The 72089-nt window shown below is 36.0% G+C and overlaps 2 protein-coding genes across 2 annotated transcripts; one reads left to right on the top strand and one right to left on the bottom strand.

Annotated features, from left to right (window-relative positions):
• Positions 1–6026: 6026 nt before the first annotated feature.
• On the top strand, positions 6027–8117 carry LOC145036946 (elongator complex protein). The gene is made up of 9 exons (XM_078985477.1): positions 6027–6301; positions 6404–6496; positions 6599–6765; positions 6860–6906; positions 6997–7066; positions 7156–7349; positions 7477–7566; positions 7632–7707; positions 7782–8117. Exons 1-9 carry the CDS (start codon positions 6135–6137, stop codon positions 7964–7966), a joined length of 1089 nt encoding a protein of 362 aa, XP_078841603.1. The 5' UTR covers positions 6027–6134; the 3' UTR covers positions 7967–8117.
• A 2073-nt stretch (positions 8118–10190) lies between these two features.
• On the bottom strand, positions 10191–12712 carry LOC145036947 (peptidase M50B-like protein). Its single transcript, XM_078985478.1, has 10 exons — positions 12419–12712; positions 11737–11832; positions 11554–11638; positions 11308–11429; positions 11180–11204; positions 11004–11087; positions 10891–10920; positions 10650–10755; positions 10493–10560; positions 10191–10400 (listed from the first exon to the last, which is right to left on the bottom strand). The coding sequence occupies exons 1-9, from the start codon at positions 12509–12511 to the stop codon at positions 10494–10496; spliced, it is 708 nt and encodes a 235-aa protein (XP_078841604.1). The 5' UTR covers positions 12512–12712; the 3' UTR covers positions 10191–10400; position 10493.
• Between the last annotated feature and the right edge of the window lie 59377 nt (positions 12713–72089).

A 72089-nucleotide genomic window follows, 5' to 3' on the forward strand; every position in this document is an offset into this window, starting at 1 on the left:
TCTAAGGGCTAACGTGGAATTAAAGTATTCATAAGAGAAAACTTTACAAATTCCAAAACTTGAGGGTAAGTTTTGAAACTATTCAAAACTAATTAATTCGATAACTTATGTGTTTAAAGTAGTTTTAATCCAAAAACTCTTCAAGTTCCATAACTTGAGAACAAGTTATGGAAGACTTTAAACTAATACAAGAATTAACTTTTCTTTATTTTATAACTTATGGAATTAATTAAGGTTACACATTTTATTACTTAATGAAGTGACTCTTGAACTTCCATAACTTGAGGACAAGTTATGGAGTCATAAAACCATTCAATGAGTCATAAACCCAGTCTGTTGGGGTGTGGTTGGACACCGGGTTATGAGGAGCACTGAGGTAGTGCTCAAGACCACTGGGTTGATTTAGTAGGTGTGCGACTGGCTGCGAGTCGCACAGAGCCGTTAGAAAAGCTATGCTGACCGACAGCGATCGAATCTTGAATTCCAGGTGGGGGACTTCGTGTTACTAAAGATGTCGCCATGGAAGAGAGTCATTAGGTTTCGGAAGAGAGTAAAGTTGGGACCCCGATACATCGGACCGTTCAGGATTTCAGCTCGGGTGGGCAAGGTGGCCTATCGTTAGGAGCCATCCGATGAGATTAACCATATTCACAACACCTTCCATGTGTCGCAAATTTGGAAGTGTGTCACCGACGAGGCCGTAATCGCTTCTTTGGACGACATTCAGGTGGACGGGAGTCTTAATTACATTGAGAGGCCCGTTGCGACTTTGGATAGAAAGACCAAGGTTCTTAGGAACAAATAAGTGAAGCTTGTAAAGGTGCAATACAACACTGAAGGGGCTCCGAATGGACTTGGGATCCGGAGGATGAGATGCGTGAGTATTACCCTGATCTATTTGCATCTACGGACTTTGAGGATGAAGTCTAGTTCAAGTGGGGGAGAGTTATAACACTCCAAACCAGGTATTACCGTAGAATCCCTTGGATTTTTAATTATTGCATAACAAGTCCATTAAGTACGCTTGGCGTACTTCATGAGTACGCTTAGCGTACCATGCATGGATGATCGCAGAGGGCTAGTATGTACACTAGGCGTACCAAAAGTATGCAGGGCGTACGTAACGAATGCTAAAACCCTAATTTCCGGACTTGAGACCTATTTAAGCATCCTTAAGCCTCTTGGACCTAACCCTAGACAACCTCCATAACCTTAATTCGTCCTTCTACACCAGAGCTAGCTTGTGAGATCATTTTTTTTTAGCTTAAAGAGGGTATTTGTGGCCATTTTAGTGTCATTGAAGAAGGAGTTGCTAAGCAAGCTTGGAGCGGCCTTGGACTTCAAGGATCCGCATCTAGTACACCTGAAGAACTTTTGGAGGTATAAAGCTTTGATCTTGCTATCTTATTCATTAGATCTAGTTAGGGTTTTTGTTTGGTCTCTTTTTGTGTTCTTGAACCACCTCTTGAGAGTTTGAGCAACTCTAGAGCTTAGAGATGACAAATCTGAAGTCCTTTGATCCGTTCATAGCATAAAAATGAAGTCTTGATAGGTTTTTTTGACCTCGTGCATGGATTAAGACCCTTGAAAGGGTCTTAATGGGTTGTTGGGAGTATAGGGGACATGCAAATGCATAAAGTTTCAAACTTTATGGCTTAATACGTCTTAATGAGATCAGATCTAAGGTTTGGACGTTAGAACATAGAGTATTAAGCACTTAATGGAAAAGGTGTTTAATTTGTTTGTACGTTGGGCATAATCCAGAGTACGCAACGCGTACGTATCAGGGACTGAGTACGCTACGCGTACCAGGGTAGTACGCAAGGCGTACTCGCAACAGATGGACTTGGACTTGTTTTGGGCTTGTAAGCTTTTAGGCCTTAATTAGTCATTGGGCCTGATCATATTTTGAGGTTAGTGGGCCTGATCATATTTTGAGGTTAGTGGGCCAGTTTATCTGTTTTGGGGCCATGGATGCTACGAAGGGGCTTTATTGGGCCATGAGGCCCATTAATGATTTTGGATATGGACTGTGGGCCCATTAACTAAGGAAGACTTTTTGGGCCGTTGTGAAAGGACTTGGGGGTTTGGGTTCTCCACTTAGATGGTGTTTGGTCCTAACATTAAGTAATGTTATTATTGTTCAGCACAGGTGGTTACAGATTGTTAGGAGAGAAGCTTGCGAATTCTTCAAACAGAGGTGAGTCTCCTCACCATACCAATGGGTCGAAGGCACAAAGGCTGACCCATTTTGTGATAGGTGGCATACTTGTTGATTGTAGAGATACGTGGTATAATAGTCAGTTATGTTAGTGTTTGCTATCTATATGTGTTACTTGTAGGGAAGACCACGGGGGGAGCCAATGGCACTTGGATGTAAGACCATGTGGGGGAGCCCATGGCTTTTCAAGTAAAGACCATAGGATGAGCCCATAACACATGGATGTAAGACCATATGGGGGACCCCATGACTTTCCAGCTAAAGACCATGGGTGGTGGGGGGGGGGGGGGGGACATGACACTTAGGTGTAAGACCATATGGGGGAGCCCATGACATCCTGGAGTAAGACCTTGGGAGGAGCCCACTACATCCTTATATGTTTGTATGCATGACTTATGTGGTATATATAACTTTTAGATATGTGTATATGTGGATTATGTGTGTGGTATGCTCTAAGGAACTCACTAAGCATTAACTTACAATTTGTTGATTTGTTTCAGGTACATTTGAGCCTAAGGGCAAGGGTAAGGCTTGATGGCACCACGTGCAATCTCCGACAATTGTTTTGATGGGACACTCTAATATTTTGAATAAAATGTTAATGTTATGAATTTTGAAAACAACGATTAATGTGACATTACACTTTATGGAAATATTTGGTTAATTAAAAATGAAAATTTTATATTGAAAATTTGGGTCGTTACATTATAATATATATTAATAAATATTATTTTTAATTATATATATATATATATATATTAATGAATATTACTTTACGGGGTTATTAACTTCTTTTTGTTATTTTTTTTAATTTCAGTTGAATTAATTCTTTTTTGTCGGACCGAGTTTTGAAATATATTTTGGACAAAATCACCATTCCCGAAGTGAGTGATAGTGGTGGTGTTGTCCTAAATATGTTATCTCTCATATATTTAAAATAAATTAGAAGATGTGAGTTTTTAGCCCTTGTTCCTGAAATTTTGACGGATTAATTTCTTTTAGTTAGTTTCATTTTTAAAATTCTTTTATTATATTAATTCTTTTTTTTTTTGAATTTTTATATATGAATAAATATTATTTTAAAATTTTAATATCAATATATTAATGAATATTATTTTATCGAACTAATGATATTTGTAATTATTTTTTTAATATTTATGTGAATTATTAGACATTAATAAACAGGAAATTAAGTAATCTAACAACATTCTAATGTGTATTTTGAAGAAAATAACAAATTTTTTAAGTAAAAATAACCACTTCGTCCTGAATGAGCATTCCAAACGATAGTATATTTTTGACAACATCACCACCATCATTCGATTCCAAAACTGTGGTTTTGTCCAAAATATGTCTCAAACTCGATTTCAAAAAAAAAAAGAATTAATACAAATGAAAATTAAAAAAAATAACTAAAAAAATTTAATAATCTCATAAACTAATATTCATTAATATATATATATATATATATATATATATATATAATATTAAAAATAATATTTATTAATATATAATAATCTGATAAAAAAGAAATTAAAAAAATTAATTAAAAGAAATCAATACTCCAATAAAATAATATTATTAATATATTAAATATTATATATTAAAAATAATAATTATTAATATATAATAATCCAATAAAAAGAATTAATCTAATAAAAAGAAATTTAAAAAATTAATTAAAAAAAAAACAAATATATATATATATATATATATATATATATATATATATATATATAAAGAGAGAGAGAGAGAGAGAGAGAGAGAGAGAGGGTTCAATTGAGAAAAAAAAAATTGAGAATGGGGGAACCATTCTCAGCCAATCATTTATTTTTGCCACAAAAGTCTCCAACGTACCGGCATAAATGGGAAAGGAATGCACATGTGTTTTCCAACAAAACATCTTTCCTTAAACTATGATGATCATTACCATAATATGTACAAAAACATAGTTTTTTTTTATTTTTTAAGGAATTATTTTTATCGAAAAATAATTTTAAACATATCAAAATGCATAATTTTTTATTCTCTATAAATAGACATCTATATTGATATAGTTTTAAGATATATTTTTTTTTTTCATAGTTTCAGCTTTCGTTATTCATAAGTGAATAAAAACGAATCAGTTTTTTATTACAGTACATCGTTATTCACTTAAAGTATGATCAATTTTTTTTTACAGTTTAGTATCATTCATATCTGAATATAGCATATAATAAACACAGTATATTCATATCTAAATATTAGACGATGCATTCACTTGTGAATATTACATAGTATATTCACTTATGAATGTTAGATGATATATTCACTTATGAATATTAGATGATATTTTCATATGTGAATATTATATAATATTACATGGTATATCACATGAGAATAGTACATAACATATTCACTTGTGAATATTAGATCGTATATTTACTTATGAACAATAGTTGGTATATTCATATGTGAATATTGCACATTATATTCATATATGAATATCACAAGGTGTTTTCTGAAATATATATAATTTTTATATGCTATTCACATATGAATAACATAAAGACTTGCATATTTGTTTTGTGTTTTAATAATCATTGATTCAGGTGAGAAAACATATTCATATGTGAATATAACGTGGTAATTTAGTTTATGCATTTCATCAAACAGTTGAAGTGCATACAAGTTAACTTTTTTAAAAATGTGATAAATATGATACTTTGACTATTTAAATCTTACAAAATAGTAGATTGGTAGAGAAATATATGAAAATTTTCAAACAAAAAATGATTTGTTCTTTTTCTAACCTTAATTTCGTTGTTTTATTTGATGATCGATGTTGAATGAATGATACAAATTGAATTTTTTGTTGATTATTGATGATGTTGTTCTAGTGATGCTGGGTGTATAATTAATCGTAGATGTTGAAGATATGTTCGTATTCAAGTAGAATTGAAGGTTGGATTGGAAGAGAAAAAAACGAATTTTTGTTGTCAACACGTGTTATTGACGAATATCGATGATTGATTAACACATGATGAAGTTGATCAATGATTTAATTGAAGAAATCTGGATGATTGTTGAAGGTTGGAAGAGAAATCTGGATGATAAACGATCGATTAGAATGAATTTCAATTGTTATCTAATTCTCTACACTTACATATTTGTGATTGAAAGCTAATATATCATATTTATTAGTTTGTCACCGTGTCCTTTATGTTTAAAGGCTAATTAAATAAGTGGCTGAGAATGATTCCCTTATTCTCAATATTTTTAATTTTCTCAACTTGCTCATCAAAGTTAAAAAGAATATATATACTGAAATGGTCCTTATGGTTTAATAAAAAGACTCGTTGCAGAAAAGATTTTTGAGAGTAAAATAGTCATTTTAAAAAGTTAACAATCAAATTGTTAATGATCACACTAAATCCGCATAAGATATCCAAAATTGGATCACTGACCAAGTTTTTTTTGGACCAAAACCTTATTATTTTCACAAACAGTACTATGGGTGTGTTTGGGATGACTTTTTGAACATAAAAGTCCTTTTTGTAAAAAGATTTTTTGTAAAAGAAATTTGTGTAAAAGATGATGTTTAAAATGTGTTTGGTTTGTCTTTTATGACTTTTAAGTGATAAAAGCTAAAAGTCACAAAAAGATAAAGAATTTTTATCTTTTTTCCAGCCAACTTTTCCTTCGTGCTAAAAATTGGTTTTAAAAGATATTTTTAAATTACCCAACAACTTTTAATAATTTTTAATTTTTAGAAAAGTTAAAAATAAAAAAGATGATTAAAAAGAAATCACACCCTCTATTTTTGCAATTTTGTCAACTCTTATTCGTAACCTTCTTCCAAATCGAATTAGGGTTTTGTAAACAACCGTAAACCCTCCTTCAATCACGACTGTAAATCCTCCACCGGCGGACAATGGCGGACGCCATTTGTAGAGTCCTCCGCGACGGAGCATTAGAAGGCGAACACGCAACGTCTCTCACCATAAACGATTCTGTTGATTCACCGTTCGGTCCCATCGTCTTCGATTACATTTTCACTCAGCTATCATCATTCATATCGTCGGAAAAGTCTCAATCTCGGTAAAACATATCCTAATCCCTATGAATTTAGCTTTTCAATCATTGATTGAATTGAAGAGAGTTATATACATTCTTTCTAAATTGCACGGTTTCGAATTTCAGAGGCATCGTGCTCGTCTCTTTCGCTAGAAGCCCTTCGTCCACAGCTGAACTGCTTAACACCAGAGGAACTGATATCGCCACATCGCATCAATGGTAACAATATTATCCCATTACGAATTACGATCTGCTAAATCGATTATCATTTCATGTCTATTGTTCATTTGTTCTTCTTCCTATTTGGAAATTTTGGGACAGGTTGAGTGTTTTGGATTGTTATACAGATCCACTCGGTTGGAAAGAACAGCTCAAAGAGCGTGGAGCCATTAAAACTCCATCAACAGAAGCTTCACTTAATCTTAACTTATGCAAAGATGTGAGAAACTTGGATGATCTGTTCTCTCAAATTCTTGTGTTGGGGAAAGGTAGATACGAAATCATGATCTGTATTTCTTGAAATCCGAACTTCATTTCCAAATTCTATATTCAATCATTCATATGATTTGTATGAGTTTGCAGGACTTGTTGGAGAAGGGAAAACTCGATTCTCAGTTGCCATAGACTCTGTAATCCTTCTTTTTCCCTATTCACAAACTCAAACCTTCTTGATTTGCATCCATGAATCTGTATAATTGAGTTTTTCATATTGTGTTCAGGTAAGTGAGATGTTAAGACACACATCCTTATCTTCAGTTTCTAGCCTTATAAACAATCTTCGAAGCCATGGTATGCGTATATCATGATCATATTTTGCATAAAAATCATCTTTTTCTATAAAAAGAAAAAGAAAATCTCATCATTTACATTATTTTCAGCCCAAGTATCAAGTATCTTCTGGCTACTACATTCTGATCTCCATGATATCAAAACCACTTCTGCATTTGAATACATGTCTTCAATGGTGGCCAATGTAAAACCACTTTCTACAACAACCAATGCAGAGCAAAATTACAAAAAAGGACAATTTCATGCATCTTTAAAACGCAGAAATGGACGCGTTAGGGTTATGGTATTCCCCCCCCCCCCCCCCCCCCCCCCCCCTCTCTCTCTCTCTCTCTCTCACCATTTACACACACACATAAGCATATTGAAGATTTGAAACAATCATTTTGATTGATAAAAAGTTTTATTTTTAGGTTGAAGAGTTTTCCAATGAGCAATCACAAATCAAATTCACATCTATGAATGCTGTGGAGAATGCAATCACTCAAAGCCTTGTTCCTAAGGTTAAATTCTGACTCATTTTATCATTTTTTATAAAATATATAATTAAAATTATACGTTTTGGTAGGTGCAATTTAATATGCAGTTATCAGATAAAGAAAAAAGTGATAGAGCAAAAGTTGTACTCCCATTTGAGCATCAAGGTTTGTAATTTGTATGCTTTTGTAGGTTGTGATTTTGTTGATTAATTAATTTATTTGTTTTTTTTTTTGTACAGAAATGGATAAATCAGTTCAAATATATGATGGGAGGAAATCTTTGACTGAGGTCAAACATGAGTCAAATGGTGAAAATTTGAAAAAACAGGAGGAGTTTGAAAGGGGGGAGATTATTTATTTTCGTGATTCTGATGATGAGATGCCTGATTCTGATGAGGACCCTGATGATGATTTGGATATATGATTTTATAATTTTTTTTATAAAAACAAATGATTCACCCGTAGACAATTTAGATGATTTTGCTTTTATTTTTCATAGTGTTGTAAAGATCAAATACCACATCCGCACCTTGTTAATTGTAGCATTTAGCATAATTTTATTCACCTTTAATTCTTCCCTTTTATTTTAATAATACAGTTAGTTAATTGCCATTATCTATTATATAAATTTGGTAGGAATTTGCCCCCATGTTTTGAAAACTAGACCGGATTGGAGGGTTTAACCTGGATCTGGTTCTTAAAGGCAAAAAAATCGGTATTCATGTGAACCTGTAAAAACTAGTTTGGTTGAATTGGTTCAAACCGGGAATTTTAAAAAATATTGTTTTTTTTTTTTTTTTTTTTTTTTTGTATAATTGAAATTAACAATATTGTAATTATGATATCATCCAGTTTTTTCGGTTTTTGAGACCGATCCAACCGATTAAACCATCGAACCAGTAAGACACGACAACTTTGGTCTTCGGTCAAGGTTTAATCTGCTCAACAAATCAAAATATTAATATTTTTTGACACAAGGACGTGTTATCACGAGATTCCAGTGTGACCGGTGGAACCATGAAATTTACCAAAAATTTAAAGAATCTTGACCCCAAAAGACCTATTTATGAGTATTATTCAAAAGAACGAAATCGCTAAGGATATGCGGAAAGAACAAAATCACTAAGGTGACTTGGTATGGGTCCTCCATACAGTGGAGGATCCTACATGGAAGACTTATAACGTCGTTAAGGTTGGGACAATGCTGCCACGTGTTTATGTTATGTTAAGCCTCGTTGCCATCATAACGTATCTTGACGCTTAAATTAAAGGGGTAAGTGTGAGTTTGATTGTGCAAAACTATTATATAGGAAAAAAAAATAATTATTTTCCTATTAATATAACTCAACCTTATTTTTTTACACACAACTCTCATCTTTCTTATCATTTTATAGAAATTTCCAACAAACAAATTTTATGGATCCGTTTGACCTGTCCTCCCATGATGATGATATGCTCATCACCATGATGCACGAGTATTACACTAACAAGCTACTAGAAGAAGATGTATCTTTTCTACTAACAAGAAGCGTGAGGTTAAATAGAAGGTTTCGCTTGAATAAGAATGTGTTTACACGGATAACCAAAGCATTGGAAAGCAGACAACATTTCTTTTATTGTTATACATTTTAAATATATCATTATACAAAAAAAATTACATAATATTACCTATTAAATATATGTTTAGGTATAGTTTTTTCAATTGAGATGATGCTAGAGTTAGACGAGGATTCACAGGGTTGCAAAATAAATACATATATTTTTTTCAATTTAAATGATATGTTTTTTTAATATTATATAATTTATTTTTATAACTATCGGAAAAAAAAAAACATTTGAAAAAAAAGGGAAAACAATATGAGATGGAAATTAAAGTGGTGTTGAGGTGTGGTTGACAATTTTCTACTTAAAATGGTATGGTGTAGAGAATGATGTTAAGACATAGATCCATACCTACGAGCCTAAACCTATGCGGTGTGATGTTAATAAACCACATGTTATGTTGATATGGCCCCCTCTTAACAAGGTGAACCCCCCCCCCCCCCCCCCCCCCCCCCCTTCTTCTATCTTGTGTTATGATTATGTGGAGTGGAAGTGTGTTAACTCTCTCTCTCTCTCTCTCTCTCTCTCTCTATCTCTCTCTTCAAGGTCATCATCTCCTCTAGGTAACTCAAATTCCTCAACATCTCCGACAAACCATTTTTTTGAAAACATTATCTGTCTTACTTTTTAAAATACACATAACTCATTCATATGAATTCAGAATTACTTTGTTTTTTTTTCCAACATATAATTTAGTATTTTTACTTCATTTTATATTATAAGAAGACATATTAAATCATATAGAACCCTAGAAAACAACATATCAATGTTGCTTTTTTTCTATATCAACATTTTTTTTTAAAAAGTGCCACTTTATATCGTTTTTTATATATGAAAGTGTATTTTTTTTTTTTTTTGAATACTTAGTTTTTCAATTTGTGGTTGTTGAAAATGCATTGTTATTCTTGGTTTCATTTTGAAAGTGCATCACTATTCATGGTGCATTGTTGTCATTGGTGCAAATCACAAAAACCGATTCTATTCTAAATGCTAATATAAAATGATTTAAATGTATTAAAGACACAAAAGTTGACAATTTGGTAAAATAGTAGAAACTAGAAAGAATACTTGAAACTTATAATTAAATTTGCATATCCACAAAAAATAAAATACATAATACACAAAATATTTAACTATAAAGGTTACAAAGCAATCATATGCATAAAACCCTCAAATAATCAAAAGGGTTGAAAGAATGAGATCAAAAGTTAGTGCATCAAACACCACATGAATAAAATCCAACTCCATGAATCAATCTGCATATATAAAAACAATTATTTTATTTAATTTAATTTAACAGAATTCAATAATCTTTTATTTAATATTTTCTCATGTAACAAAAGAATACCTCATGTTGATAAGATAACAAGCCCAATATACACAGAAGCACTTAGAAAAATGAAAGAAATCATTCCCCTGAAAAAAAAAATCAAAATTAAAAATAAAATATGAAAGTATGTTGCCTAAATTGGAAAGGGCAAAATCATCATTTACTAAAAACTAACCATATGACTCCCCATGCAACACCATTACATGGGCAAGGGCAAATTTCTGCAAACTTCTCAGCATCACTAGAATTAACTCTCCTCGAAATTAAATCATCATAAATATCTGCCAATAAAAAATTATTTTATTCAATATATATATAATAATAATACTAAACTTACATAATTACATACAATGATCATTCATAATGATATAATTTGTTAAATTGTCAGTTTTGATGAGTAAAGAATGTTTACTTACCATAAACAGAAAACAAACTGTTCATGACACCTGTGAAGAAAAGGGCAAAATTGTCATTTCCTAAAAAGGACAAAATGGGAAGAGTAATATAAGATCATATTTATAAATCATACCAATGAACAAAATGACATAACGAAGGATGCGAACTGTGGTTTTTTCTTGTAGGATCCAAATGACAGCAAGAAAGATAATAAATCCTGTGGAAAAATGTAATTTTTAAAATTATTTAGTTTTTTTTGGTAAATAAATATAAAAAAGTTATAAAGATTTGAAGTTACAGAATACAGACCAATGCAAAGTCCTCGAAGTGTCCACTGTTTCAATAAAACAAAGCAAATGGATGATTTCAAATTCAATATATTCAAATTACAAAATTAAAAAAGTTAAATAATTGTTGAAAAATAAAAATATTGTTACATTTTTGGCAACAAAGAGGACAATAAGAAGAGCAACTCCTAAACATCCAGCTGCAATTCTTGAAGTAAGAAGGCCAGTTGATGCCAAGATTAGAAGCATACCCCAGAAAGATGAACCAAGATCTATAAAAAAAGAAAGATTTATTTGCTAAAGATTAACAAATAAATGGAATTTAATAAAGAAATTAAAGAGGAATTTATAATTGATAATTTATAATGTCATAATGTTGTAATGTTGTAATAATACATCCAGCAGGTAGGATCAACCAATATACACCACCACGTGTCTGTGTTACTCCTCCTTCATTGGCATGAACCTCCATTCCCATTACCTGATAAAAATGGAGAAGATAAAGGATAAAGATGTGTGCTTGAAACTTGAAAGATGATGTGAATGGAAAGAAGATGAAGGGTTTTGTTGTTTTTTTACCTCTCCACATGTGAGTTTACAGGCGATTGCATGACTTGCTTCATGAAGAAAGACAGTGATGAGCTTGAAAGGGGTGAGTAGAAATGTTCTCCATAACTGTTTCATTCAAATTGAGTAAAATAGAGTGAAGAAACATGGAAAAGTTATGTCAAAATGATTTCAGAAGATTGGGGGGAATTGCAATTGGTGAATTAAACATATTCATGTTGAATATATGTATTATCAATGCACCAATGAGAGGTACTGTTTAATCTGTATAGAGTTAAATGCTTCAAACCCTAGTTTGTTGACCTAGAAACTTGATGGGACGATGATACAAGTTTCTTCCACCAATTACTACTGTAATCAATTAAATTTAAGAGCATCACGCTTATCACATTGAACTTGTTAACAATCAGATGTATCTTAAGGTTAACGCAGCAAAATTCCCAATCCTTTCAAGTTTCAACAGCAGATTCCCAAAACTATCCGTAAGATATGATGTTAATTGTTAAAGTATAAAAACAAAATAACTACTAAAAAGCACTGGAAAGTCCAGAGAAGCAAAGTGCGCATAAGAACACAAAAAAGTTTAGGGTTAACTACAATCGGAAGAAGAATAAGAATAAGAAGAAGAAGAATCTGATGAATAAGAGATAAAAAAAAAATAACTAAATTACGAGAAAATTTTGAGTAAGCTAACCGCGAGAATGACGAGAGTGAAGACGCCTACGGTGGCGAGAAATAGTTTCTGGTCTTTATCGCAACAATTCTGCAGCTCCCAATCCGGCTTCATCCCCGATTCTCTCTCTAATTCTCTCTTTCAACTCGAAGATCAGTCGGATTTGTAGAGAAGGAAGAGGGGATTTTGGAAGACTAGTGCGTGTGTGTGTGTGTGTGTGATCGGAGAAATTGGGAATTTGAAAAAATATGAATCGCCGGAGACGTTGAGGAGTTTGGTTTGGTGGCCAACTGGCGGATGACGGAAGTTTCCGAAGACTCCGTCTCCAATTGGATGGACCATCAAATTAACATCGTAAACGGTCACCCAATTAGCGCGTGACGACTCAGCGCCAATTTTAGCTTTTTAATTATTTTTATTTATTTTTTATTTTCAAAATCACGATGACTTTTTATCACGCTCGCTATCAAAGTGGTTAAAATATGTGTTTGAATGTTTGATAAAATAATTTTACATTTGATTTTGATTCTAAAATGTGAATTCGAATATATTTTAAATTAAATTTTTAAATTTGTTTTGAATCGTTAAATGTGAATTCAGTTGAAACGGCTTTTATAATTTTGTTTTGTAAAAATCTGGATATATTTTTTAAGAATATATAACTTACATATCAATCAAACATTAGAAATATAAATAAATTTGTTTAGTTGTGAGTTACAATTTTTTAATTAACTTCTAAGAAGTACATATTGATGTTTTTTGTTAAATAATTTTTTTAATTTGTATATACTAAAAGTAGTAAATATAAATACATAAATATAAAATATTATTAGGTTTTTAGAGTATTTGGTTTTTTTAGGAATATGTAAAATAATTGGTTTATTCTTTCTAATTCCCTTCTTTAACTTTTTTTTTAATTTTTTTTAATTGTTTTTAATTTTCATATTAAGATTTAAATGTATAACTCATTTTGTCCCATTTTTTCCGGTCATTCCATAAATTAGATTTTGGGTTTGGATTTTTTTGGGTTTAGCATCCATGGGTTGTGATTTGTAGGGACTATTTCATGTTGTTCATAAAATCGCTTTTCCTTGGGGTTTGATTTAACACATATACAAAACATATAGTTTACTCTGACTTTGCTTTAGTTTTTTTTTTTTATTCAAATTTAGGACTAATCATTGATCATAAAAATGCACAGGTGGATATTGTTCACAATTTTTTATTTTTTATTAACCTCCATAAAACTTATTTGTGGTTTCTATTTTTATTTTTATTTTTGTTTTTTATATGCTTATAATTTACCCACCTGCTTTTTTATATATATATATATATATATATATATATATATATATATATATATATATATATATATATATATATATATATATATATATATATATATTCATATCATATTCAATTTGTGGTATTTATAACTTTTTTTTTCTTGTTCTAAACTTAAGCATGATGTAATAGAGTTTTAAAATAAGAATCTATCTTTTTTTAAAAGTATGACATTTTATACTCTTATATTTATATCTTTTATAGTTTCTACATATATTCACTTATTTTATCAAAAAAAACATCATTTTTTTTTAATCAAAACATTATTTAATACAATTTATTTATTATTTTTTAATAAAAATGTCAATTTTTATAATATATTTTAACAGATTAATGGTGTGTTGTGTTTTATTTTTTTTTAAATTAAATTCAAATATTTACACATATTTTATAAAAATAGTGTTAATAAATTATCTATAGAATAAATAAAATAGATATTATTTTAGTAAATAGATTTATAAATAATTATTATTTACATATTAAAAAAAACTATTAGTCGAGGTGTGAAGCTCGTCTGAAGACATCACTGTCGTAGATAGAAGGAGAGAAAGAGACATAGCTTTAGTTGATGTATGAAGGTCGTTTGAAGGTCAACGGAAATCCCTAAAAACCGCCATGAAACATTGCCGGAAAACGCATGCAGCTCGTCGGAAATTGGCCCACTCCTTTTCTCTTTTTTTCTTGGCGGTTGCATCCTTTTTTACTAAGGCTAAGAGAAAGTAAATAATTTATACCTATAGTTTTACATTAATAACCTATCTATTTTGAAGATATGATATTTTATACCCTTATATTTATATTTTTTCTGCATATATTGATTTAATTTTAAAAAATAAACATCAATTTTTTTATCAAAAAATTATTTAACTTAATTTATGTATTTTTTTTTTCACAAAAACACTAATTTTCATAACAACTTTTTTAATAGTTCACACAAATAAAATAAATAATCTTTTTTATTTGCTGTAGATAATCATCTATGGACTAATTTATAATAGTTTTTTTTATTTACCAATTTTTATAATAATTTTTAAAGAAAACTATTATAAACTATTTATTAAAATATTATTTAAAGATTTTAAAAAAAACATAAATTATTATAAACGATTAATAGTTATCTAAAAATTATAGAAAACTATTACTTGCATACCTTTTTATATTATTTTTTTGCTATAAAAATTAGTCACTTTAGTTTTCAATAATCATAGAATATTACAATAGTCTTTTTTAATAACATATTTATGAAATAAATAAAATAAATAAATATTTTAGGAAATATATTTATAAATATTAATTATTATATATTAAAAAAACTATTAATTATAAATATATTAGTAAAAAAATTATCATCACAACCCAATTATTGAAAATAATATTAATTAGTAAAAAGTATATCATCATAATCTAATTATGATAAAATAATCATTAAGGGGTAGTAATAAGTATAAAGGGGTATGGATAAATGATGATAATTAAATATTATCATAATAAACATGTTAAACCGTTATTAAAATATTATTAATTTTATTAAATGGACACATATCATCATTCAACATGCATCGAAGATGAGAATGAAGAAAATGTGGGATGATATTTGATTTCTCTAAATATAATATTATTATGTTATAACTCGTGAAAACCATAATTGGTATATTTAAAATTATCATATAAAAAAATTAAATGAAAAAAAAATGAAGCATGTTATGATTTAAAAGCAAGGGTTTGCCAACTTTAAATTAAGGACCAGGTAAAGAAGATAGATACGATAATGTTTTGGATTATGTGTCTAAAACAATGATTAAATTAGTATATACTTGAATTAAAAGCAAATTCCTTTTTAGTTATCCTCGAAACTAGCAATTGACTGGAATGACTTTCAGAAGGAAAAGTTGATTTATTGGTATTATTATATGATTAATAAATAACAATAAATAATTTATAAGTATATTATATGATTAATATATTAGTTAGAAATAATAATATTTAATTAATAATTAATCAAAAATTAATTGGAATTAATTTTAGGATTAATTAGATTAATTAAAAGTGTAATAACTTAAGCTGTAACTGTTTAATAGTTAAACAAGAGAAGAATTATGGAATGTTCCTATGGTAGCCAAAAATTGGTGTGCTCCTAGGGTTTCTAGAATGCTCCATGTAGATAATATGGATAATTCGGAAACTAGATAATTCCATATTTGAAATGATATTATTTTTTTTTTTCAAATTAAGGTTTTTAGGGTTTTCCTATCAGCTATAAATAGGACCCTTAGGAGTCCTCATTTTCGCCCGAGCCTTATCATACACAAGAAGAGCCGAATTTTTGCCCCCCTCTCATCTCTCCTCTAAAGTATTCCATTGTTAGGGTTTGGGTACAACCCATTAGAGACATTATTATTTTGGTGTTAGCTTTCCAAGGGAATTGAAGAAAGGAATTGTTGATCATTTATTAAAATAATCAAAATATATGTAAATCCTAATCCTTGTTATTTTAAATAATAGTAGGAAGCCTTATGGTTCTTGATGTTCAATTGTTTATTGCTTTCAATAGAGAAAACTTAGATCCAAATAAGTTGCATGTGAACTTAGGGGTTAACTTGTTTTCGCCTCTTGCTTTAACTATGACCTATAAAACCTATAAGTGGTATCAGAGTAATAGTTTTCAATTGAGTATGCATAATGTTAAATATATCAAAATTCGGGTTTATAAAAATTAAACCCTAAGGGCTTGAAATTTCAAAAATAGATTGAGTTCTTGAAACCCTAGCCTCCACCCCTTAAACATTGAAATTTGCTAGGGTTAGTTAGGGTTTATATTAATGGGTTTTGAACATATCCACATTCCTATGTGATCATGCAACCCTAATTTCTTTGGATCTAAGTTTTTCACTAATTAAACATGCAAATTGAATACCAAAGCAATAACCCTAGAACAAGCATACAGTTTTCAAAATTCATATGAAAATAGGGTTAGAAGATCACCTCAATTGTTATAATGTAATAACAAGACAATCCTTGAAGATTCTTGACTCTTGAAATCTTAGTGCCCCAACTGTTGCACCTCTAATGGAGTCACAGACACTCAATGCAAATGATGAGAGGAGAGACACGTAGAAATCGGCTAGGGTTTCTTTCTTTCAAGCATAAGCCGAAATTCCAAGTGTTTAGGGGTTTATATATGGCTAGGTTGCTTAGTCTTGAAGCTGGACTTAAATAAGGGAACCCATTCTTACCTTAAGCCCAAAGCAACCCATTGACCTCCATAAGATGCCTTGGACGAAATCTCATAAGCCCAAGCTATAAATTCCATCCACTTGATCAAGGAGTCCCTAGGCCCATTTTCACAACTATCAATGATTTGCAAAACAACTCTTCCATTATTAATCAGTTCATTTAATCCCAAAATTAATATTAAATTAATTTCTGATTAATTACCAATTAATAATATGATTTCCAAATAATATATTAATTCTATAACATATTAATGAAATCATTTGAGTACCAATTCATTATTACAAATAATAAATCATACTTTCTCTCCACCAATCATCCTGTCAAGTTGCATGAGTGAAGGCAACCCAAAAGGAGCATGCTACTATCAAATCAAGTACACACCAACTATAGTTATATGCTTAGACACACAATCCAACAGTCTCTCACTTGGATAAGTCTAATAACTATGATTGCAAGTATGGCTTTAAAATTTGACCAACAATCCTAGCTTTCAAAAGCCATTGTCGAACTCTGATCCAACCAACGACGAGGCCTTTAGATAAGTGATCAAATATCCCGTCATTTTACAAGATATCGTATGGAAACGAGAGATGGATTATAATCATTCTCTCTGTCCAAGGTTTTATTTCCCGATTTCCAATTTATAACGACTGACTAATTGAACAAATAAAATCAGTCCTTTAGTAGCCAACAAGGCCTAAGAACTGGTGGATTTCTGTTGGTGTCCTTGGCGCTTCCCAGTTTGTAATTGCTTTGATTTTGGATGGATCCACATGTATCCCTTCATCGCTAACCACATGTCCCAAGAAGTCCACCTTTCGAATCCAGAATTAGTATTTCGAAAACTATAATATACCTTTATTATTTATTTATTTTTAATATATTTATAATTATTTATTAATTTTGTTGTTCGTTTTTTCATATAGGTTCAAGAAGTTTCATCTAATAAAAAACGTTAATATGCATTTTCTTTCAAAAGTTTTTTATCTATAAAATATTAAATTATAATATACCTTCTTAGCAGTTGTTTGGAAATTTAAATCACAACTAAACAATTTGTTTTTACTTCTTCTATAAAATCGGTTAATATTATAATTATATGTCGTTTTAAAATGTTATTATTTTTGAAAACCGAATTATAAAAACCAATCCAACCAAATTATAAATGGATTAGATTGGATCAGATTTGAATTTAGTTTGGACTATTCAGATCCATGTTTTGAAAACCAAAACTAATTTGGATTTACTTGATTGGATTGGATCGAACCAATCCATCCAAACAAACACCCCTACGTACTAGCCAAAGGTGGTGTACGCAGGGAATAAGTCTGAGTACGTTGGGCATACTCAGCAGCTGTTGAGTTTTGTTGACTCTTGTTAGGCTTTGGGCCTTCTTGGATTTAGGCATATAATGAGCTTTGGGTATCATTTACGGATTTAGGCCATATTGGGTTTTTGGCACCTTTAGTTTGGGCCTCGGTTATTGGGTTAAGTGAGGAAAAGGTAACATGGTCTTTTACACTGGGTGTTGGACAAATGAACTAGATTTCCAGTTATGGTTTATGGCCCAATTAATGATTGGGGTTTTATTTGATTGATTAGTGAGGATATTTTCCGGTTTATCAGCCTGATCATTTGTTTTACTAACAATATATTGATGTGATTTTGCTCACTATATTGTACGACACTAGGATATGTTGTGTGCTTGTAGTCTTTGTGACTCTCGTTGTATGTGTTATATGCATGTGTGTATGTTTGCTATATGTATGTGGGGGTGAAATGGACCCGCTCCAACCTTGTGCTGACACATGAGTTGAAATAGACTCGCAGGTGAAATAGACTCGGGGGTGAAATAGACCCGATACGGCCTTGGGTCGATACATAAGTTGAAATAGACCTGACACAACCTCGAGGTGGTAGATATGTATGGTATGCGATATTTTGTGTAACTCACTAAGCTTCATGCTTATGGTTTTTAGTTTATGTTACAGGTACTTCTGGATCGAAGGGGAAGAGCTCGGGATGATCGCATCGCACACACCACAATTTCCGTTTTATCTGACCTTGATGTATTGAGATGATTGATTGACATACTTTGTCTTTCCTTAATGGTTTTATGAATAAGTTTTGCTTAATGGTTTTATGCTTTTATTATTATGAAAACAAAATTTTTGGTATAAAATTTTGGGATGTTACACTGATTTGCTTCCAATATAATCAGATGGGCCCCAAAAAGGCCGATTGCCTAATATTAATGGGAAGAGTAGTAGTGGCATCTAGAGGTGACAAAAATTGACATGACACTAAACTCGACATGAATCCGACACGAAATAAATGGGTTGGGTAACATATTTTAACCCGTTTAAATAAACGAGTTGACACGACATGACACGAAAATTAAATGGATAAGGTTAGGGTTGAGAATTTTAACTCGAATATGACTCGTTTATTTATATGCATGTTTTTTGAATTATTTAAATAATCTAGAAAGATACAAAACCAAAACCACAAGTAAAAGAAAACATTCGAATTGAATTGTTTTGTAATGCTGAAATGACTTAGTCGTCTAGATCAATACTTCATTTCAGTTTTTCCATTCTCTCCCAAACTACCCAGTCTCTTTCAGCACTCTTACATCCTCATGACCTTGTCATCCGCCTCCCCAACTCCCACTATTTTAATTTTGTCATCTGAACTTGCTATGATTTCATTTATTCTTCTTCCAAACTATTAGTTTTTTACTTTCCGCCCACCCAACTCCTACTCTTTCAACATGCTTAATCTTTTAACCTTACATGACATGTCATATTTAAAGATACAACCCTAACCCAAAACCCACAACGAACTCGACACAAAAATAAACGGGTTGACATGACACGACACGTTAATTAAATGGGTCGGGTTAGGGTCAAGCACTTTCAACCTGTTTAGTGTTTCGACACGACACGACACGAACCAGACACGGCACGACACGATTGCCATCTCTAGTGGCACCCACTCCATCCACCTTGAGGATTACTGATAGCTAATAGGGCAAGACAGAGGCTCCTGAGGTGAGGAGCAAGGCATTACAGTTGACAACCAAGGAGGCTCGAGCAGCACCAAATTTGGTTACATGTATGTATCTCTTCATACTCTTTAATTATTTCCTTATTTTATGTTTATCTTTTATGTGCTCATGTTTAGGGATGTTTTTAGTAAATGGGTTATCGACTCTTGTTTTTTTTTTATTCGGGTACTACCCGATCTTTCGTATCTCTTGCGATTAGCAAGAAGTTTGGTGATACTCCGGGAGCTTTCGATTACCTAATAGAGGTAGAAATTACAGATGACCATACAGTGAGTGCTCTGAGTGTTCATCGGATTTATGTTATTGAGTTATTCCGCGAGACATGTCCTATTGATTTAGTCCATGCGAGGGATTAAGATTAGTGTGGGCATGGACTGGTTGCGCTAGAATGGAGCTATGATCGATTGAGAGCGATAGTTGGAGAGTTCGAACCCTAAGTGGGGGAGATCTGACTATTCACAGTGATAGCACTCAGTGAGTATTATATTTTTTTTCTCAACTGCGAGGGCTAGGAGATACCTTCAACATGGATTCTTTGGCTTTGTGGCTTATGTTATGGATTCATGGGTTGTGGAGAGAGAGATAGTGGGTGATGTCCCTATTGTTCGATATCGCCTAGCGTCACCGGAGATACAGGAGTTTTCTATGCAGCTGTAGGAGCTGTTAGATAAGGGATTCATTAGGCCGAGCATTTTACCATGGGTAGCACCAATCATGTTTGTGAAGAAGAATGATGGTTCACACAATATGTGAATTGACTACTAGGAGTTGAACAAGTTAAGTGAATAATCATTATCCACTTCTGAGGATCAACGGTTTATTTGATTAGCTCCAGGGTGCATTTGGTTTTCCAAGATTGATTTGAGATCAGATTATCATCAGCTGAGGTTTAGGGATGAAGATATGCAGAAGACAATCTTCAAGACTTGTTATGGTTACTATGAGTTTGTGGTGATGCCATTCGGTCTCACCAACACACCAGCAACGTTCATGGATCTCATAACCAGATTGTACAACCCAATATTGGACCAATATGTAATAGTCTTTATTGATGATATTGGCCTATTCTAATGCCAAGGAACAACATGAGGATCGCCCGCAGGGAGTTTTGGAGACCTTGAAGAAGGAAAGACTTTACGCCAAGTTCTCCAAATGTGAGTTCTAGTTATGTAAGGTGTAGTTCGTGGGGAACATTATCACCCAGAAGGGTATATTGGTCAACCCAACCAAGATCGAGGCAATGATGCAGTGGGAGAGTCCGAGGACACCATTTGAGGTTCGAAGTTTGCTTGGGTTAGCATGTTATTACTAGTGGTTCATTCAGGATTTCTCCAAAATTGTTGTCCCTTTGATTCAATTGACGAAAAATAATTTTATTTTTGGTGGGGGACTGGGTAGCATGCATCATTTTCGATCTTAAGGCATAGACTGTGTGAGGCTCCAATTCCGACCCTTCCTGAGGGTATGGGTGACTTTGTGGTTTAGTTTGATGCGTTGATTTTGGGTTTGGGTACGGTGCTTATGCAGAGGGGTCATGTGATTGCTTACGCATTGAGGCATTTAAGCCTCATGAGGTGAATTACCCTACCCGCGATTTAGAGCTGGAGGCTATGGTTTTTTCCCTCTAGATTTGGAGATATTATTTGTATGGTTTTAGGTGTATTTTTTTTATATAGACCACAAGATCTTGAGATATGTGATGGATCAACTGAACCTAAATATGAAACAACATAGATGGTTAGACGTGGTGAAAGATTATAAATGTGAGATTTTTTATCATCTTGAGAAGGCCAATGTTATGGCCGATGCCTTGAGTCGCAAGACAACGAGTACACCCATTAGAGATCTATGCTTAAGGATGGTTACCGTTTCACCACTATTAGATCTGATCAAGAAAGTGCATTTATAGGGGATAAGGAGGGGGAACTGGAAGGAAGAGAGAATCATGGGGCATAATTCTGTTATTTGTCAGAGATAGTTGTGGGTTATTAACACAATGCTGCAGGGTACGGGTTCCAGTTGCTAGCGGTGTTAGGCAGATATTGTTGGAGGAAGCATACAAGTCTAAGTTTTCGATCCAGTCAGAGGCCACGAAGATGTATAGAGATTTATGACTGAGCTGCTGGTATCCCCACATGAAGAGGGAGATAGTATGGTACGTTGAGCGGTGCCTGACTTACTATAAAGTTAAGGCCAATCATCAAAGACCCCATGGCAAGATGCAACCGTTACCCATTCCCATATGGAAATGGGAGGATATCACTATGGATTTTATTATGAAATTACTAAGTACGACACGTGGGGTTGATTCTATTTCGGTCATTATCAATAAATTGACCAAGAGTGCTCATTTCATCCCTATTTTGGAGAGCATTTATGCCGAGAAGTTGGCCGATGTCTACATCAGGGAGGTAGTCGCTCGTCACAAGGTTCTAGTTTCAGTGGTCTCCGATCATGATGTTTGTTTTAAATTCATGTTTTGGAGGAAGTTTCATGAGGAGTTAGATACTTAGTTGTATTTTAGCACATCATGTCACCCCAGACCGACAAACAAAATAAGCGGACCATTCAGACTCTTGAGGATATGTTTCGGGCATGTGTATCGGACTTCGGTGGGAGCTAGGATACGTATCTTCCATTGGTCGAGTTCTCCTACAACAACAATTACCACGCCAAAATTAATCGAACTTGCTTTGAGATGCTTTACGAGAGAACATGTCGGACCCCAATTTGGTGGGGCGAGGTCGGACATTGAATTATGGGGAGCACTGAGGCAATACTTAATACCACTGAGTTGATACAGTAGATGCACGACCGGGTGCATACCGGGCATAATCGCTAGAATGACACTTGTTGGCTACGGTGTGGCTTCTATTAATGATGCACACCTGCATAATGACACGGTATGACAGCCATTTTGGGACAAACCCTAATTTTTTGGGATTGGTGCCCTATTTAAGGGCACTAACTTTTAGGGTTGCCTCATTTGGCAGCCTACATTCTTTGAGAACAAACCTTCACCCAAACCCTATCCATTTGTGTGTGTGTTTTGAGTGTGTGAAGTCACTTTATGAAGGTTGAAGGATGAAAGAGCTCATCTTAGTGGTTGTCTACTTGATTCCAGCTTGGATCTTGCATCTTCACTTCATTTATGATCTCCATGGGATCCTACATGTACTCCTCTTGGAATTTTATGCTCAAGGTTCTTGTTGCTTTGGATTGTATTGTCTCACATCCTAGAACCTGTATTAGAAAGCTACTAAAGATTTGAATATTTGATTTTCACTTCTACATTTTTGTCATGCTTTAGGTCTTGCTCGCTTGTTGCTTTTTTGGAACTGTGAAGCGAAGTCATCTATTCCAAGATTGAAGGGGAAAATGTTGGGATGAAAAGATCTTCATAGGATGGTGACTTAGAAGGCTCCTTCCTTATTCGATATGGAAGGCTTCTCTATGAAGGTCTTACCGAAGGTCGACGACGCTTCTCTATGTAGGTCTTAGAGAAGGTGGAAGGCACTTCTCTGTGAAGGCCTTATGGGTTGATCTTGCCTATATATACTTGTTTAGTATTCATTATAGGTTGAGAGAACTCCCATTGTATAGATGAGTGGTTTAGTAGAGAGAGAGAGAGAGAGAGAGAGTATTGTAGTTAAACAAGCACATGATTCTACAAATTTTGTGTAACTCCATTTTCTATACATCTTGTGCTTAAACGTTAAATCGTATCTTTTCGATTATGCATCTTAATTCCGCAATTGTCATCTACATGGAATCCTATAGATTTTTATGTCGTGTTAAACCTTAGGAACCTTTCTAAAAGTTGGAATGGAGCGACTTAATGGATTGAGAGCTTAACCCATTAGGTTGTGAGAGCTGAGTTTCCACGAAGTGACAGCCTACTCGCCACATCGTCGCGACTGGGGTTTGTTCGACTGTTTTGTTAAGGAGCGACTACGACATAGCTAAGGATGGCCACGATGTGGCGACCATATAGAGTTGAATTTGACTTTGACTATTAACTTTTGACTTGGTTAACTTCTCATCAATTGGCTAGTTTCAGAAAGTGGACTAAGAGTTTACCTTGTGTAGGTTATTAAGAGGTGTATAACACTCGTTCATTGGATGAAAGAGCTATTGGTTGTTGATTACGTTTACGAGGTGAGTCTTTTCATTATACTATATAGGATGCTAGTAGTCTTTATGATACTTGCATGGAAGACCATGAAGGTATCCCATGGCAATTGTATGAAAGACCATGGGGGTATCCCATAACACTTGGATATAAGATCATGGGGGTATCACATGACATTTCAATTAAAGACCATAGGGGTATCCCATGACACTTGGATATAAGACCATAGGGGTAACCCATGACATTTATGGGAAAGACCATGGGGGTAGCCCATGGAACTTGGATGTAAGACCATGAGAGGTAGCCCATTATATTTTAGGGAAAGACCATGGGGGTAGCCCATAGCAAATGTATATATGGTATATGGTATTTTAGGGAATCCACTACGCTTAGTGCTTACAATTTTTGTTTTAATTGTTTTCAGGTACTTCTAGTTCCAAAGGGAATGTCACGACTTGACTACACTGTATCCCCTAAAGGCTTTTTCTGCATTGATTATTTTTGTTTACTCTGATGTTTAAGAGATACATTTTACTATGATTAGTTTTTAGACAAATGATTATATGGATTTTATGGTTTGAAAATATTTTTTTTTCTATTGTTTTTGGGAGGTTACAATGTTTATTACTTTAATGTGTTTAGTTGAGTTTGAAAATGTGTTTTGTGTTTAATGTAGATGGAAGGATCTCACAAAATTGATGAAGCTGAAAATAGAAGTAAGCAATCTAATCCAGATCCACCAATTGTTAATGTTGACGAAGATGAAGAAGTTCCAGACAATAAGGGTGGTGGTGAAAAAGGTTCTTGGGTTTGGAATCATTTTGATAAAGATAACATAAACCATACTTTAAACAAAGTGAAATGCCCATATTATTCAAAGATGATATGTACAAACTTCGTGAACCCGTAAGTTGAACCCAAAAACCGAGAAGCCGACCCTAAAAATCGAAAAACCAAACCCTTTGGGTTTAAAAACCCAAAAACCGAAATACACGGGTTGAATTCGATTTTACCCCAAAACTGATCAAACCTGGTTCTTGCTCACCCTTACCCAATTGTCATATTTATGTAAGTTTAACATTCATGTGTGATCGATGCTTTCGACTGTAAAGACCTACAAACCGAATAAGTTTAAACAAAATGAAACCTGATCCAAAACTGGTATGAGATCATATTAAGACCACCCAAGACTGAAAAATTTGGACCGCTTGAAAGTGTGCCAAAAGTCAGTTTAAGCAAAATGAAACGACCTACAGACCGAACCGCTTTAAATAAAACGAAACCCCATCCAAAACTGTTCTGAGACAATATTAAGACCGCCAAAGACGAAAAAATTTGGACCGCCTGAAAGTATGTGCCAAAAGTCGGTGTAATCGAGACCAATTTTTCAAAAGCCAAATCGGATTTTTGGGTTTCTGTTTTCGATTAAAACTTAACTGATTTTTATCAAATATTTTCAATTTGGATGATTTCATATTCGCTTTATCCGGTTAAAAAATAGGGTTTAGATAAACCTACATTTCAGTGTTTTTTTCCCTCTAAGTTTTTCCAGTTAAAAGTCCGATAGTCTAATTACTTGAAATGTGGTTACAAACCATTGGGTCAAATAAAACCTATTCGGTTTTTACAAAAACCGATCTTGTACAAGATGAGTTCAAATTTGTAATCATATTTTATTAAAACCTTGGACCCGGTCCAAGATGTTCACCTAATCACGTATAAGTTGGAACTTGGTGCATCTTTAATTTTAGGTGAAGAAGGCCCAAAGAAATTGGACCTAATTAAAGAATTACTAGATCCACAAGGCGACAACGGCCAGGGGAACTCTTATTATTTATTTTGATGTAAAGTTTTAAACACCCCTTTGTTATTCTGTTTAAGATTTAAATTCTGGATATATATATATATATATATATATATATATATATATATATATATATATATATATATATATATATATATATATATATATATATATATATATAAAAGGTTTTTTCATATTAAATCTTCATTTTTTTTTTCTGACAAATAACTTGTATTTTGAGTAAATTACACGAATGGTCCCTATGGTTTGGGGTAATTTGCGTGTTTGGTTCCTAACTTATTTTTTTAACTCGGAAGGTCCCTACGGTTTGTTTTTGTTACGCGTTTGATCCTTACTGTTTATTTTTGTTACGCCTTTTGGTTTCTGTCTTATCTAAAAAGACTATTATTTAAAGAGGAAAAAAATGATGGGGTAGGTGAGGTAAGGTGAGGGGGCTAGATTAGGGGAGTGTTTATTTAAATAAATTAAAAAAATCAAGGGCATAATAGTCTTTTTAGGTAAGATAGGGACCAAGCGCGTAACAAAAACAAACAGTAGGGATCTTCCAAGTTAAAAAAATAAGTTAGGGACCAAACACGCAAATTACTCTAAACCACAGGGACCATTCGTGTAATTTACTCTTGTATTTTTGTTCTTGTTTTCCAAAAAAACCTCTAATTTTTTCTTCTGGAAAACCCTCATTTTAACGTTTTCTGAAAAACTCTCGACTTTTTGTTCCCAAAAAATCCTTACATTTGATAAGCTTTTAAGAAAAAAAAACTACTAAAATGGCAAAATTGGAAAAATAAAAAAATACAATTTTTTTCTTCAAATAAAGGTTGATGTTTACTTAGAAAAAAAATTAAAAAATTTATAAGATATTTTATGATATTAACCCTTAAGTTTTAAATTACTTTTTCTTTCATCTTTTAATATTTCATCACAAAAAGATCATTTAATATTTAAAATTACCAAAAATTACAACGTCTGCTTAAAAATATTTCTTCTTAATATCTTTTGCCTTCATTCATCGTAATATTATGTTTCCTAGTTGTCGGTTAATTTATTAGATAAAGTATTTTAAATATTTGATCATTAAACAAAATCTTATATTACAACAAATATATAAGTTCAAACATTATATTTTTTCGGGCCCAATGAAATATTACCTAACATTTTGTCTCCATATTTCATATCTTCTACTTATTATTATTATTATTATTATTTTTTATATTTTCTCATCCTGACCTGAATCACATTTAACTTAAAACTTCTACGCGTTGCTTGTTCTTATTATATATCTTTTATGACTTTAAACACATTTAAATGAGTAATCAGCATCAATACATTGAAATATTTTTACAGATAGAAAAAAGATAAAGGAAATAAAAAAGCAATACTTCAAAGTTCAAAGGAAAAGATAAAAGATGAAAAGGAAAGCGGGGCCATTGCCTTTTTTCTCTATCAGCCCAAATCAATGATGGTCTGGATGGATAAGTAACATGATGGAGCCCAACATAAAGACACTTTATACATACACAATAAAATTAAAAAAAAAATAAAAATAGAAGGGGTTATTTATATCCTTATTATTGGGACCGATAAAAATCTTAATATTTGATATTATAATTATAAGTTTTTGATTTGGTCTTATAGTATCTGATATATTTTTTTACTTGACATGTTAGGAGATTATTTTTGATTCGATCGGGTATAATTCACACCAACAACCATCAAACAACCTTTAACTTTATTTATAATGTATGTTTGTTATGTTTGTTGAAAAGTTAGTTTTAACTTATAAACTAGCTTATCAATAATTATATCTAAAGCTAACTTATCAAAAAACTAATATGTATTGAGCTATATTAATCAAAATGAAAAAAAAAAACTCATAAATCAATAGATATTTGGCTTAAAATTGCAAAATTACAATAAACTATATTATAAGCTAGCTTAATTCTGCCAAACCATTCCTAATTAGTAAATGAATCAAAATCTTTATATATATAATCCTTATTTTGTATATATCTGATCCTTATTTTGGCACACAAATATTTTGATGTATATTTATTTAGATATCTTAAAAAAAAGGAAAATAATAGGTAAGAACTAATTAAAAGTGGTTATTGTAGCATCTTGGTATACCATGCTTTTGAAAAGGACACCAAATGAAACAAAAGGAGGTGGCCAACTCTTCGCCATTTCACATGCCATACCCCAAAAGTAGAAGGGGGCAAGTGCAACTCAGTTTGAAAAGGTCAAAAGCTTCACCTTGATTAGAAAAAAAGGAGAAGAAAAGGCTTATAATTATCAAATCAATGGTAAAGTAACATGTACTTGGTAACCAGCTTGTAATGATCATATAAGTTAACACGTAGACAGTTAAGAAATCTTGTATGTGAGTCATGTTGATGGTATTATCGTTTGTTATGATTCATGGTAATTTTTATGACAATCTTGCATATTTGGTCTAATTTTTGTTTTTTTTTTTCTTATTTGACCCAACAACTTTTCAACTTGCATATTTCCTTCCTAAAACCATGATTCTTTGTGGTTTTGGTCTATGGAGATAGCACCAATTAATTTCTTCTATTATCTAACCCATATCCCCCTTACATGCGGATAAAATAGTATTTTCATCTCTCTCTTTCTCTCATACACACAACAAGAAAAGAAATGCCCCCATCTTATTCCTTGCAAAAAAGCTACAACCTAGGATACACACAATTAGGTTAATGAATTAGAAATGTAATGAACTTTAGTCTTTGTTCACATTAAGGTAACCATATTTTTTTCGTACACATTGGACCATTGAACTTGTTTGACATGTTCATAATAAGGTAATATGAGTGGTAATTAGCGGTAACATTGCCCTATTATGAATAGGTCAAACAAGTATGAACAAGTAAAGATGTGTACGAAAAAACATAGTTACCTAAATACGGATAAAAACCAAAGTTCCTTACCCATTGTGGTAATATTGGGTTCTTTCTGTTAAGTGGAAGTAGTCATAAGATCCATTGATGTGACATGAAATTGGGTTTTCCAGTCTTTGTGTATGTGGAGATGGTCAAGTGTTCGCCAACCCAGTTTAGGCCCAACTAGGTTTGTATACGCTTAAGGGGCTAGACTGTATGTGCTTTAAAGACTTAGCAACACAACCTAGCCTATGACTAGCTAGGACTGAACTGGGTTAGACCAAGCCTAACCTAATTGTTCATTGAGTGTCGATCCTAGGGCACAGTACCTGAGACGGTTCTTGTCAAGTATTTCCAAAACGGTTAAGAAACTTTGGTTTTTGTCCATATTTAGGTAACCATGTTTTTCCGTACATATTTAACCAATAAACTTGTTTGACCTTGTTCATAACAGGGTAATATTACCGTAATTACCAATCATATTACCTTATTTTGAACATGTCAAATGTGAACGAAATAAACATGATTACCTAAATGTGAACAAAAACTAAAGTTGGTTACTTTCTAGATCATTAACCCATCCATATTTGACAAAATAAAGCTTTCCAAAAGAACCCGCGTTGATCGATGCTCAAAGACAACTGATCTCCATATCTTTTCTCGCAACCACCTAGAATCACAAACATATCGATTTTCTTTGGATGCCTTGTATAATAAGCATAAGAAAAAAATACTCTTGCATGGTAACATGTATAATTTTAAAGCATGTGGAAGACTCGTGTTTGGATTGTAAGTGCAAGGTGAAATTATAATCTCTAATTCGTTAGAATATACGTGGAGGGTGTAAAGCCTTGTTATAGGGATCCATCTACAAATGGTGAAATTCCCCAACAAGGTGTGATGCATTATGTTGGATCCATTGGAGACGGAGTTATCCACTGTCAGAATAAAACAAAAGAAGTTTTAAATAGAGAAGAGAAAGTAGGTTGCAGAAGGTGGAAAGACAATGGTGTGGGGTAGGATGCATGGCGAAGGAGTGTTAGCGATGGAAATGTTAAGCTACGGAAGGATTTTTATGAAGATTTCTGAAAATGGCAGAATTTATGCATACTACGTAAACACCAAGACTAAGAACCAAAGTCAATGCTCGTGTGCATATATATATATATATATATATATATATATATATATATATATATATATACATACACACACACGTAAGAGGAAAGTGAAAAGACCATTTTACCCTCATGTGATGTGTACATAGGGTCTACTAACACAAGGAGTTTACGGATGTTATCTTCATGGACTAAAACCACAACGCAAGATGAGGCCAAAAATGCAAGTTGAAAAGTTATTGGATCAAATCCAAAGAAAACGGGAAACTATAGGGACAAAATTTGCAACCTTGTCTATTTTTATTTATATAAACAAAAAAAACTATCTAATTCAACTAGTATGATTAATATGACTATAGCCTCGAACCATTGGATCTATATGATCAATAATCATTCTAGATAAGCATTTTAGAATAATATTGCTAATAACATATGATCATATAGGGTTACATCTTTATCAAGTAGTCACTTATTGAATATTTATTATAATACGATTATTGATAAATATTCTCAACTTTTATATTTTATTGGAAAATCAGTATTTTATGAAAATAATAATTTCTATGAGTGTAATAACCTATTATATCATAATATATGATTTAATATGTTGCGTACAAGTTTTTGGATCTTTTGCAAGTTCATTTATATAATGTGTTTAAATTAATGTACATATGAGAGATAAGATTGAGTGTAAGAGAATTAAGATCTCCCTTACTTCTCCTCTTGGCTGAAAATCATGAAGGTGATTGCAAGCTCGCTTTCAATCTTTCTTCTTCGCATACCATGCTCTTTAAGAGTCATGCCTTAGACCTTTCTAGAGGTATAGGTCTTAGACATGATGTGTGAATATAAATAAAATGCATAAGGCTTTCAATTTTTGTTTCTTCTTTGTTCTTTCTTCGGAGATCATCTATTTTCCTTTTTTTTCTTTATCTTTTTTGAAGCATAGTGAAAGAAGTAAGTGCTTAAGTGCTTCTCCTTTAAGAATAAATCATGTTTAGTTCTTAAAGGCTTAAGAAATACTTAATACAAGTGGATGACTAACAGTCATAGTGAATCAAACTTATTGGTGGATACATTATATAGGAGCTCTAGTTTGGGATTTCTTGCCATCTTCATCAACTCTCCAAAACCAAGTGAGATTAAAGTCTTCAAAGGTTGTCATGCAAAACATCATATAGTTGTTTTATAATCTTTCTAACTCATGTAATTAGATATTTGGTGGTTTTGTTTAAAATGTTCTTAGAATAATAGTTATTTTAAAATTGCTTTCATTGCTGTTTATAATATAAGTAGCAATTTTTGCTATAAAAAAACCATGACAAACAAGATAACTTTAATTAATATAATAAGATATTTAGGTTATCAAAACAATCTAAGGAAATCTTTAATGTCATAACTACGGAAAATCATTAGTTTTGATCATATTTGGTCACTAATTTATCTTTGGGGATTATAAGTCATTAACTCTCATTTTACTTGTCAAAAGTGTCTTATTAGAAGGAAAATGTGATAACCTAAGGGTGAGATGACGTGTCACATTACAATATATAATGAATAAAGCCTAAAACAATTAACTCTTAATAATAAACACTAATTAAGCAATAAAAAGTTTTGTTAATGAAAAAATAAGTTCTTATATATTTTAGCATAATAACGAATGAACTCTTAATTTGTATTAAATAAATAATAAATCTGTTATACACTATAAATATATTATTTATTTGTCATCTTTATGATCTTAAGTGTCCGAACTCATTGATTCACAATCAAACAATAAATATATATATATATATATATATATATATATATATATATATATATATATATATATATATATATATATATATATATTGAACACTAAATCCAACATAACTGTTGAAACAACCCTTCTTGTATCACTCAGTTTCAGAATGTATCTTATTTTAGGATAACAAAATTTGTTGGATCAAGAGAAGCCTCGGGACTCTGGAGTTGGAAATCGGACTCTAAAGGAATAAGGTTTAACAGGCTAAGAGGCCGAATCTTGGACAAGAAGTCATTTTGGGTGTAATTGGGTTTTGAGCCTTATTTGGCGAGGGTCATACACGACACAGTGATACAGGTACCGCAACGTGGTTTCAGTTGCAGCCGACACCCATGTTTTGAGGGTTTCTCTCGTATTTAAAGGATGTTAGCCTGAGGTTTTCTTCCATTTCTCCAACCTCCATCTCCATAGATGAAGCCTTAACCAATTTTTTTCCATGTTTAAGGAGTTTTTGATATTGTTGCTTGTAAAAGAGAACTCATGGTGTTAAAAATGGTGTTGGTGTTCATTATGAGCTCAAGACTCAACCCTCTAGTCATTTCTTCTGCATTGTAAGTCTTCAAGACTCAACCTTTGTCACACCTGCGGCCGGTGGCGGAAACGTCGATTGAGCATACATTGAAAAGTACAGAAATAACAATAAAAATTATAAACTTCTAGTAAAACGCAAGTAGAATTTATATTTTATGATGTCTTATTACATGAAGGTTCAAATTACGAAAACGTGCTCTAATAGTCAGACTTATAATAAAATGAGGATTGATATGCAGATCCCTATTTACATGCTCTAACAGTCAGACTTATAATAAAACGAGGATTGATATTTTCTGTTGACACCCCATCTTCTTACTTTCTTGAGAATAAATCCATTTGGGAAGATGCATAAAGTTGGTGAATTTTATAGGTGTTGACATGTTGTACTTTTATAACCAAAGTGAATTTATAAAATTCTGTTTGGTTAACATTTTTTGTATAAAGTGTACTTTTTCTAACAAAAATGTATAAAATAAAGCGAGTTATATAAGTTTTTTAGACTTACAAAAAATATTACTTTTTCTAAACCAAAAGTATAAAAACAAATAGTACATGTACCTACCTGACTTATAATTTTCTCAACCATTCGATAATATGTGCTAGGTATAATTATTTAATTATATTATAAGTTTTATACCTACATAAGTTTGAACACTTTATATTTAAGCGTTTATGATACTTAAACATGACACATCTTCTTATATAACGTACAAGCTTGCAAGTCTGGGGGTGCAATTGGCGCTACAGGAAACTATAACTAAGATACTTAGACAATTCAACCTCTACAATGGGGAGTGTCGAGAACATAACTAATGTTTCATCAACGTCGTGAATGAAAAAAAAGGTCGGGAACAATTATCACCTGGGTTGACCTGTAAGACTAGGGTTGTAGCTAGCAACCCTCGGTGGGGTTGTCAATCCATATAAATTTCTCCAAATTTATACATAAATCCCCCGCTCACACATGATTAACAGGTATAGGTAGAAGACTTTACTTAGATTTTATATTTAGTTTATGAAGAAATATTTCATGTGGATTTAACTATTCCAACAATGTGTGTGTGTCTAAAACCTTAAGTTTCTAGACTAAAGACTTAACTGGACATACAATTCTAAAAATGTGTAACTCCATGTCCTAAACTTTAAGTTACAATGTTTCTCGACTTCTTCAAGTTCAGTTGTTCAGTTCAAATCGTTCTACTTCATTTGTCCAGTTCAAATCGTTCTAGTTCATTTGTTCAGTTCAAATCGTTTTAGTTTATTTGTTTAGTCAAATTGTTCTATAAGTGTGATTGTATGTTCTGAACTTTGAGTTATAAAGTTTAGTAAATTATCGTTGGTTCGTCGTCCAAAAACTATATTTTAGTTTTTTTTGACATTTGGACAACATAACAGTTGTATTTTGATGAGATCCGAGTTTTACCCTTTTGATAAACTAACAATTCCAAATAAATGTACAAGTCCATGTAGTAGTAAAGTATATTTTGTAACTAAAAACGACATTAAACAACTTTCTTTACCCGTTACGTTTACGAACACTAAAGTGACTATTATTTTTTATAATTATAACAAGAACTATATTTTTAGTCATTTTAAGACATAAAAATATAGATCTTTACATTTTCTTAGACTTGTATGTTTATATGATTTGATCTAGTTGTTTTTTTACGACTACTAGATATAAACATGACGTAAATAAGAAACATATAAACTTTTAACAAATGATAAACAATTTATAAAGATGTAAAGACAAGATGGGCATGTATTGTAACATCCTTAGACGAGGTATATCTCATACACCCTTGTTTTATTATAGATGTCAAGTTTGGCCCTTTACTTGAGAAAAAGGTGTAATCGAGTACGCAGGGCGTACACGTGTGTACGCTCAACGTACTCATGTGCGTGATTTGGACGCGGAATCCACCTAGTACGCTTGGCGTACTAGGCTCAGAGTGAAAAACCTAATTGTGAGGTGTGTCCCTATTTAAGGATCATGATGGCCTCATTTCTAGCCACCATTTCCAGCCTTCAACCCTCTTAAAACCCTAATTTCTGTTCCTTTATCTTGAGTGTCCATTTGTGAGCTTTTAAGTGTTCTTGTCGGATTTTTAGAGTGAAGAAGGAGCATTGAAGAGAATAGAGTTGGAGTCCAGTCTTTAGATCTGAGCTTTTCTATGGTTGGAGCATCATTTGAAGGTATACAGCCCAAAGCTTTCTCATCCTTTTTGATTTGTGCATATTATGGTCTATTTTAGGGTTTTTTGTCCCAAAGCTTGAATCTTTATGATTTGTTGAACTCCATAGCCTAATATTTGTCCCTTTGAGTGTCTTTAATGGAGTGGATTCTTAAAAATGGGGTCTTGGACATCAAAACCACTCTATGCATGAGATATGATCATTTTTGGGAGAAAAAAGTGAGAGATTTTGGGTTTGGGACTTTCTCAGCCATGCAAAGGCTTAAAGTCACGAACTTTATGGAGTATGGGCCTTTAGGGAGTCTGGATCTGAGAGTGTAGCTATGGTCTTAATGGATTAAGACCAAGAGAGTGGGAAAAGAAAGTCTGGGATGTACGATGAGCATACTCCCAGGTACACGCAGCGTAGCATCGAGGATCCCCGATGCATGCATGACGAGATAGTACGTTCAGCGTATGCGTTGTAGTTGACTTTTGTTGACTTTTAGGGTTTGGTCAAGTTATGGACTATAGTGGCCAGGGAAGGGTAAAATGGTCTTTTATCCTTTTGAGAATTTGTGGTGGGTTTAGCCTAGGTTCTTTGAGGGCCGTTTATTAATTAGAGATAATTATGGTATGTGTTAGGTGGAGGCTAGACCGGTGATTCGAGTACGAGGTTTATTTGCTTGCTTACGAGGTGAGTCTTCTCACTATAGTTATAATGAGTGGTAACTTTGTGTGACCGGAGGGTCTTGTATGTTTATATTGAGTATTGTCATATCCTGCATTATGTCTTTTGTGATTTATGTTGTGTATTGTTTGAGTTTTACTGAGTTAGGACTGGAGGGTCCACCCGAGTTGTGGGACCCGAGGGTTCCACTCAGATGTGTGTGGTATTTTGGGGAACTCACTAAGCTTCGTGCTTACCGTGTTATGTGTTTCAGGTACTTCCCAGGATCATAAGAAGGTGCCGGCTTGATTGTACACACGAGACGAAGTTATGTTTTTGAGGATCCTGGATTTTATTTAAACAGTTATGGATATGTGTTTTTGATAATTTGACACTTTGGGGTTTTGTGAAATGTGTTAATGGTAATTATGTTATTTTATATTGAAAATTTTGTTTGAAAATTTACGACATTACATATATTCTCCCCCGAAAACATAAAAAAACATAAAAGGGTTGTAAAACTCACCCTTGAAACGTAAGAATTTTTCGTTGTCGAGATCGGGTATCATTTTTGTTTTTTGAATGGAAATATTTTTGAACGAAACGACTTCACAATCTCTTAGATCGTGTTGACAGGAGTCGGAAAATATATTTTTCAGGTCGACCGAGACTCGCCAGAACAATTCACCTGAAAATCAAAGCATCGCCGTCTACAGCGGCGCGTGGTAGCCAATGTGAGCTCGCTTTGGTTGGTTTAGCGCAAAAAAAAAACTTTGTCGGAGCAAAATCGTTGGACAAAAGCAACAATGATGAGGGTGGCAGAGATGGGCGGAGGAAGGCGGAACATGGTGGTCGACATTGGTCGGACCTCGTCGCTAGCGCCGAAAAAGGAAACCGGAAAAAAGAGCGGATGCCGAGAGGGAGAGAGGAGAGAAAGGAGTTTGACCAATGAGTTATGATTCTTTCACTTGCTATTTAAAGCAAAAAAAAGTTTCACTTTCACCCCTCTCTTCAATCCACGTGTTGTCTCAAAAAAAGTGCCTGATTTTCGTTTTCCAATTTTTTTTTTTCCGAACATGCCTGCCGATTGTCCCAAATGTGTTGGTTTTGAATATGTGATAAAAAATTTCATATGAAAGATGAAGCTATGTTAAAAACGTGTTCGTAGTTACAATTCGTTTATATTTTATAACTTCTGTGATTGATGTTTTCTACGAAAGTGACATAACTCCGACTCAAAAATATTTCGATAATGAAATCAAATATAATGAAAGAGTTTGAGTTTGAAAACATGATAAAAAATGTTGAACGAATTGAGTAGCTATCCTAATGAATCAATTCAGTTTTTGTTTCAAGAAAAATCAGTTAAATAACCGATTTGTTTTCTTAAAACGAGCGTAGCTTTTGCATACGATTTCGTTTCGACGATCTTTATATACATGAAGTCGTGTTAGAAAGTACTATACAATTAGAGTGTCATTTTCTCCTAAGTATTCTTAACAAATAAATTTTATTTTTCATGTATTAATTAACACTTGTTTTTGTGAATAATATTTCGTTCTTTAACGACCATCAACTATTGGAAACATAGTGGGTATTCCGCATGTAATTCTAAGTTTAATGACTTTATTTGTGTAACGGCCCAAATTTTACCACTTTGGCATTGATGTTAGTTATATTATTATCTTTTCATTTTAAGTTACTTTTCTGGTTATTAAAGTTAACTTTTGAGGGGCTTAAGTGTAAGAAATAGTTACTTGATCATGCATATAAGTCATATAGTTATTTTTTAACACCTTGAGGGTCTAACATGAAAATTTGGTTTATATTTATACACCACTTAACCCTAATATGGGATTAATCAACCATTTGCAGCCAAAAAATCCTATTCTTAGCCTCTCTCTTGAAGACTGAATGTTCTAGGGTTCTTACCCTTGGTGGGGAGTTGAAGAGAAGAAAAGACGTGAAGTATTGGGTGTTTTGGGCAGACTTGTGGTGAATATCTTGAATCTTCTTCGTTAGCATCATCTTAGTGGTTCATTTCTTGATTTTGTAGAAGGTAAGGACATCTATCTATGATTCATTTTGTTGTCCTATAAATCACACACAAGAAGAAACCATGAATAATGCAAAATTCTTGGTTTTGGTGTGTTTGTTAGTCCCATTTTGGTCCCTATCATTGTACTCACTTTGAAATGGTCTTGAGGGGTTAAGATCACCCATATTAATGTTTTGATCATACCCAAATTGAGATATCAATTGATTTGTTGAATTCTGTGACTAAAGTTCTCACGATGTGAGCACGCATGTGTCACGTCGTGGGGATGAGAATTTGTTCAGCTAAGATTGCGATGAATGTTTAGCTCACGGCATAACAACCTCATGGTTATGACATGGAGCATGTTTGGACATAATCATTTTCATTTTAGGTTATTTTTTTTATCAGTTCTTTGGGTATTCTTTTAGGGGTCTTAAAGTACCTATGTGAAGGTGATTTTCCTATGTTTATAGCTCCACATGACTTGGACTAGAGGTGAGTCATTTCTTGTGGTGGTTTAAGCACTTGTTTGGAAAGATTGCATGTACCTATACTTGCGTTCTTGTCTATTTGATATTATGTGATGATATAAACTGAATGTCAAGAGTTAATTATAATATGGACATGTAAAGTTATTCATGATGCAATTGAATTTAGGAATCCTTTGTATGCTAGAGTTCTTAAATTAATCATTTGGTACAAATTGAGGATGTTAGGACCATGTTACAAGTAATGATTATTTGTGTGGTTAAATTATGAGGATATGCATGTTATATTTCTGTTTTGTTACACTTGAATGAAACTAGGATATGCATGCTAGAAGTTGTTTTGTTGAAAGGTGTATCTCTTTACATACTACTAATTGATGCTATGTATATTTATGTGGATATACGTTGTGATTGGAGATGTAATATGACATGGATTAACTATAATAATAATTCATTACCATGATTACATAATGGTATTGGTAAGGTGTAAGTTTTTCCCATGTAATAGGATTAATTAGTTATCTAATTAATTAAAATAAATAGGAATACACGTAGCGGGGTTAAAAAGGGTAGTAACCTAACTTAGATGCATGCCCTTATGGGATATCGCAATGGAAGGATATCGTTGGAGGATCAAGCGCTTAATCTAAGTCGATGTCGAATGGTTTTCTACTTGACCATTTGAGGCATGGTTCTGGTGCACTTTGTGTACGGGAACTGGAGTGATGTTGGCTAGTCGGAGATGCCAGATCAAGAAACACATTTATGTGTAGGTATGCTCACGGAGGTACCAAATACCACCCTCGAGCGACAACTCATCGTGTTTATACATGCAAAGTCGGAGTAGCAAAGATGGGGAACTAGGGACAATGTTACGGTTGGGAGTCGCGCCCCATTTGATATACTAGGCCGCCAGGTCATGTTAGTAGCGAACGTAGTCTTTATTTGTGGAGTTTTAGCGATGTAATAGACCCTAGTTATCAAGGTCCATTAATAGTAATTAAAGCAAATCAAATAAATTAATAATTACTAAAGTGAGAGAATGTCTGGATTAATGTATACTCATATATATTAATAATTATCGATGTATGTTGCATGGATTGATGTGATTGCATGACTTGACATATTGTTTGTGTATGTTTTGTTTCCATGTTTATGTGCTTGAGATTGGCTCATTGTGCTAATGTTGACACTTGTTTCTTGCCTATTATTGCGACTTTTTCATTGGTACTGGTAGCTTGACATTGATGGCCTGGTGAGGTTGGGATCTCTTGGGTACTTATAGTCTTTTGTTTTGCTAATGATGATACCAGTTTGAGACTCAACGTGATGTTTCATTTACCTTTGCTTTTGATACTTGTTTTGGTTTGGTTTTACAAATTTGGATTTTTGATGGATTATTTTTGGAAGATTTTCTAAGTATCACTAGTGATGTTTTATTAATAAGACTTCCACTAACATTTTATGATATAAATTAGTTAAAAATAAAAGAAAATTTTGGGTGAAAAATCACTATGTTACAATTTGCATTTAAAAACAAGGAATACTACACAATAGGTCCTATTGCAATAGGGTTCGGCATGGTTTGGGTGGCGATCATTGACCTATTTTTACCATTTGATACATCCCTCCCTCCTCCTCCTCCTCCCCCCCGGTTAAATGAATTTGTCCTAAAAATTTTCTTATAGTTTTTTTGTTTCGCTTGATACTTACACGATCCTTCTATAAACTCCTTATGTGTGACAGTCCTAAGATCAGATAGTTGATCGTATGACTGGTTCTACCTTAATCCCACAACTAAAAAAGAAATAAGGAGTAAGGTTTGAATTAACATTCCATGGTCATTGAATCCTAGTTATATACAACTTAATGCCGGTGTGATAACATGTTGTTTGTAGGAAATCTTAATTAATGATAAACGAATATCCTACGTATGTAACATCCCAAATCCTGAGGTACCAATCTATTTATGTTATTGTTTTTGCTAAATGATTTTATAATAAGAAGTGAGGATTTCTAGCTTACGTGGGGCGTACTAGCCATGTACATCGGGCGTAAGCCTTAGCGAGTGAGGATCTTGGAGTCTTTTAATGTTTTTGTGCATTCTTGTTGAGGGAGAAGGTCCTTGAAGAAGGTGGTGTTGCATGCAAGCTTGTAGATCCTGAAGCTCCTTCAAATTATGCATCTTTTGAAGGTATAAAGTTTATACCTTGATGTGTTACTTTCTAGATCCCCTAAATGGGTTTTTATGAGCTTTTTGTCCCAAAGCTTGGACCTTTGTGAGTATGGGTTATTCTAGAGTGTTTTGGCTATCCTTTTTCATGTATTAGAGTGCTTAGAGTCATAAAAATGGTTGCTTGATGATCCCTTTCCAGTCATGCAAGAGTTTGGTGGTGTCGAGTATGGATTAAGTTAGGGTTTTAAGGTTTAAGATATTTTCAACCATGCAAAGTCTTAAAATTATAGACTTTATAGATTAAGACGTTCTATGGAGGCTAGATCTATGTTTGAATTGCATGTCTTAACGATAAAGACATTTTGGAGTGGTTTTTGAGATCAGACGATGTATGCCCCACGTACTTCCGGCTACGCCCAACGTAGCTAGGCCTGACTCTGATTCACCTGGTTCTTTGAGTATGTTGTACATAGGAGAAGTGTACGCCCAACGTACGCGCTGGCAGTTGAATTTTGGTAAAGATTTAGGGTTTTGGACCATTAAAGGGGTAAAATGGTCTTTTTTCCCTTAAGGGACTTAGTTGTGGGATTTGGACTTGTGAGTTGAGTTATGGAACTTAGTTATTAATTAGGGTTAATTATTGCGTTATTATGTGGAATGTAGTTCCAATAGTTCAAGTGTGAGATTTATCTATCATCAGTATTAGGTGAGTCTCCTCACTTATTCTTACCTATGTGGTATGATAGTTGTATTTATGATGACTAACTAGGTCTAACTGTTAATATTGTGTCATGTTGTTTATGTGTGACTAAGACTACAAATAGTCTCCAGGGTTGCTGATAACCCACATGGCTTGCTGTTTGCCCACTAGAACCGCTGATAGTCCATAGGGTTGCTGATAACCCATAGTTGTTTATTTATGTTGTGTTGTATGTGGTATCTTGGGGAACTTTCTAAGCTTCATGCTTACATGTCACACCCCCAAACTGGAACGGTGGAAACCTTCGGGGGCGGAGGACGTCATGTACAATATTGCAACAATTACATAATAGTAATCAAAGCAAACATAACCATTACATTGAATAAGTAAGGTATTTACATCTATTTGATACATAGTTTGTATGACATCAAAAGTGTACAACAAAAGTATAAAAGATGCGACTCTAAAAGCTCCGCCTTCTCAAAACCTGCGAGTGTACCTATCTTACCGGTTCCTTGAGAATGCAAGTTGTTTTGAAAGTGTATCAAAATTTAAGTTGGTGAGTACATAAGTATGTTTTAGTGATAGAAAACTTGTCTTGTACTTTGAAAATGCTAGTATGTTTCTCCAGAAAATCCAATATTTTCTATAGTGAATGTAATGCAGTCTTGTAAATAGATAAACTATTTCATGTATGTTCCGTATAATTGTATGTTGTGTTTGTGTACCCTGTACTAGAAAATAGTGTACTGTATCTGTATAAAAACCTTGGTGTGTATGCCTGGATACCACCAACTATAGTGTAAAGTAGTGTATCATAGTAGAGTTTGTATGAAAACCTTTGTATGTATGCCTGGATACCACCAGCTATAGTGTAAAGTAGTGTATCATAGTAGAGTTTGTATGAAAACCTTTTTATGTATGCCTGGATACCACCAACTGTAAAGTAGTGTATCATAGTAGAGTTTGTATGAAAACCTTTGTATGTATGCTTGGATACCACCAACTGTAGTGTAAAGTAGTGTACTGTAGTTTTATTAAGTACAATGATAACATTGAAGTAGTGTTAATCCTGTAAACATATGTTTTAGTTACACTGTTGTGAGTTTCATATAACCATGCTTGATATGACCTAGTGATTTCTACGACGTTCTTCAGGTGTCTGAAAGTTATGACATTTGTCACTCCAGGCCTGCCGACCTAAGTTTAGCTATCAGTTCAGGTGTGGGATTGTCAGTCCCGTATAGATATATACATAAATCTCACGCTCTCCTTCTGGTTATACTCTATAGGATTTAGTTCCGTACCCTGAGGGTTACAATTGAAGTAGTGCCTCACAACCATGTATTAACTAGTTTACGTGTAGTCTTGTAGTGTTCTCTTGTACTAGAAACTGTATGTATTACATTTTATTAATGTACTTTGTAGTGTAAAATAATTATACTTAAATATTATTTTAGTAGTGTATATGTGTGTCAATGTATTAGAGTAGTGTTTCCGAAACTATACCTATTTTAGTTTGAATAAATGTTCTTGTACTGTGTATTGTACTTAGCAAAATAATGTAGTGATTCTCAAACTATATCAATTATAGTTTAACTGTAATGTTTTGTAATATAGTGAAAATGTTTGCAATTTAATTATACGAAAGTAAAATACACTTATGCTCGACATGTTACAAAAAGGTTAAAAATATATGAATATTTTTAGGAAATGTAGCGAATACTCGGTTTGAATCAATTGCAAAGGTTTTTAAACTGTTTAAAAATGTTTGTATAAACACACAAAAGTCCTTGTGTTTTGCTTTTATTACCCCCCTAAAAACATTGAAAATGAAGGGGTATAAACGCACCTCTAGTATGTGTTTTTGTAAGGATAGTGGTGCTGTAGAGACGATCCTCGGGTTGATGTATGCGGAATTAACAGTATCCTAATAATAGGTAAACACACAATTGTATTTAAATTAGCGAAACCATTAATTAAAGTGTTAGACAACACTTATTTTGTGTTAAGAATGATTATAGAGAATCATACAAGTGTGGAAGAGGGGTTTTCGGTTTGTCCTTCACCGAAATGCCTTAACCAAAATCAAATTTTGGTCTTGGAGAGTTTTCAGCCAAAAATGGGTTCTCGGTCTTATAGTTTTTTGGCCACTTGAAGATTTGAAGGCTGTTCTTGGTGTTCTTGGTGAAAATATGAATATTTGAAGGTTTTCTCTTGAAGATTTTGTAACATCCCCAAAATTGAAGGCCAAAAATTTCATTTTTAAATAAGTTATTATAAAATCATACTCATAAAAAATCCTTAATAACGGATCATGTTAAAACCAAAGTTTCAATAGTTAAACATGTTATCATAAAAATAATATTAGAGTGTAATCCCAAAGATCTCATGTGCGGAAAACATAGTGTGATGCGCTGCGATCGAGCCGACTCCTTTCTTTTGAAAATGAAGTACCTGAAACAAAAACTGAAAACCGTAAGCGCGAAGCTTAGTGAGTTCCCCAAAGCATACCCCACATACACAAACCACATATCATATTAGCTATAAAATCTATCTCTACCACATTTCATCTTAGCTATACAAGCTATCTCTACCACATACAACATATCCTATTAGTTGTAAAAGCTATCCATACCACATAGCATTAGCTATAAAATCTCTCTCTACCACATACACACATCACATATCACATTAGTTGTAAAAGCTATCTATACCACATAACATTAGCTATAAAATCTATCTCTATCATATATCCCTGCCTAAGGATGCCATGGGCTCCCCTACATGGTCTTACACCTAAGTGCCATGGGCTCCCCCATGGTCTTTTCCTGCTAGACAGCCATGGGCTCCCCCACATGGTCTTACATCCAAGTGCCATGGGCTCCCCATGGTCTTTCCACAGTAGGAAAAGACCATGGGGGAGCCCATGACACTTAGGACTAATACAAAATCTCAAAATAACACACACTCACACTAATACAAACACACACAACCACTCTTGTGGTGGTTGGCGGTGGCACATGGTGGCAGCCACCACCTCACGGTGGTGGTGGCTGTTCTTCGAGAATTTCGGCTAAACAACACCCAAACAGTACTTAAATTCAATAGACATACACATACGTTTTCTGTTGCAAAACGAACCCAGCCACCCACCTGGTGGCGTACGACAGCGGTAGCAGTGGTTTCATGATGGCAACCACCACCTCACGGTGGTGGTGGTGGTTCCTTTTGGCTCCCAATCATGTACTAACACACGCCAGCAAGCAAAAAACCCATGAGTCAGTGAAACACATCTTTAACAAAAGCAGAAACAACGATGGTATTGGTCGGAGATGGTGGCAGAGATCGTTAATATGAAGGTGGCGAAGGAACTATGTCACACCCCCAAACCAAGGATGGCGGAAACGTCCGGGGGTGGAGGACTTCATGTATAGTATCATAACCACAAATTCAATAGTAATTTAAGCAAACACGACCAACATATATATAATTGAAAAAGTTACATCACTTGTATGAATTACATGTTTCAAAATCAATTACAATATGTTGACAAAATATGGAAAGTTTGACGCCTTAACGTCCCATCCTCAAAAGCACTTGATTTCCTGTTTAGTGATTTCCTGAGAATACAAGTTGTTTGAAAAGTGTCAACACAAAGGTTGGTGAGTTCACAAGTTTTTGTTATAAAACTTAGTAGAAGTCTTTCTCATGTAAATGTCGCGTTTGTTTCAGAAAAATCCGATATTTTCCTTAAAATCCGTATAATGTAGCCTTATGACCAAAGACCAAAATGTATAAGAAATCATTGTTACTTAGTAGAAATGTCATGAGTTTGAATTGATATAAAAAGTGAATTTAAATTGACCTAAAACCTACTTAGGTTTTATGAAATCCCGTAAACTTTATGAATTGTTATCTCCCTATGTGAGTCGCTATAATCATCCTATGACTATGTGAACCTGCCACGACGTTTCTCAGGCGTCGCGAAAATGAAATGACATTTGTCACCCGTAGACCTGCAGGTCCCACTGTAGCTAGCAACAAGGTGTGGGGTGTCAAACCCAATATAGATCTATATACAAGTATCACGTTCTCCTTTCGGGAGTCTCTGATTATAACTACCAGGAATTATATTCCACACTCGGACGTACGGAAAGAGAGAATGTCTCACAATTTAGGGTAACAAGTTTACGTATAATGTGTGTGAGTGTAAACCTTTTCTGTATGAATGTAATCTTTTAGTACGAGTGTGTTATACAATATATCATAAACTATACCTATTATAGTTTATCTAAAACGTTTGTAATATGTAAAAACTCTTTTATGGAAATGTATTAGTGTTATGAATTTATTAAACTATACTTTTTATAGTTTAATATACGTGTTCTAAAATGAATGAATAATATTTATTATGAATGACTTAGTTTCAGTTCATGATGATAAAATAACAAAGAAACACATTCAATAATTAGAACTTATGATTATACACTTTGCTCAACATAATACAAAGAGTTATGATATTTACATGCTGTTGGCTAACTTTAGCCATTCTGCACTGTTTTGGGAAAATCATAGAAAAGTCATACGAAGTTGAAAACTAGATCCGTAAATTCTGAGAGTTCACAAAATGTGTCTAGTTTACTCGTAATTTTTATCACGATTTTTAATGACCCCCAACTTGGGTGAAAAAGTCCATAATCACAGACTGGTCCGGATTGTTGTTTGAAATGATAGGCAGTTTTGTAAAAATCACCATAAATTGTAGAAAAATCGTATGGAGATGTGCAAGTAGTCATTTTAAAGCTAAGAACTTGAACTATTTGCACCTTGTACAGTGTTGAAAACAAAAATGTTTAACATTCCCAAAACAGTCCGTGAATGGAGTTGAACTTTTCTGATGAAGGCTGTTAGAAAAATTTAGTTATGTTCTTGGTGTTTTAACTTGTATCCCCCCCCCCCCCCCCCCCATGAAAACTTGAGAAAACATGAAAATGTAAGGGTATGAAATCACCTTAAGTGATTTCAGTAGATGATTATTGAAGAATGGAAGTGTTTAACTCAAGAACACTTGGAGATATCTTGAAGATTTTCGAGAATCTAACATCATAGTTATGGAGTTTGTGTAGGCAATCAATGATTTGAGTAGAATGAAGTGAAATAATCATAAGGAGGATGAATTTTACTTACTAAGAGTGGAAGAACACTTGAAAATCAGCCTTGAATCTCGAAATTTGTGTAGAAAAAAGTTTGAGAGAAAAGTGGTGTTTGATACTTAGTGAAATGAGAGCAAATGAGAGAAAATGAGGAGAGAGGATGTTTGTTCCAGCTCTAAAAATGTGGGAATGAGTGTAATTTGAGTGTAAGGGACATTGAAGTGACCTAGGTAAGGTGGGGAGGTATGGCTGGTCATAGAGTGGGTGTGGGGTGGTTGCTTGTGACATAAGTTAAGGCAAAGTCAACACTCCACCTTAAATAAATCCCCCATTAGATCTTTATTATTTAGAAAATATTTTTCCTCAAAATATGTTTAAATTATTAATATTTAGGGTTTATTATGTTAAAATATAATTTCTGGAGAAAATCCCGCTTTAAAATCACGAAAAACGGGCTTAAAATGTTAAAAATATCAAAAATGGGCTAAAAGTGACAAATTTCCGAAATCTGGCCGAGGTTCGGCCTCCTGATGCTGAAACCGAGAGGAGAGAGGGCAGAACCCGAGAGGGGAGAAGAGAGAGGGCAGGAACCGAGAGGGGAGAAGAGAGAGGGCAGGAACCGAGAGGGGAGAAGAGAATAGAGAGGCGCGAAGAGACAGAGAGGAGAGAAGGAGCAGAGACCGAGAGAAGAGAAGAGAGAGTAGAGAGGCGGAAGGCGAACAAAGAGTGCGAGAAGCGACAGAGAGTGCGAGAAGCGACAGAGACCGAGACTCGGTCTCTTCTACATGGATTCGGTCCTCCGGGTTCAGCCAACAGAGGCTCGGTCCGGTCTGGTACTCTCGGTCCTAGGTCTCGGCCTTAAGGAGCTTCGACTCCTTGAGAAGGGTTTCGGTTCCTAAGGTCCATTTTTCTCGTTTTTACCCCGTTTTAAGCCGTTTTTGACCTGGTTAAGGGTCGGAATGACCCGAATGATTCTAAAAAGTTACGGGGAACTTTTGAGAGAGATTTGGGAGAGATTTCTCATACTTGGAGAGATTTGGGAGAGATTTGACATTCTTGGAGAGATTTCTCATACAAAGAGATATTTGAGAGAGGTTTCACATACTTGGAGAGATTTGGGAGAGATTTGACATTCTTAGAGAGATTTCTCATACAGAGAGATATTTGAGAGAGATTTCACATACTTGGAGAGATTTGGGAGAGATTTCTCATACAGAGAGATATTTGAGAGAGATTTCACATACTTAGAGAGATTTGGGAGAGATTTGTCATTCTTAGAGAGATTTCTCATACTTGGAGAGATTTGGGAGGGATTTGACATTCTTGGAGAGATTTCCCATACAAAGAGATATTTGAGAGAGGTTTCACATACTTGGGGAGATTTGGGAGAGATTTGACATTTTTGGAGAGATTTCTCATACAGAGAGATATTTGAGAGAGATTTGGGAGAGATTTCACATACTTGGAGAGATTGACATTCTTGGAGAGATTTCTCATACAGAGAGATATTTGAGAGAGATTTCACATACTTAGAGAGATTTAGGAGAGATTTGTCATTCTTAGAGAGATTTCTCATACAGAGAGATTTCACATACTTAGAGAGATTTGGGAGAGATTTGTCATAGAGAGAGATAGAGTGAAAACGATTGAGAGAGGTTCCATGTGTGACAATTGTGAGTGTTTAGCCCCATAATGCAAGGTTTTTGAGCCCCATTAAGTCATGATTAAGGACCCTACACACTCCCGATGAGTATCCAACATGGTTTTTATCAGTTTAGTTCATTGATTAGCACTAAGGCTTAGGAAATTTTAACACAAGACTTTTCCCAAGTGATGTTTTCCCATTAATATAGCAAGTTATACAGTATGAACATAACACAAACCCTACTACACAAGGTTTAATCGAGTTGACCGGTTTGACTTGATGACTTGACTTGACTCAGGATTGACGATTGTCACATCATCCCCCCGTTAGAGGGAATTTCGTCCCGAAATTTAAACTCGGCTGGGACTTCAAGGGTTTGGGAAAAGATGCGGATACTTTTGCTTCATTTGATCTTCGCGTTCCCAGGTAAACTCAGGCCCTCGCTTCGCGTTCCAAAGAACCTTTACTATGGGAATGCGACTATGTTTCGTTCTCTTGATCTCTCGATCCATGATCTCGACGGGTTCCTGCACAAAGTGGAGATTTTCATTAACTTCGATTTCGTCGAGCAGTATTACGAGTGTCTCGTCAGACAGACACTTCTTTAAGTTGGATACGTGGAAGGTAGGGTGTATGTTACTAAGTTCTTGTGGTAGTCGGAGTTTGTACGCCACAGGACCAATCTTAGCAAGGATTTCGAACGGTCCGATGTACCTTGGGTTTAGTTTCTCACGTTTACCGAAACGTATCATCCTTTTCCAGGGGGAAACTTTTAGTAGTACTCGGTCTCCGACCTGGAATTCTAAAGGTTTGCGTCACTTATCCGCGTAACTCTTTTGTCGATCACGAGACGCCTTCAGTGTTTCCCGAATTTGAATGATCTTTTCTGTGGTTTCCCTTATGATTTCAGGCCCAGTAAGGGTGCTATCAGGGATTTTCCCTATGGCTAGCTGAGTATCCCCAACTTCGGCCCAACACAAAGGTGATCTACACTTGCAACCGTAGAGAGCTTCGAATGGAGCGACTCCAATGCTCGTGTGATAGCTGTTATTATAAGAGAATTCGATAAGCGGCAGATGGGTATCCCATGCCTTACCAAAATCTATCACACAGGCTGTCAGCATGTCTTCCAATGTCTGGATGGTTCTCTTGCTTTGCCCTTCGGTTTGTGGATGGTAGGCTGTACTCATGTCAAGCCTAGTTCCTAGAGACTTCTGTAGGGACTGCCAGAACCGCAAGGTGAATCTACTATCTCGGTCAGAGATAATGGATATAGGTACACCATGCAGTCGCACAATCTCTTTAATGTACGTCCTGGTTAACTTCTCCATCTTGTTTGTTTATTTTATTGGCAGAAAGTGCGCGGACTTGGTCAATCTGTCCACGACAACCCATATGGTATCCAGCCCACCTGATGTCTTAGGCAGTTTGGTTATGAAGTCCATGGTTATTCGCTCCCATTTCCACTCGGGTATATCCGGTTGTTGAAGTAGTCCTGATGGCTTCTGATATTCTACCTTGACCTTGGCGCAAGTGAGGCACTTGCTCACATAAGTAGCAATTTCAGCCTTCATGTTTGGCCACCAGTATAACCTTTTGAGGTCTAGATACATCTTATCTGACCCAGGATGAATGGAGTATCGAGTCTTGTGGGCCTCGTTCATTACAACATCTCGGTACCCACCAAACTTCGGTGTCCAGATTCGGTTCATGAGATAACGAGTTCCATCCTCTTTGACTTCCAAGTTCTTGTCCATCCTTCTTAGTGCTTCGTTTTCCATGTTTTCTAGTTTCAAGGCTTCTAACTGGGCATCCTTGATCTGCGTGGCCAGTTGGGAGTGGATGGTCATGGCTAGGGATTTTACTCGGCGACCCGAGTATTCTTTCCTGCTTAAGGCATCGGCTACTACATTGGCCTTGCCCGGGTGGTAGCGAATTTCACATTCGTAGTCATTCAAAAATTCTACCCATCTTCTTTGGCGCATGTTAAGTTCTTTCTGATTGAGAATATGCTGAAGACTTTTGTGATCAGTGAAGATGGTGCACTTGGTGCCGTAGAGGTAGTGCCTCCAGATCTTTAGGGCGAACACCACTGCTCCTAATTCAAGGTCGTGGGTGGTATAATTAACCTCGTGTGTCTTAAGTTGTCTTAATGCGTAAGCAATGACTTTTCCCCTTTGCACGAGCACACAACCGAGGCCTTGATTCGAAGCATCTCAATACACCACAAAATCATCGGTTTCTTCTTGAAGAGACAAGACTGGTGCGCTGCATAGGGATTGCTTTAGTGTCTGGAAGGCGACTTCTTGTTTATCTTCCCATTTGAACACCATGCCTTTCTGAGTCAAGGTGGTGAGGGGCTTAGCGATCTTGGAGAAGTTTTGTATGAATCTTCGATAGTAGCCTGCGAGTCCCAAATATTGCCGGATTTTTATTGGCATTGTAGGTGTTGACCAATCTCCGATTGCTTTGATCTTTGAGGGATCCACATGGATTCCTTCCTTGCTTACTACATGGCCAAGGAATCCTACTTCACGGAGCCAAAATTAACACTTTGAGAACTTGGCGTAAAGCTTCTCAATTCTTAAAATCTCCAGAACTAGTCGTAGGTGTTGTCTGTGCTCTTCTTCGCTTCTCGAATAGACCAAAATATCGTCGATGAATACGATGACGAATTTATCCAAGAAGGGTCTACACACTCGGTTCATCAAATCCATGAACACCGCATGCGCGTTTGTTAATCCGAATGGCATCACTACAAATTTGTAGTGCCCATAGCGAGTTCTGAATGCCGTCTTGGGGATATCCTCTTCCTGAACTCGTAGTTGATGATAGCCCAACCTCAGGTCGATTTTTGAAAAATAGCTGGCTCCTTGGAGCTGGTCGAAGAGGTCATCGATTCGGGGTAGGGGATAACGGTTCTTGATAGTGAGTTTGTTTAGTTCTCGGTAATCTATGCACATGCGAAAAGATCCATCCTTCTTCTTTACAAATAGGACTGGTGCTCCCCAGGGTGAGAAGCTTGGCCTGATGAACCCTTTGCTCAACAGTCCATTCAACTGGCTGGACAGTTCCTGCATTTCTGCCGGTGCTAAGCGGTATGGAGCCCTGGCGACGGGGGTAGCTCCTGGGATTAAGTTGATCCGAAATTCGACTTGTCGTGCGAGTGGTACACCTGGCAGATCGTCTGGGAATACATCAGGGAAGTTGCATACTTCTGGAATTTCTTTGGTGTCCTTCACCTCTTGTTTCTCTTCTACGATGTGGGCTAAGAATGCATGGTATTGCTTTCGGAGGTACTTTTGGGTTTTAACACAAGAGATGATTTGTAGGTTCGCACTAGGTTTATTGCCATAAACGGTGAGAATGTTGCCATTCGACAGATTGAGGCGGACGGCCCTTTCGTAACATAGAATGTCGGCACGATGAAGGCTTAACTAATCCATACCAATGATTATGTCGAAACTTTTTATGGTGACCGGCATAAGGTCAATTTTGAACAAATGGTTGTCTAGAGTGTGAGTACACCCTATGTAAATATCGTTAGCGTGCTCAACCTTTCCATTTGCCATTTCTACGACGTAAGAATCTTCTAGTGGGTGGGAATTTTGCTTAAGTATATGTTTGAATTGGTGACTTACGAAACTTCTTTCTGCCCCACTATCGAAAAGTACGCATGCATAAGAGTTATTGAGGAGGAACATACCAGTAACCACAGAGGGATCCTTGACTGCTTCTCCCTGCCCTAAAGTTAGGACTCTCCCTACACCCCCAGTATTATGGGCTCGTGCCTTGGGGCAGTTCCTCCTGAAGTGTCCCGTTTCACCACATCCATAGTAGGTTTGGCTTGCTCCGGTGTTAGCGATCGTAGCGGCTTGAGCGGCGGGTTGGGTAGTCGCTCTACATAATCGTGTGGTGTGTCCCTTCTTGTTGCAGTTATTGCACTGTAACTCTCGACAAGCACCGTTATGGTGGTAATTACACTTGTTGCACTTGGGAAGAGTTCCCGTGTACTCTTTCGGCGGCGCTGGAGTGACAGCAGTAGTGGCGGAACGGACAGCAACAATCTGTTGCTTTTTGGCGGGGTCCTGCATTGGTTGTTTCTTTTTATTTCCCCAGAACTTCCTCTTGTTGTTCCCTCCTTTTGTTCGGTCGGTGGTGGTTATCACGGTACCACGGCTAGCCCTGTGATCTATGAGTTGTTGTGCTAATTCCTTGGCACTCTCAAAGGTAGTGGGTTTCGAGGCCAATACACTATCTTGAATCTGGGATGACAGCCCCCAGAGGTATCGTTCCACCTTCTTCTCTTCTGGAGTGACCATTGTTGGACAGAGGAGTGCTAGGTCATTGAAACGGGCAGTATAAGTTTCAAGATCAGTGCCTTTCATTCTGAGGTTCCAAAGTTCTTCTTCAAGTTTTTGTATTTCGCCCCTCGGGCAGTATTCCTTTAACATTAAGGCTTTCAAATCCTCCCAGCTGATAGCGTTAGCTACTGCAGGAGTAAGTGATTTAACACGGCCATTCCACCAAGTAAGTGCTTTTCCAGTGAAAGTGAATGCCGCATACTTGACGTTGCTCGCTTCGGGACAAGCGCAAATTTCGAAAACTGCCTCGGTCCTTTCGAACCATTGCACCAGCGTGATGACGCCCCTGCTTCCATTGAAAGGGTCGGGTTTGCCATTCGTGAAGTCTTTGTAAGAGCACTCCCTAGTACGCCCCGTGCTGTCCCCATGAATGGAATTGGTAGCTCCGGATCCAGAACCGCCAAAACCATTGGTACCCATTTGCGACATTGCTGCCGCCACGGCTGCCGTTACTGCAGCCTGAAACATCGCAGGATCAAACTGCGGAGGTGGTGGTGGAGGCGGCACTGTGTTGTCGGAAGGTCTTGGTCTTTTCCTTGGTGGCATGGTTTTGTCATAATAAAAAAAATGACCAGTCGGTAAGACTTCAATATTGATAACGAGTCAAGTGTTACTTGTTTCATCCCTCTTGTATTTAATCAAAGCTTTATTATTTGTAAACTGTTTGTGTGATCAGGTTATGATGTCTAGTGCAAAACATTCAATAAATAAAACGCATGCCAAATTTCATTGATAACTTTTAGTACATAACGTTTAGAGGGAAAAGTTTGACCACATAAGGGTCTACATTACATCGTTACAAAAGATAGCTTTGGCATTACAAAAGCCCTTTGAATAGTGTAATCACTTAGTCGCAGGGTCGACCTACATACAAAGAGTAGCACCGACACGTACTCATAAAATTTTACTACCAAGACGTGAGAATAGTAATGAGTTCTAATCTTCTTTGACGGAGGCTGCGATGATGTCGATGTGCCCTGTAGTTCCGCCAATCTCCGTTCGGCTGCAACCATTCTCTCTTCGAGTGCCATGTATCTTTCCCGATACTCTGTTGTTTTTGCTTGAGCAGCGAGAAGGTCTTGAATGAGTTGGTCTCTATGGTGGGAGTCTCGTTCCAGGTCTCTGGTACGATCAGTAGTAGACTGTACGATGGCGCTTAGCTCCCAGAACTGATCGGTCGTCGTCCTACCACGATCATCCATACTTACTATTCGCTGTATCGTGATGGGGAGAGCTCTGTCAGCCGGTCCACCATGAGTGAGATCATAGTAACCTCGTTGGTAGCCATATGGTGACCGCTGGCGTTGTTGTCGGCTCCACCTTTCGATCGTTGTTACCCAAGGGGGTTCAGGTCCGTTGTATCCAAAACGGTGCACGGGTACCCTCGCGATGTAAGGAGGGTTGAATACTTCCGGTGGTTCCTCCATTTCGTTCCCAAACATGACTATCTCATCACCTTCCTCTTCTTCATCTTCGTCTTCCTCCTCTTCTTCTTGGTCGTCTTCCTCTTCTTCTTCTTGTTCGTCTTCCTCCTCGGGCTCCTCTTCGGGATCCTCTTCGGGATCCTCCTCGGGCTCATCATCGATCCACCCCGCGTTTCCCTGATTGGGAAAATATGGGTCCCCGGGTATGTGAAATCCTGCCATGTCGTCTGCACGAGAAACGGGGGAGTTAAGAAGCACATATCGGAAAATAATAACCCGATGCTATAGAAACGTACAAATACTCCTATAGTATTTTTAAATGTTTATATTTGGTTCTTAGCGTGTTCTTTATAGAGTGTAGTTAGGTTATCAGATTTGTCGCTCATTACGACTATTCCTAAGTGTGCGTAAGTTACTTCTCGGACGGATATAGTTGATCAGACTATATCCCTCCCAGAACTGATTACACATGCTAAGGCGTACTAATAATGTTCGACTCCTCCTCTTTCAATTTATGTTCTCCTAAGTTATGACTGTTGGAATAGTGTCTAAGGCTGTAACTATATTCGGTTGTGCATGGTCCTTTTGGGTTGCCTTCACCATAGCAACTTGATGGATGATTTGTTAAAAGAGAGTAAATATTATAAGGAATAATATATGGTCATTTGATTAATATAAGTCATAGATTAATTGGAATTAATTTGGTGACTTAAAGAGATTAGTTAAATAAGAGGGTATAAACTGTCAATTGTTTGATAGTTAAACTTTAGACTATAAATCCTTATCCTAGATAGGATGGACGATTTCTAGGGCTTGGATAAGCTAAAATCGTCCATAAGGTTATCAAGGAAAGGATATGGATCAACTTAAAGTCTAAGTTATCCAATCAGGGTTAAAGCTGTAATCCTTAAGGAGTCTACATGTATCAATAGACCCTAGGGGTGAGGGAATTCGACACACAACCTAAAGCAAGGAACCTCTGGCCGAATTCCTCCCCTCTTCTCTCTCCTAAATCATCTTGCTTGCTATTGGTGTTTGTAAGCCATTAGAGGAGTGACATTTGTGACTCTAGAAGCTCCAAGAAAACAAGATCAACAAGGAACTCAAAGGTATGATTCTAGATCTGTTTCAATGTTGTTATATAACCTAATTAGCTATTAGAAGTCTTGGATTCAAAGCATGTTTAATTAGAAAGCCTAGATCCGAGCAATAGGGTTTTGCATGCGCACATAGGAAAGTTCTTATGGCTAAAACCCATCAGTGGTATCAGAGCCTAGCTTGGTTTTCTTTAAATTGTTGCTTGATTAACTGAAACAAACCTGCAAAATTCGATTTTTGGGTTTATGAGTCACTGACTCGGCGAGTTCCAAGGTGGACTCGGCGAGTAGGCCTGACCCGGCGAGTCCCATTGTGACTCGGCGAGTCCAGGCGTCAGGAATGGCCAGATTCGGGATTTTTTCATAATTATCTTATGGAAACTTACCTTAATCATATTAGATCAATCTAAATCCGATTTTTTGATAAATATGACTATTATCTTGATCTAATTAAAGATATTTATCATCTAATAAAATATTTAATTTCCTTATATGATAATGATTAATTATTTTGATAATTATCTTGAAAGAAATCTTAGATAAATCAAATAAAGATAATTAGGATATTAATTGTTAATTGGAATTATTTGTTATTTGATCCTCCATGTTTTAAATGCTTAAAACCTACCCAAAGGTTTTGAAATTTACATTTGTGATTAAAAGTTTTAATTTAGACAACTTAAATTTCAAACCCTAGATTTTAAAAGGTTTTAAAAAACAACCCTATACTTATATGATATTATTAGAATAATATATATATCTATAACTAAATGCTAGTCTTACCGCTAGTAGGCCTCATTCACAAAGCCGATCTATAAGGTGGGTATAAGGTTGCGGCCTATAAAATGGCGCTTAATGGGTGTACACTCACACCCACCGCTTGCTTGATTGGTGGAGGGTCGTTAGCCGAACGGGTAGGATAGGGCAACCTCATCCTCTCATTAAAAGTATAATAAGAAACACAAAGTAACTACACATTTTAAAATTTTCCCAATCTTAGTTACTTTAGGAAAAGTGAATTGATGCAATCCGATGAAATTACACTTTGCACCTTGCTAAGAAGTTAGTGGAGCGTGTGTGGTTTACCGGCACACTAATTGGTTCTAAGCGAAGGTGGCAAAGGGTGATTCATTGTTTATCATAGTTCGATGGAGCGTGTGTGGTTTACCGGCACATCGAATAGGTGATCGTTACAATGAAGGCACCATGTGAATTTGCATGGTAATTCACACCCGCTTTGTGATCCTCGGCATCCCAGTCACAAACAAGAGGGGCATATCGAGATTTAAACATGCCATTGAATAGTTCAATGAATCTCATCCGAACCTAGGAATTCTCAAAAACACTTAGGACTAATAGTTTAAGTTTTGTAATGGAGAATTAGTGAATCGTCATTCACTTACCTTCAATTTATTTGCATATTGGATTACGACATCCCTTTTCTAGTATGTAAATGTTATTGTTGGATCCTAGCCCTAATTTTTCTTATTGGGTGATAATTAGGGATTCTTGTTCTAATCTATCTTTGTCCTTTCTATAGATGTCAAACGCAAACAACGCTGCTGCTAGTTCTTTCACGTTGATGAGCCTTTGCCAAAAGGTCACCTTCGATGGAACGAACTTTAGCGAATGGATAAGATACATTCGCACCATTGCTCGCTATGAGGATAAAGAGTATGTCCTCGACGAGAAGCTCGAGAAAATCAACCCCGAAGTTGCTACTCCCGCCGAAATCACCGCCTTTGAAACTCATGAGCGAGATGCAACGAAAGTACATTGCATCATGATCGCCACCATGAACTCCGAATTCCAAAAGTCCTACGAGGACATGTATCCATACGAGATGCATCAAGACTTGTTGGAGAGGTATCACCAAAACGCGAGACAAGAGCGTTACGAGATTTTCACTAACATGATCTCCGCTAAGATGGGTCATGGAGAATCTCTTACCGTGCACCTGCAAAAGATGCAAAGGTATGTCGACCGCCTTCGCAAGTTAAATGTTGACTTCGGCGAAGACTTGGCAATCGACATGGTGCTTCACTCTTTGCCTCCGATGTACAACCAATTTAGGATGACCTACCACATGAACAAAGAGGAGGTCACCCTAAGCAAACTCCAAGGTCTCTTGAGGGTTGCTGAGAGCAATTTCAAGGACAAGTCTGTTGCACCAACTCCCAATCCATCCGCTGCTCCTGTCTTGGCTATTGGTCAAGGGAAGGGAAAGAAGAGGAAAGCTTCATCGAATAACTATCGAAAGGTGAAAGCCCGAGATGGTTCCTCTTCTAGTGGGACCAAAGTTGATCCCTCTAAGCCCTATTCCAACCCAAGGGAGGCAGAGTGCCACCACTGCCACAAGATAGGACATTGGAAGAGAAGCTGCCCGGATTACCTGCAAGCCATCAAGGAAGGAAAGATCAAGCCATCTTTCGCAGGTATATACACAATCAAATCTAACGATTCTAACCATGCTATTTCTTGGGTTCTTGATACCAGTTGCGGTTATCACATTTGTTCTAATGTGCAGGGACTAAAAAGAAGTAGGGATGTGGAGCAAGGAAGAATCAATCTAATCATGGGGAACAGAAGATCGTCGCCTATAACCAAGATTGGAGTGTATTCTTTAGTGCTTAGGAATAGTTTAGTTTTAGATTTGAACAATTGTTGCTATTCGCCAGAAATGGCTAGAAACATCATTTCATTTCATGGGTTATATAGACAAGGATTTAGATTTTCTTTTAACAATGAGAATGGTTCTATTTTGGCTTATCTAAATGGTGTCTTTTACTTTGAAGCTATACCATGTAATGGAATATACGAAACTGTTATGATTGTTGATAACTTAGGAAATGATGTTTTGAATATTGATTCTTCCACTAGTTTGGATAAAGCATCCTTGTGGCATTGTCGTCTTGGACATGTCAACAAGAAACGCATAGCCCAACTCCAAAAGGATGGAGTGTTGGAGTCATTCGACCTTAGGGAAGATGACACATGCGAGTCTTGTTTACTTGGAAAGATGACTAAGTCACCGTTCACGAGTACTTGTGAAAGGGGTGAGGGGCTATTGGACCTAATACATACCGATGTATGTGGACCCTTTAGATCAACCACGAAGGATGGGAACCGCTTCTATGTGACTTTTACCGATGACTATAGTAGATATGGGTATATCTACTTAATCAAGCAAAAGTCAGAAACGTTTGAAAAGTTCAAAGAGTTCAAGAATGAAGTGGAGAATCAATTGGTCAGGAAAATCAAGATGCTTCGATCCGATCGAGGAGGAGAGTACCTAAGTCTTGAATTCCACGATTATCTCAAGGAGTGTGGAATAGTTTCGCAATTGACGCCTCCTAGGACACCGCAGTTGAATGGTGTGGCAGAGAGGCGTAATCGAACCTTATTGGATATGGTTCGCTCTATGATGAGTCGTGCTTCACTACCTATCTTCTTTTGGGGGTATGCCTTAGAGACTGCCGCCCATATCCTTAACCGAGTCCCAACTAAGAAGGTTGCCAAAACACCTCACGAGATGTGGACAGGGAAAGCTCCCTCGTTGGCACATATCAAGGTTTGGGGTTGCGAGGCTTTCGTAAGACGAGATACTCACGACAAGCTTGAACCTCGAAGTGAGCGATGTATTTTCATCGGCTACCCGCAAACTTCCTTTGGATATCTCTTCTATAGACCGAAAGACAATGTTGTCTTTGTTGCGAGGAGAGGAGTTTTCCGAGAGCGAGAACTCATAAGCCAAGGAGACAGTGGGAGGCAAATCGAACTTGAAGAGATTCAAGAGTCGATAGATGAAGGAACCTCTACCGCTGGCATTCAACCCGAGGAGGAAACTCCGGTTGAACCGATTGACGAATCCTTACCTCTTAGACGTTCCGATAGAGTTAGAGTTCATCCCTAGTTTTATGGTTTTCATATTACTACCGAAGGGGACACGTATATTAGTGATGGTACACTAGTAAATCTTGATGAACCTAATAGCTATAAGGAAGCCATGGCAGGCCCGGAGTCTGCGAAATGGAAAGAGGCGATGGATAGCGAGATCCAATCCATGTACGATAACCAAGTTTGGAATTTGGTTGATTATGTGCCCGAACGTAAGACCGTAGGGTGCAAGTGGATCTTCAAGAAGAAGACCGACGTGGATGGGAACGTACACACATATAAAGCGCGATTGGTCGCGAAGGGCTTTACTCAAACTCCCGGAGTTGACTATGATGAGACCTTGTCACCAGTTGCGAAGATTAAATCTATTAGAGTGATGCTAGCAATTGCCGCATTTCATGATTATGAGATTTGGCAAATGGATGTCAAGACCGCTTTCCTTAACGGAAAGTTGGCTGAGGATGTTTACATGGCTCAGCCAGAGGGGTTTGTGGATCCGAAGCATCCGAATAGAGTGTGTAAGCTTGAGAAGTCCATTTATGGACTTAAGCAAGCATCTCGCAGATGGAATCTTTGCTTCGATGAGAAAGTCAAAGAGTTTGGATTTGTACAAAGCGAAGACGAATCTTGTGTATATGTCAAAACCAGTGGGAGTATAGTAAGCTTCCTCGTTCTATATGTCGATGACATATTACTCATAGGAAACGACATCCAGACTCTGCAGGAGGTTAAGTCCTAGCTCGGGAAGTGCTTCGCTATGAAGGACCTCGGAGAGGCTTCTTACATTTTGGGAATAAGGATAGTAAGAGAAAGAAGTAAGAGACTAATTGGACTTAGTCAGAATACTTACTTAGAGAAGGTACTAAAACGTTTTAGTATGGAAAACTCAAAGAAGGGAGAACTACCGATACAAGGAAATGCCAAGTTGAGTAAGACTCAAAGTCTGAGTACCGAAGCTGAGATAGCAGAAATGAGCCGAGTACCATACACTTCCGCAGTTGGCTCAATCATGTACGCTATGACTTGTACTCGCCCTGATGTAGCCTTCGCTTTGAGCATGGTTAGCAGATATCAAGGGAACCCTGGCAAAGCACATTGGATTGCCGTGAAGAACATCCTTAAGTACCTTCGGAGGACGAAAGAATGGTTCTTAGTCCTTGGAGGGAGTGATGACTTGAAGGTGCGAGGGTATAGTGACGCCAGCCTTCAGACCGACAGGGACAACTACAGTTCGCAGTCGGGCTGGGTCTTTACCCTAAATGGAGGAGCAGTGACTTGGAAGAGTTCCAAGAAAGAAACCGTAGCTGATTCAACGTGCGAATCAGAGTACATCGCAGCGAGCGAAGCGTCGAAGGAGGCAATATGGCTAAAGAACTTCATTGGTGATCTTGGAGTTGTACCGGCCATAAAGGAGCCCATGGAGATTTTCTGTGATAACGAAGGTGCGGTTGCCTTGACCAAGGAACCGAGGGATCATGGTAGATCTCGACATATCGACAGAAAATATCACTTCATTAGACATCGTGTAGAAGAAGGACAACTCGTAGTGAAGAGGATATCATCAGAAGATAACCCACCAGATCCGCTTACGAAGGGACTGAGTAGGGTTAAGCACTTGCAGCATGCTAGGAGTATTGGGCTGAAGGATGATATTAGTATAGATTAGATAGTATTCGAAATGTATAATAGATAAATGTAATTAACATTTGATGATTAAATAAAGGAGTATTATTTATAAGTAAAGTTACTGTCATATGTTGATTGTTTAGCTATTGTTTCACTTTGCATGTTTTGACTTCCAGAATAATTAAGGTTATTAAGAATAATAGTAATTATTCAAATGGTCCACAATCGTTCATATGTTGGGAGTAGATATGAATGAAGATTGTCATGAATTGGTGTGTAGAATGTCTAAATGGTGTTAGACATAGCAAGGGTTGCTGCAACGTTCATGAGTGCTTATGAACTGGTTTTGAGCATTGGAATAAACCCGCGCTTGCTGGAATCACCTTATGGAATACAATAAATGGTGATCGCAAGACGATAATATCATATAGTCTTAAAACCTAGATATATGGTTTATTATTTGTTAATTGATTGTGCATTGATAATGCGAAAACACATCAGTAACTTGATGTTATAAAACGCATTGTTGTGTATTGTTGGTTAATGAATAAGTAAATGCATATAAGTCGAAGTTTATCTGTAAATTTTATCGTAAGAGGGTAGAAGATATATCTTGGCCACTTGATGATTTGATTTGACTTATGTGCCGGGCCCGGTCAGAACTAAATTGATGTGTTTGATTAAGTTCTATGTCGAATAAATCGGAGATCGAGAAATTTAAATGCTTCACTAACCATTCCATAGGATTGTCAGCATGATATCTAACAGAGGACTATACGATCCCTTATCTAAAGGACAAGATTGATTAGATCAGAGTTGACAGCGTCTTTGAGAGCTACGATTGCAAACCGAATTGTACTTGTATAGTTACTAGACTTATCCAAGTGGGAGACTGTTGGAATAGTGTCTAAGGCTTCAACTATATTCGGTTGTGCATAGTCCTTTTGGGTTGCCTTCACCATAGCATCTTGATGGATGATTTGTTAAAAGAGAGTAAATATTATAAGGAATAATATATGGTCATTTGATTAATATAAGTCATAGATTAATTGGAATTAATTTGGTGACTTAAAGAGATTAATTAAATAAGAGGGTATAAACTGTCAATTGTTTGATAGTTAAACTTTAGACTATAAATCCTTATCCTAGATAGGATGGACGATTTCTAGGGCTTGGATAAGCCAAAATCATCCATAGGGTTATGAATGAAAGGATATGGATCAACTTAAAGTCTAAGTTATCCAATTAGGGTTAAAGCTGTAATCCTTAAGGAGTCTACAAGTATAAATAGACCCTAGGGGTGAGGGAATTCGACACACAACCTAAAGCAAGGAACCTCTGGCCGAATTCCTCCCCTCTTCTCTCTCCTAAATCATCTTGCTTGCTATTGGTGTTTGTAAGCCATTAGAGGAGTGACATTTGTGACTCTAGAAGCTCCAAGAAAACAAGATCAACAAGGAACTCAAAGGTATGATTCTAGATCTATTTCAATGTTGTTATTTAACCTAATTAGCTATTAGAAGTCTTGGATTCAAAGCATGTTTAATTAGAAAGCCTAGATCCGAGCAATAGGGTTTTGCATGCGCACATAGGAAAGTTCTTATGGCTAAAACCCATCAATGACACCATGCGAGTATATAATGCATGTAAGTATACTTTAAAACAAGAAATTATTTGTTTTCTAAAAGTACAACTCGTTAAAGCGTTTTAAGAATCAGAGACTTTTAGTCCCAAATGTGTTTATAGTTTGTATATCTTATGTGGTTTGACATACTTAATTCACTATAAACCGTGCTCTGATACCAATCTGTCACACCCCCAAACCAAGGATGGCGGAAACGTCCGGGGGTGGAGGACTTCATGTATAGTATCATAACCACAAATTCAATAGTAATTTAAGCAAACACGACCAACATATATATAATTGAAAAAGTTACATCACTTGTATGAATTACATGTTTCAAAATCAATTACAATATGTTGACAAAATATGGAAAGTTTGACGCCTTAACGTCCCATCCTCAAAAGCACTTGATTTCCTGTTTAGTGATTTCCGGAGAATACAAGTTGTTTGAAAAGTGTCAACACAAAGGTTGGTGAGTTCACAAGTTTTTGTTATAAAACTTAGTAGAAGTCTTTCTCATGTAAATGTCGCGTTTGTTTCAGAAAAATCCGATATTTTCCTTAAAATCCGTATAATGTAGCCTTATGACCAAAGACCAAAATGTATAAGAAATCATTGTTACTTAGTAGAAATGTCATGAGTTTGAATTGATATAAAAAGTGAATTTAAATTGACCTAAAACCTACTTAGGTTTTATGAAATCCCGTAAACTTTATGAATTGTTATCTCCCTATGTGAGTCGCTATAATCATCCTATGACTATGTGAACCTGCCACGACGTTTCTCAGGCGTCGCGAAAATGAAATGACATTTGTCACCCGTAGACCTGCAGGTCCCACTGTAGCTAGCAACAAGGTGTGGGGTGTCAAACCCAATATAGATCTATATACAAGTATCACGTTCTCCTTTCGGGAGACTCTGATTATAACTACCAGAAATTATATTCCACACTCGGATGTACGGAAAGAGAGAATGTCTCACAATTTAGGGTAACAAGTTTACGTATAATGTGTGTGAGTGTAAACCTTTTCTGTATGAATGTACTCTTTTAGTATGAGTGTGTTATACAATATATCATAAACTATACCTATTATAGTTTATCTAAAACGTTTGTAATATGTAAGAACTCTTTTATGGAAATGTATTAGTGTTATGAATTTATTAAACTATACTTTTTATAGTTTAATATACGTGTTCTAAAATGAATGGATAATATTTATTATGAATGACTTAGTTTCAGTTCATGATGATAAACTAACAAAGAAACACATTCAATAATTAGAACTTATGATTATACACTTTGCTCAACATAATACAACGAGTTATGATATTTACATGCTGTTGGCTAACTTTAGCCATTCTGCACTGTTTTGGGAAAATCATAGAAAAGTCATACGAAGTTGAAAACCAGATCCGTAAATTCTGAGAGTTCAAAAAATGTGTCTAGTTTACTCGTAATTTTTATCATGATTTTTAATGACCTCCAACTTGGGTGAAAAAGTCCATAATCACAGACTGGTCTGGATTGTTGTTTGAAATGATAGGCAGTTTTGTAAAAATCACCATAAATTGTAGAAAAATCGTATGGAGATGTGAAAGTAGTCATTTTAAAGCTAAGAACTTGAACTATTTGCACCTTGTACAGCTTTGAAATAAAAAATGTTTAAGATGCCCAAAACAGTCCGTGAATGGAGTTGAACTTTTCTGATGAAGGCTGTTAGAAAAATTTAGTTATGTTCTTGGTGTTTTAACTTGTATCCCCCCCCCCCCCCCCCCATGAAAACTTGAGAAAACATGAAAATGTAAGGGTATGAACTCACCTTAAGTGATTTCAGTAGATGATTATGTTGGAATAGTGTCTAAGGCTATAACTATATTCGGTTGTGCATGGTCCTTTTGGGTTGCCTTCACCATAGCAACTTGAAGGATGATTTATTAAGAGAGAGTAAATATTATAAGGAATAATATTTAGCTATTTGATTAATATAAGTCATAAATTAATTGGTATTAATTTGGTGACTTAAAGATATTAATTAAATAAGAGGGTATAAACTATCAATTGTTTGATAGTTAGACTTTAGACTGTAAATCCATTAGGATATACCTTGGACGGATTCTAAGAGCTTTAGGATAGCTCAAATCGTCCATAGGGTTATCTATGGAATGAATTTGGATAGCCTTAAGAGAAGATTATCCAATTAGGGTTTAGGATGAAACCCTTAAGGAGTCTAATAGTATAAATAGACCCTATGGATGAGGGAATTCGACACACAACCTTAAGCAAGGAACCTCTGGCCGAATTCCTCCCCTCTCCTCTCTCCTAAATCATCTTGCTTGCTATTAGTGTTTGTAAGCCATTAGAGGAGTGACAATTGTGACTCTAGAAGCTCCAAGACAAACAAGATCAACAAGGAATTCAAAGGTATGATTCTAGATCTGTTTCAATATTGTTGTTTAACCTAATTACCCATTAGAAGTCTTGGATTCAAAAGCATGTTTATTAGAAAGCCTAGATCTAAGCATTAGGGTTTTGCATGCGCACATAGGAAAGTTCTTATGGCTAAAACCCATCAGTGGTATCAGAGCCTAGCTTGGTTTTCTTTAAATTGTTGCTTGATTAACTGAAACAAACCTGCAAAATTCGATTTTTTGGGTTTTGAGTCACTGACTCGTCGAGTTCCAAGGTGGACTCGTCGAGTAGGCCTGACTCGGCGAGTTCCCTTGTGACTCGGCGAGTCCAGGCGTCAGGAATGGCCAGATTCGGGATTTTTTCATAATTATCTTATGGAAACTTACCTTAATCATATTAGATCAATATAAATCTGATTTTTTGATAAACATGACTATTATCTTGATCTAATTAAAGATATTTATCATCTAATAAAATATTTAATTTCTTTATATGATAATGATTAATTATTTTGGTAATTATCTTCACAGAAATCAAGATAAATCAAATAAAGATAATTAGAATATTAATTGTTAATTGGAATTATTTGTTATTTGATCCTCTATGTTTTTAAATGTTTAAAACCTACCCTAATGTTTTTAAATTTATATTTGTGATTAAAAGTTTTAATTTAGACAACTTAAATTTCAAACCCTAGATTTTAAAAGGTTTAAAATGCAACCATATACTTATATGATATTACTAGATTAATATATATATGTATAACTAAATGCTAGTCTTACCGCTAGTAGGCCTCATTCACGAAGCCGATCTATAAGGTGGGTATAAGGTTGCGGCCTATAAAATGACGCTTAATGGGTGTACACTCACACCCACCGCTTGCTTGATTGGTGGAGGGTCGTTAGCCGAACGGGTAGGATAGGGCAACCTCATCCTCTCATTAAAAGTATAATAAGAAATACGAAGTAACTAAATTTTTTTTTAAAATTTCCCAATCTTAGTTACTTTAGGAAAAGTGAATTGATGCAATCCCATGAAATTACACTTTGCACCTTGCTAAGATGTTAGTGGAGCGTGTGTGGTTTACCGGCACACTAATTGGTTCTAAGCGAAGGTGGCAAAGGGTGATTCATTGTTCATCATAGTTCGATGGAGCGTGTGTGGTTTACCGACACGTCGAATAGGTGATCGTTACAATGAAGGCACCATGTGAATTTGCATGGTAATTCACACCCGCTTTGTGATCCTCGGCATCCCAGTCACAAACAAGAGGGGCATATCGAGATTTAAACATGCCATTGAATAGTTCAATGAATCTCATCCGAATCTAGGAATTCTCAAAAACACTTAGGACTAAAAGTTTAAGTTTTGTAATGGAGAATTAGTGAATCGTCATTCACTTACCTTCAATTTATTTGCATATTGGATTACGGCATCCCTTTTCTAGTATGTAAATGTTATTGTTGGATCCTAGCCCTAATTTTTCTTATTGGGTGATAATTAGGGATTCTTGTTCTAATCTATCTTTGTCCTTTCTATAGATGTCAAACGCAAACAACGCTGCTGCTAGTTCTTTCACGTTGATGAGCCTTTGCCAAAAGGTCACCTTCGATGGAACGAACTTTAGCGAATGGATAAGATACATTCGCACCATTGCTCGCTATGAGGATAAAGAGTATGTCCTCGACGAGAAGCTCGAGAAAATCAACCCCGAAGTTGCTACTCCCGAAGAAATCACCGCCTTTGAAACTCATGAGCGAGATGCAACGAAGGTACATTGCATCATGATCGCCACCATGAGCTCCGAGTTCCAAAAGTCCTACGAGGACATGTATCCATACGAGATGCATCAAGACTTGTTGGAGAGGTACCACCAAAACGCGAGACAAGAGCGTTACGAGATTTTCACTAACATAATTTCCGCTAAGATGGGTCATGGAGAATCTCTTACCGTGCACTTGCAAAAGATGCAAAGGTATGTCGACCGCCTTCGCAAGTTAAATGTTGACTTCGGCGAAGACTTGGCGATCGACATGGTGCTTCACTCTTTGCCTCCGATGTACAACCAACTTAGGATGACCTACCACATGAACAAAGAGGAGGTCACTCTAAGTAAACTCCAAGGTCTCTTAAGGGTTGCTGAGAGCAATTTCAAGGACAAGTCTGTTGCACCAACTCCCAATCCATCCGCTGCTCCTGTCTTGGCTATTGGTCAAGGGAAGGGAAAGAAGAGGAAAGCTTCTTCGAACAACTATCGCAAGGTGAAAGCCCGAGATGGTTCCTCTTCTAGTGGGACCAAAGTTGATCCCTCTAAGCCCTGCTCTAACCCGAAGGAGGCAGAGTGCCACCACTGTCACAAGATAGGACATTGGAAGAGAAGCTGCCCGGATTACCTGCAAGCCATCAAGGAAGGAAAGATCAAGCCATATTTCGCAGGTATATATGCAATCAAATCTAACGATTCTAATCATGCTATTTCTTGGGTTCTTGACACCGGTTGTGGTTATCACATTTGTTCTAATGTGCAGGGACTAAGAAGAAGTAGGGATGTGGAGCAAGGAAGGATCAATCTAATCATGGGGAACAGAAGATCGTCGCCTGTGACCAAGATTGGAGTGTATTCTTTAGTGCTTAAGAATAGTTTAGTTTTGGATTTGAACAATTGTTGCTATTCGCCAGAAATGGCTAGAAACATCATTTCATTTCATGGTTTATCTAGACAAGGATTTAGATTTTCTTTTAATAATGAGAATGGTTCTATTTTAGCTTATCTAAATGGTGTCTTTTACTTTGAAGCTATACCATGTAATGGAATATATGAAACTGTTATGATTGTTGATAACTTAGGAAATGATGTTTTGAATATTGATTCTTCCACTAGTATGGATAAAGCATCCTTGTGGCATTGTCGTCTTGGACATATCAACAAGAAACGCATAGCCCAACTCCAAAAGGATGGAGTGTTGGAGTCATTCGACCTTAGGGAAGATGACACATGCGAGTCTTGTTTACTTGGAAAGATGACTAAGTCACCCTTCACGAGTACTTGTGAAAGGGGTGAGGGGCTATTGGACCTAATACATACCGATGTATGTGGACCCTTTAGATCAACCACGAAGGATGGGAACCGCTTCTATGTGACTTTTACCGATGACTATAGTAGATATGGGTATATCTACTTAATCAAGCAAAAGTCAGAAACGTTTGAAAAGTTCAAAGAGTTCAAGAATGAAGTGGAGAATCAATTGGGCAGGAAAATCAAGATGCTTCGATCCGATCGAGGCGGAGAGTACCTAAGTCTTGAATTCCACGATTATCTCAAGGAGTGTGGAATAGTTTCGCAATTGACGCCTCCTAGGACACCGCAGTTGAATGGTGTGGCAGAAAGGCATAATCGAACCTTATTGGATATGGTTCGCTCTATGATGAGTCGTGCTTCACTACCTATCTTCTTTTGGGGGTATGCCTTAGAGACTGCCGCTCATATCCTTAACCGAGTCCCAACTAAGAAGGTTGCCAAAACACCTCACGAGATGTGGACAGGGAAAGCTCCCTCGTTGGCACATATCAACGTTTGGGGTTACGAGGCTTTCGAAAGACGAGATACTCACGACAAGCTTGAACCTCGAAGTGAGCGATGTATTTTCATCGGCTACCCGCAAACTTCCTTTGGATATCTCTTCTATAGACCGAAAGACAATGTTGTCTTTGTTGCGAGGAGAGGAGTTTTCCGAGAGAGAGAACTCATAAGCCAAGGAGACAGTGGGAGGCAAATTGAACATGAAGAGATTCAAGAATCGATAGATGAAGGAACCTCTACTGCTGGCATTCAACCCGAGGAGGAAACTCCGGTTGAACTGATTGACGAATCCTTACCTCTTAGACGTTCCGATAGAGTTAGAGTTCAACCCCAGTTTTATGGTTTTCATATTACCACCGAAGGGGACACGTATATTAGTGATGGTACACTAGTAAACCTTGATGAACCTAATAGCTATAAGGAAGCCATGGCAGGCCCGGAGTCTGCGAAATGGAAAGAGGCGATGGATAGCGAGATCCAATCCATGTACGATAACCAAGTTTGGAATTTGGTTGATTACGTGCCCGAACGTAAGACCGTAGGGTGCAAGTGGATCTTCAAGAAGAAGACCGACGTGGATGGGAACGTACACACATATAAAGCGCGATTGGTTGCGAAGGGCTTTACTCAAACTCCCGGAGTTGACTATGATGAGACCTTCTCACCAGTTGCGAAGATTAAATCTATTAGAGTGATGCTAGCAATTGCCGCATTTCATGATTATGAGATTTGGCAAATGGATGTCAAGACCGCTTTCCTTAACGGAAAGTTGGCTGAGGATGTTTACATGGCTCAGCCAGAGGGGTTTGTGGATCCGAAGCATCCGAATAGAGTGTGTAAGCTTGAGAAGTCCATTTATGGACTTAAGCAAGCGTCTCGCAGATGGAATCTTTGCTTCGATGAGAAAGTCAAAGAGTTTGGATTTGTACGAAGCGAAGACGAATCTTGTGTATATGTCAAAACCAGTGGGAGTATAGTAAGCTTCCTCGTTCTATATGTCGATGACATATTACTCATAGGAAACGACATCCCGACTCTGCAGGAGGTTAAGTCCTGGCTCGGGAAGTGCTTCGCTATGAAGGACCTCAGAGAGGCTTCTTACATTTTGGGAATAAGGATAGTAAGAGAAAGAAGTAAGAGACTAATTGGACTTAGTCAGAATACTTACTTGGAGAAGGTACTAAAACGTTTTAGTATGGAAAACTCAAAGAAGGGAGAACTACCGATACAAGGAAATGCCAAGTTGAGTAAGACTCAAAGTCCGAGTACCGAAGCTGAGATAGCAGAAATGAGCCGAGTACCATACGCTTCCGCAGTTGGCTCAATCATGTACGCTATGACTTGTACTTGCCCTGATGTAGCCTTCGCTTTGAGCATGGTTAGCAGATATCAAGGGAACCCTGACAAAGCACATTGGATTGCGGTGAAGAACATCCTTAAGTACCTTCGGAGGACGAAAGAATGGTTCTTAGTCATTGGAGGGAGTGATGACTTGAAGGTGCGAGGGTATAGTGACACCAGCTTTCAGACCGACAGGGACAACTACCGTTCGCAGTCGGGCTGGGTCTTTACCCTAAATGGGGGAGCAGTGACATGGAAAAGTTCCAAGCAAGAAACCGTAGCTGATTCAACGTGCGAATCAGAGTCCATCGCAGCGAGCGAAGCGTCGAAGGAGGCAATATGGCTGAAGAACTTCATCGGTGATCTTGTAGTTGTGCCGGCCATAAAGGAGCCCATGGAGATTTTCTGTGATAACGAAGGTGCGGTTGCCTTGACCAAGGAACCGAGGGACCATGGTAGATCTCGACATATCGACAGAAAATATCACTTCATTAGACATCGTGTAGAAGAAGGACAACTCGTAGTGAAGAGGATATCATCAGAAGATAACCCACCAGATCCGCTTACGAAGGGACTGAGTAGGGTTAAGCACTTGCAGCATGCTAGGAGTATTGGGCTGAAGGATGATATTAGCATAGATTAGATAGTATTAGAAACGCATAATAGATAAATGTAATTAACATTTGATGATTAAATAAAGGAGTATTATTTATGAGTAAAGTTACTGTCACATGTTAATTGTTTAACTATTGTTTCACTTTGCATGTTTTGACTTCCAGAATAATTGAGTTTATTAGGAATAATCGAATTATCCAAATGGTCCACAATCGTTCATATGTTGGGAGTAGATATGAATGAAGATTGTCATGAATTGGTGTGTAGAGTGTCTAAATGGTGTTAGACATAGCAAGGGTTGCTGCAACGTTCATGAGTGCTTATGAACTGGTTTTGAGCATTGAAATAAACCCGCGCTTGCTGGAATCACCTTATGGAATACGATATAAAAGGTGATCGCAAGACGATAATATCATATGGTCTTAAAACCTAGATATATGGTTTATTATTTGTTAATTGATTGTGCATTGATAATGCGAAAACGCATCAGTAACTTGATGTTATAAAACGCATTGTTGTGTATAGTTGGTTAATGAATAAGTAAATGCATATAAGTCGAAGTTTATCTGTAAATTTTATCCTAAGAGGGTAGAAGAGATATCTTGGCCACTCGATGATTTGATTTGACTTATGTGCCGGGCCCGGTCAGAACTGAATTGATGTGTTCGATTAAGTTCTATGTCAAATAAATCGGAGATCGAGAAATCTAAATGCTAGACTAACCATTCCATAGGATTGTCAGCATGATATCTAACAGAGGACTGTACGATCCCTTATCTAAAGGACAAGATTGATTAGATCAGAGTTGACAGCGTCTTTGAGAGCTACGATTGCAAACCGTATTGTACTTATATAGTTACTAGACTTATCCAAGTGGGAGACTGTTGGAATAGTGTCTAAGGCTATAACTATATTCGGTTGTGCATGGTCCTTTTGGGTTGCCTTCACCATAGCAACTTGAAGGATGATTTATTAAGAGAGAGTAAATATTATAAGGAATAATATTTAGCTATTTGATTAATATAAGTCATAAATTAATTGGTATTAATTTGGTGACTTAAAGATATTAATTAAATAAGAGGCTATAAACTGTCAATTGTTTGATAGTTAGACTTTAGACTGTAAATCCATTAGGATATACCTTGGACGGATTCTAAGAGCTTTAGGATAGTTCAAATCGTCCATAGGGTTATCTATGGAATGGATTTGGATAGCCTTAAGAGAAGATTATCCAATTAGGGTTTAGGATGAAACCCTTAAGGAGTCTAATAGTATAAATAGACCCTATGGATGAGGGAATTCGACACACAACCTTAAGCAAGGAACCTCTGGCCGAATTTCTCCCCTCTCTTCTCTCCTAAATCATCTTGCTTGCTATTGGTGTTTGTAAGCCATTAGAGGAGTGACAATTGTGACTCTAGAAGCTCCAAGACAAACAAGATCAACAAGGAATTCAAAGGTATGATTCTAGATCTGTTTCAATATTGTTGTTTAACCTAATTAGCCATTAGAAGTCTTGGATTCAAAAGCATGTTTATTAGAAAGCCTAGATCTAAGCATTAGGGTTTTGCATGCACACATAGGAAAGTTCTTATGGCTAAAACCCATCAGATTATTGAAGAATGGAAGTGTTTAACTCAAGAACACTTGGAGATGTCTTGAAGATTTTCGAGAATCTAACATCATAGTTATGGAGTTTGTGTAGGCAATCAATGATTTGAGTAGAATGAAGTGAAATAATCATAAGGAGGATGAATTTTACTTACTAAGAGTGGAAGAACACTTGAAAATCAGCCTTGAATCTCGAAATTTGTGTAGAAAAAAGTTTGAGAGAAAAGTGGTGTTTGATACTTAGTGAAATGAGAGCAAATGAGAGAAAATGAGGAGAGAGGATGTTTGTTCCAGCTCTAAAAATGTGGGAATGAGTGTAATTTGAGTGTAAGGGACATTAAAGTGACCTAGGTAAGGTGGGGAGGTATGGCTGGTCATAGAGTGGGTGTGGGGTGGTTGCTTGTGACATAAGTTAAGGCAAAGTCAACACTCTACCTTAAATAAATCCCCCATTAGATCTTTATTATTTAGAAAATATTTTTCCTCAAAATATGTTTAAATTATTAATATTTAGGGTTTATTATGTTAAAATATAATTTCTAGAGAAAATCCCGCTTTAAAATCACGAAAAACGGGCTTAAAATGTTAAAAATATCAAAAAGGGGCTAAAAGTGACAAATTTCCGAAATCTGGCCGAGGTTCGGCCTCCTGATGCTGAAACTGAGAGGAGAGAGGGCAGAACCCGAGAGGGGAGAAGAGAGAGGGCAGGAACTAAGAGGGGAGAAGAGAACATAGAGGCGCGAAGAGACAGAGAGGAGAGAAGGAGCAGAGACCGAGAGAAGAGAAGAGAGAGTAGAGAAGCGGAAGGCGAACAGAGAGTGCGAGAAGCGACAGAGACCGAGACTCGGTCTCTTCTACAGGGATTCGGTCCTCCGGGTTCAGCCAACAGAGGCTCGGTCCGGTCTGGTACTCTCGGTCCTAGGTCTCGGCCTTAAGGAGCTTCGGCTCCTTGAGAAGGGTTTCGGTTCCTAAGGTCCATTTTTCTCGTTTTTACCCCGTTTTAAGCCGTTTTTGACCTGGTTAAGGGTCGGAATGACCCGAATGATTCTAAAAAGTTACGGGAACTTTTGAGAGAGATTTGGGAGAGATTTC

This window comes from Lactuca saligna, chromosome 3, assembly GCF_052625555.1.
Source record: "Lactuca saligna cultivar CGN05327 chromosome 3, ASM5262555v1, whole genome shotgun sequence".
Taxonomy (NCBI): Eukaryota; Viridiplantae; Streptophyta; class Magnoliopsida; order Asterales; family Asteraceae; genus Lactuca; species Lactuca saligna.

Coding starts and splice junctions, on each gene's coding strand:
- LOC145036946 (XM_078985477.1), top strand. CDS start 6,135: ATGGCGGACGCCATTTGTAGAGTCCTCCGCGACGGAGCATTAGAAGGC. Junction 6,302..6,403: donor TCGGAAAAGTCTCAATCTCG/GTAAAACATATC, acceptor TTCGAATTTCAG/AGGCATCGTGCTCGTCTCTT. Junction 7,708..7,781: donor ACTCCCATTTGAGCATCAAG/GTTTGTAATTTG, acceptor TTTTTTGTACAG/AAATGGATAAATCAGTTCAA.
- LOC145036947 (XM_078985478.1), bottom strand. CDS start 12,511: ATGAAGCCGGATTGGGAGCTGCAGAATTGTTGCGATAAAGACCAGAAA. Junction 11,833..12,418: donor TCACTCTCGTCATTCTCGCG/GTTAGCTTACTC, acceptor TGAATGAAACAG/TTATGGAGAACATTTCTACT. Junction 11,639..11,736: donor GTAAACTCACATGTGGAGAG/GTAAAAAAACAA, acceptor CATTTTTATCAG/GTAATGGGAATGGAGGTTCA.